At 37.6% G+C, this 72,089-nt stretch overlaps 2 protein-coding genes and 2 long non-coding RNA genes across 8 annotated transcripts; 2 read left to right on the plus strand and 2 right to left on the minus strand.

Moving 5' to 3' along the window:
* Positions 1–2,273: 2,273 nt before the first annotated feature.
* Positions 2,274–3,119, plus strand: LOC104233404 (ubiquitin domain-containing protein 7SL RNA1-like). The gene has a single exon (XM_070174137.1). It carries the CDS (start codon positions 2,274–2,276, stop codon positions 3,117–3,119), a length of 846 nt encoding a protein of 281 aa, XP_070030238.1.
* A 3,875-nt stretch (positions 3,120–6,994) lies between these two features.
* Positions 6,995–8,779, minus strand: LOC104233405 (uncharacterized). The gene is made up of 3 exons (XR_011407473.1): positions 8,675–8,779; positions 8,305–8,353; positions 6,995–8,191 (listed from the first exon to the last, which is right to left on the minus strand). It is a non-coding gene; the product is annotated as an uncharacterized lncRNA (long non-coding RNA).
* A 9,937-nt stretch (positions 8,780–18,716) lies between these two features.
* On the plus strand, positions 18,717–24,438 carry LOC104233406 (uncharacterized). Of its 5 annotated transcripts, none has more exons than XR_011399986.1 (6): positions 18,717–19,111; positions 20,331–20,808; positions 21,272–21,477; positions 21,794–22,075; positions 22,567–23,988; positions 24,105–24,438. It is a non-coding gene; the product is annotated as an uncharacterized lncRNA (long non-coding RNA). The 5 variants fall into 5 exon arrangements; XR_011399987.1 differs by lacking the exon at positions 21,272–21,477 and having other exon boundaries at positions 22,567–23,766; positions 23,887–23,988; XR_011399985.1 differs by lacking the exon at positions 21,272–21,477 and having other exon boundaries at positions 22,567–23,570; positions 23,641–23,988.
* Positions 24,439–25,823: 1,385 nt separating this feature from the next.
* Positions 25,824–33,611, minus strand: LOC104233407 (transmembrane 9 superfamily member 3-like). Its single transcript, XM_009786795.2, has 8 exons — positions 33,406–33,611; positions 29,666–29,706; positions 28,952–29,537; positions 28,727–28,864; positions 28,466–28,622; positions 26,868–27,352; positions 26,362–26,614; positions 25,824–26,111 (listed from the first exon to the last, which is right to left on the minus strand). The coding sequence occupies exons 1-7, from the start codon at positions 33,567–33,569 to the stop codon at positions 26,395–26,397; spliced, it is 1,791 nt and encodes a 596-aa protein (XP_009785097.1). The 5' UTR covers positions 33,570–33,611; the 3' UTR covers positions 25,824–26,111; positions 26,362–26,394.
* Between the last annotated feature and the right edge of the window lie 38,478 nt (positions 33,612–72,089).

Consider the following 72,089-nt stretch of genomic DNA (forward strand, 5'->3'; position numbering starts at 1 on the left):
TAAAGTTATTGAAAAATAGTCACTATTTTGTTGTAACACGGAAAGTTCCAGTATATTATGCTAGAATATTATACTCCAGTATATTATGCTAGAATATTATCCAGATTTTGAATAATATTTTCGTTCAGATTTATCTTTACATGAAAAGTGGCTAAATTTTGATTACTTTTGAAACTATGACTATTTTTCAATTACCATTTGTAAATCTAGTTATTTTTGAATTCCACCCATAAAGATTCGAGCCTGGGTATCAAATCATCTTTGTTATGGATGCTTTATTCTATAATATCGAATTTCTCAATATAAATTCAAATTTAATCGAACCCCAATACAAATATCTAATAGTACCAAATAAGAAATTACAAGGTACATACTTCAGAGGGAAAAACTTAGATGGATCCCAAAAAAGGTATTAGTTCTCCTGTTTGTTGGAGGTGGGGTGGCGGGGAAAAATAGGTGCTAATTTACTTTTTTGAGTTGTCAACTTCTATTTCGAAACTACCAGCTTGTTTGGAGGGTTGTTATATACATATTGTATTGTATCGTATTATTATTTTAAAAATAATATTTGTTTTGATTGTTACATAAATTTTGTTGTATAGTATCATTAAATTTGTTGTTATATAATAATGAAAAGTGCCAGTTTATGGAGTGACGAATTTAGTATAATGACATCGTTACCTTGCTTTTTTCTCTCATCGTGCCTTTTCTTTTTATTAAATAATCATATTTTATCTTTTATCCTACTTTCTTATACAATAATTCTACTCCATATTCAATTTTTTCTTAGTAATATTTCAAGTTTATTCTTTATATTGTTGATATGTGACATCATGAAACGATGACAAACGATACATCTATCCAAACATTGTATCCATTAAACAATACAGTGCAATACAATACGATACATTATGAAACAACAAATAACAACAATCCAAACAAGCTATAATGGAAATTGATTAATTATAATTCTATTAAAATATTTATTGTTATAGAGTCTTTTTTATCTATATTGAAAAATTTACGCTTAGTCCCTCAAGTTTTGACGAATTTTTACTTTGATCCTTGTGATATTTGGCTAAGCACATTTGCCAGGAGCTTTTTGTTTGGTTAAATATTTGTAGAATAAGATTTAAAAAATATCTAGTCTAGAAAATTCTTATTTAATTTGCCTTAGAGGACCAAATATTAAATATTGAAGTGAAATAAGATCGAATAAAGCGGAGCAAATATAGAGGATTATTCATATCCTATAAACTTCCAAATAAAAAGATTGAATTAATTATTTTCCTATAATCTCACGTAAATGTAGGATTTACCTGCATTTGTAGTTTTATTTATCAACTTGTCCATTTTGTATCTAATAAATGACATTCTAAAAATGCTGAATGCTTTATTAGAATATAAATCACAATTATCTTATCAACAAAATAAGAAAATTAAATTCTTACCTTTTGTAAAAATTGTAAAAAGAAATTGAATTTAAAGAATGTGAAAATATAGAGACAACTCATGCAGATACAATATCGGATTTTGTTGTAACTGTCCTTAGATTTAGCTGCAAAATCATATCTTCTTGAATGTTCCTTTATCTCTTTTTATTAATTTAACCTTTGAAAGTTTTATTTTTGACTAAAACAATTCTACATGGCTTTGACCTAGTTTTATTTTTGACTAAAAAAATTCTACATGGCTTTGACCTAGTAGTGAGAGCAAAGTATGATGTGTGTGTTAGGTGCACGTCATAGATTATTGAACTCTCCCTTTAAGTGAAAATAGTAAAGGGGTGAGTTCATTATCCATCCTATTTTGAACCTTATAACACTTGTCTCAGGGATTTCTTATTTAAAAAAATAAGACACAGAAAAACTTGCTTTCTGACGTATGGATCAATCAAATATGACAAAAATAGTTAATTTAGAGAATTTAAGTTAAAATTAAAAAATAAAATCGCAAAAAATATGATAAAAGACTATACATAAAAGAAAAAAAATAGAATTGATGAAAAGGTAAATATATTATTTAATTTAAAGTAAGAAAAAATTAATCCTAATAATTAACATAATCTACTTTTACCAAATTTTAAAAAATATTAAATTTTAAAATCTTTTGTTAATAATTATGTAAATATAAATTTTATATATAATATAATAATATAATATTGCTTTATGTTTTTAGAGGCCTTAAATATAGGCAACTGCTTCACTTGCCTTACCCTAGAGCCGCTCTTAACAAATACTGCAGAATTACTCTAAGGAGAAAAGATTGTGTAAATGGATTTGTTCTTTCAACCAACAAAAGGAAGGCCATTTGCAATTGAAGTTGGCTACTTCGACTCTATCTTAGAAATCAAAGAAAAAATCCAAAAATATCAAGGCATTCCTGTTCCAAAACAAACATTAATTTTCAAAGGTAACATCCTAGACGATCATATAAATGTTCATTATTCCGACATCCTCAATAATTCTCACATTCAACTCGTCGTAGAATCCGAATCCAAATCCGAATCGGACAAGAACATTAATATCATCAAGGCAGAACAGTCGTCTCCAACGAAGAAAATCCAACTCCTCGTCAAGATGCCAACGTCGTCAAAACTAGGAATTGCCCTAGAAATGAACGTTACGGATAGCGTTAGAAGGGTAAAAGAGAGAATTCACGATATGGAAGGTGTACATGTGAGTAAATTAGTAATGTATGCTAATGGAATTGAATTGATTGATAATCAAAGTCTACAAGATTATGGACTTTCTGATAATTCAGAAATTGATGTTAGTATAATTAAGCCTAATTATATCGCGGCGTCTACGACAACAATTTCTTCAGGATCATCATCAGGAAATAATATAAACGGATCGAAGAAAATAAGAATTTTGGTTTTGTCTAAATGTGGTACGAAGAAATTTCCTATCGAAGTTAATCCGTCAGACAATGTGGGACACTTGAGAAAAGAGCTACAAATATTGAACCAAAAATTGGAATTAGATCTTCCAAAAGAAGGGTATTTTTTTATTTATAAGCAAAATGTGATGGATGATGATCGTTCTTTTAGATGGCATCATGTTTCTCAAGGTGACACCATTGAGATCTTTAATGGTAGTGTCACTGGTGGAGCTTAATTTTTTAATATTTGTTTTGTTCTCCTCGATATTCGGTATTTATATTGGAGCCCGACTATATCCGGATCCGCGCCGCGTAGGACCCTACTCGAGGAGGGGGGAGGGGGGGGCACTCCCTACTAAGGATTTTTCATACCTAAGGTTCGAACCCGAGACCTTTAGTTAAGGGAAGAGCAGCCTCATCTACTGCACTACATTCTTCGGTGGTATTTTTTTTTAATTTTCGTATATTCTCTCTCTTAATTCTATTTTTTTAGATTAGTTAGTGTTTAATGTGTTATTATTTGAGAAGAGGAGACATGTCATCTTTTTTAGAACAATATGAATATTTATTTAATGTAGCTGTACTACATGACTTAGTGTCCTTTGTGTAGTTTTGTATTCTTTGACTGTTGTTATTACTTGTTTTGCTTCCGTTTCGGCTTTCTGATTATAGTACCTATTGTTAGTTCTGTACTTTCGCTTCAATTTTTTAATTGGTGTGTTTGTTGTTGCCCTTCCTTTTTCTTTACTAAGCCGAGGGTCAACCGAAAACAGCAATAGAGACTGCTAGTAGATGCTTAATTATTGGAAAGGACCTATTGGCACTAGATAGGTCTGTTAATATTAAAAACATACTTCAAGGTACTTAAATACTCGTCCCTACCAAAATAACGTATCGATTCTAAATTTTTTTCTCTTTTATACTATTCTTTACGATTCACAAACTGAGCTCTTGCGAAAATTCGAGTTTATTGCTAAAAATTAAATTTTAATGGTTTTTATATAAGAAGTTTCACTAGTTGTATTGTATCCTTGGACCCAACTTCTGGATCAAACTCATTTATTGAGGATGAATTTACACAGAATACAACTTCTTTTAACATTTATTTATAAAAGTTATAACTACTTTTAGAAAACAAATAAAATTTATTAGAACTTCTTATTTTTTAATTACATTACTAAGTTCATAAATTCCTAAAATTTCTCCCTTAAACGAGGGATACTGGTACTATTACAACGTTTTTACTTTTTAATTAGATTACTAAGTTTATGAACTCCTAAAACTGCTTCCCTAAACAAGGGATAATGATGTATTTTCTTCCCTTTTTTGGGTCATTTTTATTTAAAGATTATTTCTCCTACTACTAGAGAAGGAGAATTTAATAATAATATATATATATATATATATATATATATATATATATATATATATATATATATATATATATATATATGTATATATATTGAATTGGGCAGGTTGAAGGGGAAGGGAAGTCAATTTAAACATAACGCCACCTTGATAAAGAATGAATTGTTTGTTGGGAATTTGGTGGAGAAGAAAGAATACAAATAAAAAGGCAATGGAGAATTTTTAGTATTTAGTTTCCTTATTTATAGCGATTGCATTGGAGTATTTTTAGTGAACAATTGATTTTATTAAATATGTTTGATATTCAGTTTCTTTGTTTATAGGAAGTTACTGTATTTAAGAGTTATTTCCTTTATCCTTTCATCGTGTTAAAGTTGTAGAATATGTTAATTACTTTATAGTTAAAGAATATGAAATATTTTATGATTTTATATGTACAGTCAGATCTCTTTATAACTGCATCTCTATATAACAATCATTCACTATAAAAGTCAATTTTTTCGGAATTAATTTTTATGTTATGTTATAATATACGTCCTTTATAACAACACCTCACTATAGCAGCAAAAAAATATCGGAACAAACGAGATTGTTATAGAGATGTTTGATTGTATTTATGTAAAATAAAGGGAAGTTTCAGCTACTTTAGGCCCAACAATTAAGCCCACAACAGTCACCTCACGTTTATCCAATTAACCACATGGTTTAAGTCATTAACAAGAGAGAAATTCAAAAATAGCCAGATTTACAAGTGGTCATTCAAAAATAGCTACAGTTTCAAAAGTAATCGAAATTTAGCCACTTTTTATGTAAAGATAAATCTGAACGAAAATACTATTCAAAATCCGGAAAAATACTCTAGCATAATATATTGGAGTTCCAGTATAATATACCGGTCCAGCAAAATATACTGGAGTGTGGAGCACCGATGCTCCAGTCTCCAGTATATTAAACTGGAGCCAGCAAAGTATACCGGTCCAGCATAATATGTTGGAAGTTCATACACAGATGCACCGAACTCCAGTATATTATGCTGGATCGATCTCTGTTGTAGCAAAATATTGGCTATTTTTTATTGACTTGGTAAACGCTTGCTATTTTTAAATGACCAGTCTGAAAATTGGCTAGACTGTGCTATTTTAACCTCTAACAAGCTCCAATATATAGTTGAGAATCAGTATTCAAACATACAAATTTTGAACTTTTTTAGTTAAAGTGATTAGGCTACCCTCTCCCACTCCCCACCCCATGGTCAAATTTAGTCGATATAAATTCTGACACCAGTGATAAAATAATAGGAATTGCGAGTAAACTTGTAAAAATATCACATGCACTCAAGAATTGAACCAACCCTAACTTTGCGACCGAATATCAATAATACCCTAAAGCAGGCAATGACAACAATGTGTCTTGTTTTTTCTCCACAAAAAATAATAGTCTATGAACCAGCAATTTCTCTGAGAATTCCTCGTCGAACAACCCACGTCGACAAGTGAGGCTTGCTCAATTGGTAAAAGCACCTTCATCTACGACCGTTAGATTTTGGGTTCGAGTCACCATGGAGGGGAAGTATGAAAACACTATATATCCTCCTAATTTGGGAGGGGTTTAATAAATAAATAAATTAAAAAAAAAAAAAAAAAAACCTCATTCATTTCGAGTAAATAACGATTATGAACCCTAATCAACCCAGGATTAGAAATAGAAGATTTCTTGTGAGAAAGAATGAAACCCCTAATCCATAACCCTAATCAAAGGACAAATTCTTCTCTAATCGAACATCGAATAGAGATGAATATGGTTCATTTTTTTTTAATTTGTGAAGTGGGAAATTTAATTTTGGGAGTTAATTCAGATTGAACCGATTATTTTTGATGTGGGACTAAAAAAATACATAGTGTTTTATTGTTGAGTAAAACTTACACGTTCGAAGCGTTTAGTTACACACACTGATATTTTTACAAGTTACACGTTCGAAGCTATGAGTGATTACCAAAAATATCAAATGCTATATTATTAATTTAGTCCTTACGTTATGCAACTTATCGCTATTGACATTCAATTATATTATGTGATCCATCTTGAGTTCAACTAACAAATCCCAGAAAAGCTAACAAAAGCAGAAGCTACCAACTAGGAACGGTTGTGTTAGAACTTAGAACTAGAAGAGGTATGTATGTTACACTAACTATTACATCTATTCTCGCATTAAAAATATTGGTGTTTATTGATCAATCTCCTTCATTTTCTTATGGTATCACAATATACTCAGTGTGGTACCATAAGTGGCATATGAGGAGGGTAGTGTGTATGCAAATCATCTACCTTGTATAGGTAGAGAGGTTGTTTCCGATAAACCCTCGGCTCAGGACCTAATTAACCAAATTTAATCGATTAAAATTTGGTTACATCCCTCTGTTCCAATCCTTCTCGCGGATCTATTTTCTTCCTCCCATGTTTTGGCTCAAGTATATCATTAGTATATAGATTAGACAAGCAATAAAAGTGTGAAGTTAATAAACATATATATATTTTTATTCAAAAAAAAAAAAGAATAATAGGTAAAACGAAAGGGGGTCTCAGTCACTTATTTCCTAATACAAGTGAGAACATAAAATAAGCTGATAACTTAAATGAATACATTTAGGAACCAAAAATTTGCAAGTAATAGACAATACTTGAGGTCCTTACATGATTTCCGAAAAAAAAAACAAAAAGATGAAATAAAAAAGTTTCTTGCATACATAAGCAAATATTAAATAAGTGATTCGGAGAGATCAAACTTTCTGTATAAGCAATTCCATCATGAACTCTAAAATATTCGTGCCAGAATCCAAATGGACCTGTGGATGTCCTAAGTGCAGTATGTCCAAATGTAACCATACGGTTGGTCCAAGGTGCACTTGCTAAAGTCTCAAATAAATATAGTAGCACTTCACCATTTGCAAATCTATGTTTCAATTTGGCATATACAATATTGCTGAGTAGTATGGTAAACAATACAGTCCAAGATTCTTTGACACCATAGTCTTTCATTACCCACACTTAAAAGTGCCCCATCCTTGATGTTTATGAGTAGAAGAAACGCAAACCATTCCTTCCACTAATGAAAGGCCATAATTAGACAACACATCTTCATTAGTTATGTGCATTTGCTCTAGCAAAGGTATCTCTCCGTACACCTCATTTGAAAAACTAAATGAAACCAAATGACAAGTTCTTGATATTGTCTTACCAAGCCAATGAAATGCTCCATGAACAAATACCATAGTATCCATATACCAACTGTCATTTCGGTAAGGATAAATCGGAAGTTTCTGTCCCCACCTAGGGCAATGGCAATGGTAGTTGGATAGTACCAAATCTTTCTCCAAGAACCACTTTTTAGCGAGAGAATTTCTACGGAATGTCGTATTTGACACATGGTCCACTTAAGGATCTTGTACCCATCACTCATCGCGTCATATCCCAATCCGAACATAGTACACAGATGTCTAAATTCTGAATGGGGAAGAAGTGTCGACTCTCTTGTGGAAGGGTTCCATAGAAAAAGTTGTTGATCAGATTTACCAAAAAATCCGAGAACAGCCAACCCATTGAAACAACAAAATAAGTGGCACTCAAATGGTTTGAAGGTTGAAGGGCAATCGAGTTCTTGTACATACTTTGATTGACAATCGAGTTGTTGTACATTCGATAAAGGAGAAGAATAGAAGCTAAATTTGATGGTGCGTTCCATATCAACGCTATCAAACCATGACTGGCAAACAAGAAGTTTGTGGTTATTCTTGACATGATTGAGATGCTTCAACTTAAAGTAAGGATCAGAGATTAATGCCTGCCAAGAGTTCGAAACACATTTGAGCTGAAGAAGAGACCGTACGGGTAACCTGCTGAGGATTTCCATAATTATTTCGCCTTGGAATTGAATTCCAGTGGCCTAGATAGGACAAGGCAAGTGCTTTAGTATAGTTCAAGGTCTTTAGGGCAACAAGAACATATATTAAAGAAAGAAAGGTACAGAAACTAGCTTAGAGTGAAATCAGAACTAACCTGATGATCAACAATATCCATCTGCTTTGACGCTTCACAACTCTCTTCCCTGAAATTAATTTAAAAAATGTGGTCAGCCCTTTTCATGTAGACGATAAAGGTCAGTCCTTTTGGACAAGAGGGGTTGGTCTGATGGTAAGCAACCTCCACTTTTAACCAAGAGTTTGTGAGTTTGAGTCTCCCAAGAGCAAGGTGGGAAAGTCTTGGAGTGAAGGAAGCCGGGTCTATTTGGAAACAGCCTCTCTAACCCATGGCAGGGGATAAGGTCTGCGTACACATTACTCTCCTCAAACCTCACTAAATGGGATTATATTGGGTTGTTGTTGTTGATGATAAAGGCGCGCACACACAGAAAGAGAGAAACAGATACCTTTGGGAGTTCGTACTGATTTCTTCTTCTGTTGGCATCTGAGAAGATTTGCCATTATTGTCATATTTGGAGTTTCTCTATTGAAAAGATTAGCCTTTTTTGTCATCTTTGAAGCTTCTCTATTTGAAAGCTACGGCTTCTCTTCTTCTCCTATTGATTTGATTGAAAAGATTCGTCTTTTATGGGATGGAAAAGCGGGCGGAGGCGGAGAGGCGCATAAAAGGGAAAGGGCAAAGGGCTTTTTAAAAATTATTCTCATTAATGATACTGAAGATTTTGTTTATTCCAAAAATGGTACTTTTTTTTTCTTTTTAGCACTTTTACATTGATAACCCCGTTACTAAACCGTTTGTTTGAAGGGTTGTTCCTCATTGTACCGTATTATATTGTTATCCCAAAATAATGTTTGTTTTGATTGTTTCGTTAAAATTGGTTGTATTGTATTGTTAAATTCATTATTCTGAAACAATGATAAGTCCCGTTTTTTTAAACAACCGATTTGGTGTGGTGGAATTGTTTCTTATTTTTCTTTTCAATTATACCCTGACTTATTACTCCACAATTTTATTTTACCCTTTATCTTATTTTCTATCTTAACTCTAAATCTCCAACTTATAACCTACTTTGTTTTTTCCAAGATGTTTTGCTGCCTTCTGTTTTATTTTTTCTCTTAATTTGCTTGTAATTCAATTCTAATTAGTTGTGCTCCTTTGTTTTACCTTCTTTTGTCTCACTCCTTTGTTCTACTTTCTTATTGTGTTTTTCCTTCTTCTGTTTATTTTTTAAAATTATTTGTATGCATAATTTTTGATAAATTTAATATTTAAACAATTGAGGGTATTTTAGTAAATTTATCAGTTATAGTACAGTACGATACAGTCAACCCAAACAACAAAATATAATTTAACAAACAATACAATCTATCCAAATATTGTATTCATAAAACGATACGATACAATACAATAAAATACATTATAAAACGATGGGAAACAATGATCCAAACAGGGTGTAAGGAATCCCTCTACATTAATACACTTTTTACTACATTTCCTTTTCCCTTACTCTTCTATAACTTCTTTTTTCTCTTCCATAAATAACATCTACCAAATATATCAAAGATTCTCAAAGCATAATATCTCAAAAATAATTCCCTCTGCAACATAAGAATTTTTTTTATTTTTTTTGAGTTTTAAGCTTTTTTTCTGTAAGATTTTATTTTAACTTAAGATATACCTTTAATATATTTCAAGTATATTATATTGTGATAATTTACAATGTAAATATCCCATCAATATGTCATATATATTTTCTATATGTATTTATACCACATATATAACTTATATATATACATCATAATACATAGTTATATTGATATTATTCAAAGTATATTGCTAGCAAATACTTTACATAAAATTTAATCTACAATATTAATATGCCACTAATATGTATATAGAAAAAAAATATGTCACGTATATTATTTATATGCGGATAATTTATACAAATATGCACGCTATATTAGTGCAAAATATAAACGGGATATTAATAATATATATTTAAATATAAATAAGTGTATAAATAACAAATGCATATACACATGATTTATAATATACCACAAAAAGTACCTTATTTTCACAAAATGTATGTATTTTATTTCATTAGAATTTACAAATATATAAATTTGCTAGGATTAAGTTGAATAAAAAGGTCCATGTATGAAAAGGAAAAAATATGTTATGAAATGGATCAATGATATATTATTAAATATAAAGACGTATATAAATAGCATATGCATATATACATGAAAATTCCTTTTACAAAAATACATGATTTATAGTGTATATATATCACAAACATATATTATATATTTTTCATGAAATATATGTATTTTATTTCATCAGAATATAAAGATGTATAATTTCGCTATATTACATTGTATAAAAGGTCCATGTATGGAAAGGAAAAAATATATTGTGAAATGGATTGGTTTCCAACGAAAACATAAAACATGCTATGGAATGGAGAGAAGAAAAAGGGAAAGATATTAAATTTTAGGACTACCTTTTTAAGCGGCTTGATTCTTGCTGATTTGAATTGAATGGAATCTGCTATACGTATAAATATTTTACTGTCATATTTGTTAATCATTAATTAATGCTAATCTTTTGTATTATGTTTTTAATAGTCTGTTATTAATGAAAGTAACCTCTCTATTTTCACATATATTATGTACATTAAATTTCCGTTATACTATTGGGCTAAATTTACCCATACTGTTTGTCACGCCCCAATTTTGGGAGGCGTGACTGGCACCTAGTGCCGCACTGGCCCGAGCGAACCACTCTGAAATTCATTCATTCATTTTGTAACTATCATGGGTCAACATTATATTAAAAAGTTATTTTACACACTTAAAATTTTATTTTAATATTAGAAAAATAATTTCTTAATTGTTTGAATATATTGTATGTATGTAGTAATATGTTTACTGTCATTTTATTTCTTTCCGTAATATTTTCCAAAATAAAAATTATATCTCAAATTCAAATAATTCTTATCATTCTATTTTCTAAATTGAAATGCAATTTCAAAATATTATGTTATGTTGTCAAACTTATACTAATTGCACTTAATTCAGATATTAATCATAAAAAAATATTTTCTTAATTGTTTGAACACGTTATATCTAAATGTTATAGTAATATTTTCACTGTGAGATTACTTCTTTTGTAAATTTTCGTTCTTTAGCTTTAATACAAATTTAATTATTAATTTTCATTAGTATAATTACCTATATTAGAAATTTATTTTATATTTTAGTTATTTTTTCATAAATAAAACTTCAATTTCATAATAGTATACATAGTTTGAGCATTCTAATCATAGTTTTAACAACTTTCTAATTTCAAATTCAATTAGCCTTTCCCTTTCATTTCTAATACTAAATTTTTAATAATTCACATAATTTTGCTAATTTTTTAAGTATTGTATATTTAATTATAACAACTTTCTAATTTCAAATTCAATTATCCCTCCCCTTTCTAATTTTTAGTTTGTATATTTAATTTATTTTATTTTCTAAACTTATCCTCACATTATCTCTAATTTATTTCTATTGTTCAATATTTTTAGTTTTTATTTTATCTATTAGACTCGAGTTACGTGGACCTATTCATTTTATGACTTTTTTCTTATCAAAATATAAAAATCTTTATCATCTCAAATTTAAAAAAGTTTTACCGTTCTTTTCTATGATAAAAATGTAAGAAAAATTTCTCTATTTATTTTTTATTTTTGATATTATATTATTCAATACCTAATATTATTACATTGTCATATGAATTTTTATTAGTTTGTTTTAATTTAATATCTATTTCTACCACACTCATTTTAATATAGATAGATAAAAATTTAAACACTTTCTCAAATTCAAATAAGTTTTATTATTCTATTTTCCAAATTTGATTGTATTTTCAAAAAATTATGTTATGCTTTCAAACTTAAACTAACTTCACTCGATTCAAATATTAATCACAAAATAATATTTTCTTAATTGTTTGCATCCATTATATCTGAATGTTGTAGTAATATTTACGTATAAAATATTCGTTTGCCCGATTTATCGATATTAATATGACATTATTATTATTGTTATTAAAACATTTTTTACTAATTATTTAAGTTTTTACTTACCTTATAAATAATTTATATACTTTATGTAAGATCTTATTTTGCCACTTGAATTTATTTAATTTTTAAACTCAATAAATTTTTAATATCTTAAGTAAATTTTAATTTTATTTTAACTAACTCCAAAGTATAAATAGTTACAAGTTATCTCAATCTACGTCTTTCTATATCTTTTTATTTTTTTATTATAATTTTAGTTAATATTTTACCTCCATGTTTCTAGCTAATATAGAAAAAAAAATCTATGAGTGGATCAATATAGTTATAGCTACAAATATACATATAAATATAGATATATAAATTATATTTGTCTAAGATTTATCTATATTGAGTATAAGATTTATTAAACTACTTCAATTAATTATGTTTCCATTTATAATTCAAATTTTTAATGTTATCTTAAAATTGCCAAGTGACTTCTTTTTAGCTTGCCACTTGACTTAACCACATGCTTCACTACCCTCCTTTTAATATAATATAGATACAGATATAGCTAGATTACTGATTTTTATCTTTGTTGGGGTATTCATTTTTATCAAAGAATTATGCACAAATAGTAGAGCCAAAGAAACAAGAGGAACCCCTTCTATTGTTGCTTCATCTTCTGTCCATGTTAATGTTTACGGGGCCGCCAGACGGCCGCCAAGGAAGCTCCTCGAGCTGGCGGTGGAGCCGCCAACGATGGTGGTTCTAGAGGTGGAAGCAATGTTGTGAACCATTGGTGCAAAAGATGTTACTATAGTTATTGATAGCACAAATAATGGTAGGGTATATAGTAATATTTACTCATCAAATGGCACTGATAATAAATGTGGCCATAAAAAATGGTACTTAGTAAGAGTCACTATGAACGGCGGCGTGCATGGTGGCGCCCATGCCAATAGTGGCGGTGGTGATGGCATGACGGAGTTGGTGTTGGTGGTCGTAGTGATATACTAAATAAGTAGCTAGAAAAACAAAAGTGAAAGAAGAAAAAGATATAAAAGGAAAAATGATAAGTACCACTACAATATGTGGTATGAACTTATGTTAAGGGGATAATTTATGGATCAATTCAGTTTTATTAAACATATTATATGAAATGTGAGTTGTGAATTACTTTAGTTCGTATTTTTGATTCTATAATTTTCTTGGTTTTGATCTTATGATTTCCGTTTATCATTCGTATTAGTTAGGCTCCCTATGACACACCTCTGAGTGTGGCCCTTCCCTGGACCCTACGTGAACGCGATATGCTTTATGCACCGAATTTTTCTTTTTATGTGTATCGAGACGTTCTCAATTAAGCAACTAATTAGGTACATTTTTCGATGTAAGAAGTGAATCACTACTCTAGAAAGGCAATTTATCGATAATTTTATTTAATTTCCTCAAGAAGACTTTTTGTTGCCAAATAACTAAATTTGTTCCTAAGAACTTTAGGTAACATAAATTGGCATAACGCTATACTTAGGAAATGTTATTTTCTTGATGAAATTACGTAGAAGTTTCCTACAAGAATCATGAGACTATTAAATTAAATAGCTCTGAGCCAAAGAGGGTAATTGCGTTCTGCAAAATAATGAAATTAACTCCACGCGTTTGTTGGCTATAATAGCAAATAAATTTCTGTTGAACTTATTATAAAAAAGAAGGCTCCTAGATGAGAAGGTCATCACCTCCTAGGCATCCCCTAGTTGAGAAGATCATCACCTCTCAAGAATTTGTCCAATTTGAAAAGAACCATACCTCCCAAACATCCCCTAATTGGGAAGAATCTTTAGTTTTCCTTAAGTTCAGGGGTCCCGCCTAGAGAATATGATCAGTTTTAATTTTTCTTAAGTTGTTAATCTTCAGTTTTCCTCGAGTTCAGGGGTCCCGCCTGGAGAATAGGGTCAGTTTTTACTTTAGTCAAGCGTAGTGTATGGTTTTCCTCAAGCTCAGTCTCACACCTAGGAGACGCACTTCCTAGTCTGAGTCTTTCAGGATATACTTTTAGGAGATGCACTTCTTAAATTGAGACTTCACCCCTAGGAGACGCGCTTCCTAGTTTGGGTCATTTAAGTTCATCCTTAGGAGACACACTTCCTAGTTTGAGTCATTGAGATTCACCCCTAGGGGATGCACTTCCTAGTTTGGTCCATTCAAGTTTCACCCGTAGGAGACGCACTTCCTAATCTGAGTCATTCAAGTTTCATTTTTAGAAGACGCATTTTCTAGTCAATTTTCTTGGTTTTACTCACAGGAGACACACATCCTAGTCGAGTCTTTAGTTTTACTCTTATCATCGCATCAATAGCATAGTTGATTTATAGTTTTGCTAACAACTCAAAAATCTTCTTAGTGCAAATTGGGGCAGATTTTTTTGTTGTGTTGTTTTGATTGCAGGCACCCACATGGAGAACGAGGATCAATATTTCAGAAATCGGTTTTAAGTTCAAGTCAAAGAGGCATCAAGAGCCCGCCTAAAGAACAAGGTCAGCTTTTAATTTTCAAGTTAGAGAAGTATCAGGAGGTCAACTTTCGGTTTACAAGTTCAAGAGGCATCAGGAGTCCGCCAGAAGAATAGGGTCAACTTTTAATTTTCAAGTTCAAGAGGCATCAGGAGCCCGCCTAAAGAACAAGGTCAGCGTTCAGTTTTCAAGTTCAAGTTAGAGAAGCATCAAGAGAATCCTTCCTAAAGAACAGGGTCAACTTTCAATTTTCAAGTTCAAGAGGCATCAGGAACTCGCCTGAAGAACATGGTCAAATTTCAGTTTTCGAGTTCAAGAGGCATCAGGAGCCCGCCTGAAGAACAAGGTCAACGTTCAGTTTACAGTTCAAGTCAGCAAGGCATTAGGAGCCCGCCTGAAGAACAGGGTCAGCGTTCGATTTTCAAGTTCATGTTAGAGAAGCATCAAGAGAATCCCGCCTGAAGAACAGGGTCAACTTTTGATTTACAAGTTCAAGAGGTATCAGGAGCCCACCTGAAGAACAGGGTCAGCGTTCAGTTTTCAAGTTTAAGTTAGAGAAGCATCTAGAATCTCGCCTGAAGAATAGGGTCAACTTTCAGTTTACAAGTTCAAGTCAGAGAAGCATCAGGAGCCCGCCTAAAGAACGGGGTCAACTTTCAATTTTCAAGTTTAAGAAGTTTCATGAGCCTACCTGAAGAACAGGGTCAATGTTTAGTTTACAATTTCAAGTCAGAGAGGCATCAGGAACCAACGGGGTCAACTTTCAATTTTCAAATTCAAGACTCACCTGAAGAACATGGAAATTCATTTAAGGGTTACTTTAAATTTCAAGTCAGTAGCATGCACCCACATAGGAAACGAGAGAAGTCATCTTCGAATTCAAGTCGAGCTAGAAGTAGCAGAAGTTCGCCTTAAAAATACGAGTCGACAGTCCGAGATGACCAAAAGAAGAAGTCTCGATCCAGAATAAAAAGAAGAAGAAGAAGTGAATCCAAAATGCAAAAGCAAATGAAAGATGTCAACTGCTCAAGACATGGTTGAAGTCACGAGCACTACATGTCTGGTCTTGTGAGCACCTAATTTTTGCCTACATAGTAAAAAAATTAAAAATTTAATCGCTCTTATATAATTTCAGGAATTTTATTTGCATTGTTCATGCATGTCTCCAGCTCCTAGTTGATTTTGTTTTAGATATAGGGTCTCCATTCCCTAATATCTTTTTCCCAAGGATACACAATCCTGAATTTATTGTTTTCAGTAGTGAAGTAGTTTAACATTTTGTTACAATAACTCATGAATTTTTTTTAGTGAAAACTAGGCATAAAATTTCGTTCGTTTCGTTTATTTTGGTGTCTGAGCAGGTTATACCTCGAGACACAAGATTCGAGACGACCAAAAGAAAAAGTCTCAATCTTGAATAAAAGAAAAGAAGTGAATTCAAAATGTAGAAGCGGAGAAAAGATGTGGACTGCTCGAGATATGATTGAAGTCACGAGCTTTGCATATCCGACCTTGATCCAAAAGCTGGAGAAGGATGAAACAATGCTTGCAGTTAACAAGCATCTAGATTCAGATCAGAGTATGCGAAGATCCAGCCGAGACCCAAGATCAAGCTTCGGAAGGTTTAGAGATAGGAATTTTGTAACTCGTAGCTGATAGGTTTAGTTAGTTTAGTTTTTCATTTTGATCTTGGTGTAATAAGGAGCTCAGCAAGCAGTAACAACATCAACAATAGTGAAATCACAACTTCTCGGTAGTCCCAACCACCAAAAAAATGCTTCCTATGGAGTTTCAAACGGGCAAAAATTGCTTGTATTTGCTCACTTTATCTTTGCCCGGAAACTCTTCATGTTTCCGAACAAAGATGAGCAGCTGTGAGCACCTAATTTTTGCCCCGCATGGAAATAACTTCAAAAAATAGACCAAAAATAATTTTAAAGGATTTTAAGAATTTTTTTTATTTAGTTGCATTTCATGCATGTTTAATATTTTAAAATCATAAGAAAAACCATAAAAATTATCACATTTTTTTATTTCATGCCATATTAGGCTTAATTTGCACTTTAGAAATTAATTACTCTTTAATTGTTAGAATTAATGTATAAAAATCAAACAAAATATTTTAAACTTTTATATGCATTTGTTAATAGATAAATAAAATTAATTTTGCAATTTAGATTTAAGATAGTATTTAATGTAGAATTTTAAGTCAAAGGAAATAAAGAAAGCAAAATAGGTTGTTTAATGAGCAAAAATCATTTATAGCTCTTCGGTGAAAATTAATGACAACCGATAGCCATAAAATAAGGCATACAATTCATAACCCCAAACCAATTATAAGGGCTAGCAAGTGAAACCCAGGAAACCAGCAGATACTCTGGCTCCTCAATGCAACCTTCTTTTACACTTAATATTAGTAGTCAAAATATTTAAGATCCTGCCAAATCACCCCAAAAATCCTTCAAACCTAGTGAAATCCACGTCAAATCCACACTTTCAGCCGAAAAATTTCATTAAACCCATCCGTCTTCTCCATAACCTCCAAAATCCCCTTTTTATCTTTTACAAAAAAAATAAATTTTTAGTGATCCAATCTAGAAAAATATGACATTGCATAAGGAAAATATTCCCATGATATAAGAAGAGGAAGAAGGTGATGTATAGGTTTTACACATACTATACACATTATACACTAGTATAAAGTGTATATACACTTTTTATACATCGTCGAACAATATATATAAACTATTATATACTTTATATACAAAATATGTACACAATTATATGAACATTGAATTTGTATAAAAAGTGTATATGCATTATATCAGTGTAGATACACCTTTCATATACATGTTGATACATTATATATACATATTATATACAATATTTTCAACACTCACCATAATCACCGTAATCTTTCACGTCCAGTTTTGTATAATACGTGTATAATAAAAGTATCATTAGTGTATAATGTATACACAACGATTATACACTATATTATACAATTATTATACACTAATTACACAACGTATAAATAAAGGAGCGTTAACAATAATGGAGGACACCAAACTTGGCCAGGAAAAGCTTTTCTATGGCAGCGTTTATTTTATTTTCTTCATTTTTCATCTTCTTGCAAAAGTCATCCGAAAAAATATTACATAATACTAGATCTGAAAGTGGACAGAAGGCAAAGAAAGTGACAACCTCCGCCAGACTTTTGCCAGAAATTACTCAAAGAAGATAGATATTTCTGTATCTAAGTAAAAGAGGAGGAGATCGCAAAGAAAAAAGAGAAAATTAAAAAAAACGTGTGTTGATGTCACTGTAGGAGAAGAAAAAAAAAAAAAAGGAGGGAGTGAAGAAGGGAAAGATAAGAAGAAAGGAAAAGTTGAAAGATTGAAGATGGAAGAAGATGAGGAGAGAGAGAGAGGAAAAGTAGGCGGTTGAAAGAGAGTGAAAGTGTATTGAAAATAGTGGCTATAACTTGTCAATACATTGGGCCTAAGGGCTATTTCGGGTCCATGTGGGAAAACATGGGCTAATAAAATTTTGAAAGGATATAGAGGGTAGTTTTCTCTTGTTTAATCCTTCAATTGGGCCAGTTTAATTTTGAGGCCCAAAAATCCACAAGCTTCTACAAAGATCAGCCCCAATTCAATGTGTAATTTCCTATTCTCAATTTGTATGTTAGGCTGTCAACAAACAATTAATGCACGCAAGATTGAATTAGGCCGATAAACCGTCCGATAACCGTCTGATAAGAGCTCAATCGATACCAATCCGCCCAATATCTTATCAAGTGGCTAGCGAATTAATATATTTAAAAGCCGATAACCGATAAGTCAAATAGTTAAGAATAAATAACCGCCTAATCCGCCCGATAAACAGCCTTAGGGAGACAAAATCAAATGGAACCCTCCCCAAAATAAAAAAAAACGTAGAACCCTTCTTCCCCTCTCACCCCAGCGCCGTTCCCTCCCCTCCAAAAAAAAATAATACCTAACCTAGTGGCCCCTTTCATCTTCTCCAAACGAACGACCCCTCCTTTCTGAAGAACACCTAATGGCACCCCCTCTCTTCTTCTTCCTCACTTCTAACCTAGAAACACACGAGAACAGACCCTCATCACCAAAAACAACTCCAACTCCTTCCCAAACCACCACGAAACATCACCCAAAACAACTCCAAACTCTAGCTCGAAAAAACCTCCAAAAACTCACTCAAAATAGTAAATCAAAGGAAAAATGGGATAGACAAGAATTTCGGGATTGACTTCACTTTCTGCTGGTTTGGTGTCGATTTCGGGTTCGGTAGAAAGGTATTTGCTGATTTTTCTCTGCTGTTGCTTTTCCCGCATTTTGTTGAGCTTCAAATCCGATCCTTGTTGATGTTTTCTTTCTCATTCTGTTTCTGCATCGAGGTATCTCCTTGATCTTAGTCATGTAATTTGGTTCAGATAAATTGTGCCTTCAAGCAATGATTTTGTGGACAGATTAAGATCATGTGTTCCTTTTTTTGTCGAGTTAATGATTGTGCGTGGCTGATTTGTATGTTACATTTCCTTTGAGCATGAAACTAGATTCAAATGAGGCTGTAATTTGCAGATCTGACCACCAGTGCGTCAGATCGGTAAAGTTAGAAGCCAAAGAGTGTGATTCCGGTCACTGGTGATAAGCTGAAATTTAATTACCTCCTATTGTGGTTTAAAGTTTACCGTGAATAGATTGTGTCCATATAAGAAAGCATTCATTGCCAGTAATTTCATGGAAAAAATGATTATTGCTGTAAAATTCAGATTACATTTCTAGTATAACAAATTGGTTGTGATCTTGAATTTATTTAAGCATGTCTTCATGTGTCTTCAAATTGGTTTAAGTCACTGCTTTTTTTCCGATAAGAATACCCCCACAAGTTCTGATTGTATGAGGTTAAATGCGTGAGTTCTGGCATGTAATTTTGGAAGCTAGATTTGTAAAACAGTGACTTGCTTAGTTAGATTCGTATTGACGCAACTAAACGTAATAGATTGGATTGTAGCTTTTTTCATTATATTCTTGACCCATTGTAATTGATTGATTACATGCTGCCTCCAATGATTGCAAATCTCACTCTTAAATTGTGTTAAGTTAGGATAACCCACATTTCCATAGCTAATTTATTTATTTACTTCCACAACTAATTCTCGTAAACTCTTGGCCTTAATCTTAAACTTTAGGAAATATGAACTTATAAACATTCGTAGTTTGCTTTAGGCACGAATAATTAAATCATCACGGTTATGGGTACGGTTTCCGTGGCATAGCCGCGATACATAATTCCTAAATTCAGGTGTGCATTTCATAATTCCCAAATTCATTTTTTCTCTTTATTTTTCGCGGCACCTTGATTTAACAATGAGGTGTTAATGTTACTATTTTGATAGATATGTTAATCAATTTTTGTTATTAATCAAATTAACAAAATCACTAAGCTGATTTTTTTTTTGATTTATGTTAAATGAAGTGCAGATATAGATTTTAACTTAGCTTAGATTGCAGATATGGATTTTAACTTGACAGGAGGGGTTGCTGTGATGATAAGCAACCTCCAGTTCCAACCAAGAGGTTGTGAGTTCGAGTCACCCCAACAGCAAGGTGGGAAGTTCTTGGAGGGAAGGATGCCGAGGGTGTATTGAAAATAGCCTCTCTACCCTAGGATAGGGTAAGGTCTGCGCAGTGTTGTAAATAGCGCTCGCCTCAGCACTAATAGTGTGAGGCGAGGCAATGCTAGTTGCCATCGCTATTTTATAGTATGGCATAGCGTTTTCAAAAAGGCGAGCGCCTCTGCCTTTGTAGCGTGTGGCGACCTGTAGTGTGAGGCGAGCTGTAGCGTCGCTTTTTGCAAAAAAGAAAAGAAGGCAGTAGCAGCGATCTTCTAAAACAAAAAATTAGGGCTCGCGATTTCTTTACTCTTTCTCCTTCAAGTCGACAGCAAACTTACAACAGACCAGCGATTTCCTTTCTTCTTTCTTCAAAGGTATGTTTCTCCTCATCTCTTTTCTTCTTTCTTCTTCTCCTTTCTTCTTTCTTCGAGTTTCTGTTCTGTGGCTCTGTCAAATTTCTTTTTTCCTTCTTTCTTCTTTCTTTTTGTTTTGGGCTCTGTTTTTAATCGCTGCTGCTGCAACAGAACAAAGCAACACTGTGTTACTCTTTTTTTTCTTCCTTTTTCTTCTTCTTCTTCTTATCAATTGTATATTTTCTTTAGCAAATGAGGTCTCTTTTCTGTTCTTTATGACTAAAGGACCTAAGTTTTCCTGGGTTGTGTTGCTAATTATTCTTTTATTTTTCTAGTTTTGTTGCAAGCTAAAAGTTAATGACTAGATGGTTATTATATGATGGTGTATTTCATAATGTTATCTTCCTCAATTTGAGTGCGAGCTTCTGTATTTGCCCTATGCTCTTGAAGAGTTGCATGTCTTAATGTTCTGATATCTATTCAGTATGCCTTATTACTACTGAATTAACAAAAGGCAAGAGATCAGAATTTTGAGGTAGAATCACAGACTGCTTGCTACTGTTAAGCTCATCTTGAAAGAAAATCTTCTACATTAATCATTCTTAAAGAGATTTGATCAAAGACTTCAAAGAACTTAATGAGAAGCATCAAGAGTGAAGTCGACATTTTCTGCTAGAACTTAATTAGAAGGTGCGATCACTTGTTACTTGTTCATCACCTAATAATTTTTTCTTTTCTGTTCCTTTATTTATGATGGAATAACAGTTTGCTCACTCTGTTTGCTAACCAAAAAAACCTCTGACTGTTGATTTATGCCCCCAAATCAAGCTCCCTACTCCATAAACCATGACCTTTAGAACAGTCCCAAAATTAGCTTAGGAAAACAATTCATGAACATCGTAGCTTGCTTTTGGCGTGATTAATAAATTATTTTGGCTATGGGTACGACTCCCGTGTTCTAATACTCTGCCTAATTTTCATTAGTTTCGATTGTTTTGCAATCTAGGGTTTTGCCAATGGATCCCTTGAGGAAGAAATGCCGAGTGTGCGTACTTCTTAATCGGGACTGCCTACCTGATTGCGAGATGCTGAATATCTTCCCAACGGATGAATTGCTCTTTAAACTTGGCAGTATATGTGACAGATCAGTGGAGGGTCCTTGGGCTGAACTTGAGAAAATTGACAAATCACAATGGATAGAGTTTATGGACTTTAAGTCAACGGTTCAGACTGACTTCAAAAAATTTCCAGTTTTTGGTCCATTGCAACGCATTACAGATCTTTCCAGGTAAGTTGTACTATCTAGTAAATTAGAAGCCATTGTTTGGCCCCGAGGTATTTACCATATATAAGGAAAAAAAGTGTAGAAAGATCACCAGTGGTTCAAGCACCTAAAGCATGCTTCTCCATCTATAGATTATTAAGCTTTGTTGTCAGTTTTGTGTATGTATGAATTCTTTTTGATTCTTCTTTCCTCTTGATTGATTTGCTGGCTTGTTTTTCTAGTTTCATGAAAATTGAAAATTCATGAACTTTACCTCTTATAATATTTATTTTCTGTTTTTGATGACCAATAATGTCTACTGACCTCTGTTAATGTTTTACGGGAGGATTTATTATGGTGGAAAATATTAAAGATCAATTGCTAGAGAACAATAAACAAACCTATTGGGTTCTTGATTTTGTGAAGGTTACTATTTTCTTTGTTTATTGTTATCAACAATGATTTATTTGTTTGTTGTTATCAACAATGATTTATTTGTTTGTTGTTATCAACAGACATAACGAAGAGTTGACGAGAAAGTTGAACGCACTGATGAAGAGTTGATTGAGTTGAAAAAACCGAAGAAGAACTAAACTTGTCAGAAGAGTACGAGACCGCCTGCTTCTACTGCAGCTCCGCCTATTCCTAGTGCAGCAGGTGTCGATCTCCGCCTATTCCTAGTGCAACAGGTGTCGATATCACGTCTTCATCTCAATTGGAATGCAGAGATCTTGAAACCTTATATGGCGAAAGGAGCTCACCCTCCTTGCAGGTTTCTTTGATAACATCCTAAAGGTTGTGGCTCCTCTTGTGGCTTTTGTTGTGGCTGTTGCTGTATCAGTTGCAATAAAATGAAAATACAACAAAATAAAATTCATAGAAAACACTTATGTTAAAATAATAGAATATTACTTGCACCCTTGAACATTGACAACTGTCATTATCTCATGTACAAGCAGGGCAACACCTTCTTGCTACTCTGTTTCCTCTTCTTTTGTTTTTTTACGGGGCTCAGCGTCATCCCCATACCTTTGCCTTGGGTTGGGCGGCCAATTCTCAACTCACTTCCCCTTTTCCACCTCCTAGACACAAGGGGCATGCAGAGATCTTGAAACCTTATATGGTGAAGACGGTTCTGACAGTCATGTTGAACCGAAGGAATGCTCATGTTATCCCTGTCCTCCCTCTCCCTCCCCCTCCTACTCATGTTGTCCCTGTTCTCCCTGTCCCTCCCACCTGCTCATCATTCACGTGCAAACTGGCAAGGGGGAAATTGTCATGTTCCTCCGGTTCACCATGACTGTCAGAACCGTCTTCACCATATAAGGTTTCAAGATCTCTGCATGCCCCTTGCGCCCAGGAGGTGGAACAAGGGAAGTGAGTTGAGAATTGGCCGCCCAACCCCAGGGGATGACGCTGAGCCCTGTAAAAAAACAAAAAGAAGAGGAAACAGAGTAGCAAGAAGGTGTTACCCTGCTTGTACATGCGATACTGACAGTTGTCAATGTTCAGGGTGCAGGTAATATTCTGTTATTTTAACATAAATGTTTTCTATGAATTGTATTTTCATTTTATTGCAACTGATACAGCCACAACCTTGAGGATGTTATCAAAGAAGCCCGCAAGGAGGGAGAGCTCCTTTCGCCTGCTTAGCGTCTGAACCAAAAAGCAGCAGAATTATAGATTTCTCTACAATCTTTTCTCTCCGTCTCATTGTAAATACGTTCTTCCTTTATTTGAATTTTTTTTCCTTTCAATATCACAGAATGCATTGAAGACAGTGTCATGGTTCAATCACTGGTTAACAGTGCAACAATTGTCTGATTATGTTGTAGATAAGCCAACGGAACTACAAATCGCTTGTGATCAGTTGTATAGACCACAAAATACCCTTTACCAACTATGGAAGTTGGTGTGCTACAACTTTCTGCATCATGGTAATTGGATCTTGGAAAAGAAATTCTCTTCCTCTGTTTGGCTGCAAAATTTTGCCATTTCCTTGCCAGCTTGATCAGTTTCTTAACACTGATCATATTGATTTCTTTGGATATAGGAATGAAAAAGCTTGAGGATATTTTTGAAGGTTTGATTGTGCTATCTGCTTGATCAAAATGTGGCTCATGGGAGCAGTTTATTTATAGTTGAGGCTAGAGAATAAATTTCAATTATAGCTGTGGTTATCAACCTTAGTTAGGTGTGCTAGGTAGAATAATGTGCTGCTGTTGAATATTGGACCTACAGCATTGTGGATATCGCTGGTTGTCTAATTTTTCAGTTCTACCATTTTGCTCTGTAGTATAAGAACAAACACAGCCAAGCTTGATTAGGACTAATAAAATGTAACAGACATCATGAAATGGACCTAAGAATTGTGGTATTTGTGTTGATATGCCTGTCTAATTATCCTTCTTTGCTGAGTCTGTGTCACCATATCTTTAAGCCAAGTTGTCCAAAACTATGTCATGAACAAACACAATATAAGGAGACCAAATACCCACCCCACAACCAATTAAGACAAACTCAACAGGACTTTAGTCATTTACTAGCTATAACGTAAAATCATGAAATGAAAATAACAAAAAAATATACTTTGGCGACTCCCTTTTATATAATAATACCTTACAAGAGGGGAATCAATTCGCTTCTGCTTCTGTTCCTTCAGCTTTGCCCGGTATAATTCTCTCGTCCATTGCAATATTCTATGTTAATAGAGCACCAAAAATCCAGTCAGAATAAAACCCAAAGAACAAATTAAATCGATAACAAAGCACCCGTTTTTTCCAACTTTCATCCGAGAAAAATATACTGTATATAACTGGCCAGCAAGTTTCAAAGTTTTCACCAAAAAACACAAAAAAAGAACTCCAATTGTAAATATAGCACTGTAAATTTCAGTTAACGAAACACCATATATATATATATATATATATATATATATATATATATATATATATATTTCGATGAAGTGTGATCCGTTGACTATCCTTCAATGTATATGGCTATGCCACCGGGCGAGCGGCGCGCGCATGCATATATATATATATAAACATATGTTAATGAAGAAAGCTACAAAAACTAAATTAGAGTTCAACCAACAAAGGTTTAATATTATGTCTTGTTGGAACTCATCGTTGTCCTTTTTAAGCTTTTTACAGTATTTTTCTATACAAAAAACACTAATTGTAATTAAAACCAAGTTATGAGTTATTCTAATTAAATTAGCAGCGACTAAATTAGCAGAATGAGTTATCACTGACAATGATACACATACACTAGAACGTTATTTCCTTTTTTTTTTAAAGGACAAAAGAATGTGGTAAATAAATGAAATCTCTTCACCCTTAATTAGAGATCTCGAATTCAATCTCTAAAATAAAAAAAATTCCTGATAGAGAGAGTTTTCCATCTTCTCGGGCCCTATGCAGCATAAATTTAGATTAGTCGAGTGAATGATTTCTAAGTTTGGGTGTTGGCGGTAGGCGCAAAACTAGCCTTTTACTTATGGGTTCAGCCGAACCCTGTAACTTTTGTCTGAACCCTGTGTTTGTCTTTGTTTCCAATAAAGAACTGCTATAACAACAAGCCCGATGAAATCCCACAAGTGGGATCTAGGGAAGGTAATGTGTATGCAGACCTTACCTCCACCTTATGAAGGTGGAGAGACTGTTTTCGATAGACCCTCGGCTCACAATAAAGAACTGGTAGAAGAGTTAACAGCTAGTCTACGATAACAGTGTAACAACAGAATACTTGGAGCATAAACAGCTAAGAATGCAATTAACAGACCCATATTTTATATATCAAAAAGGTTAAGACTAGGAAAAATAAGCTGAGCTTAACTAATAGACTCATTGTTACAAATAGAGTTCCTAAACACAATTAAAACCACTGTTCAACATAAAGCTGCCACCTGAAAACTGATTTGAGCATCTTCTTCAACATATCTTCTTCTTTGTTTTGCTCCACACCAATTCTAAATGGACCTAAACCTTTGTATATCAGGGAATGTGCTGCACTACTCCAAGCATGTTGACAATTTTTACACCAAAAACACAGGCTCCTGTTGCATGTTCCACGTAAATTGTTTGTAGTTTAGCCAATTAAAAATATATGTAATCAGTAGTCGACAAGTTATGTTACTCGGATTCTCCAAAAATATATGGCTGCACCTTATCAGATCCTCCGAGGAATGCACTATTTTTGGAGGATCCGACACCGGTGCGCTGATATTTTTGCAGGATCTAAGCAACACAGATCTACAGGCTTTTTCCTAATAAAGAAGGTCAAAACTAATAAAATGAAAATCTTACCAGTTGAACCAAGACAATGTGGAATTCTGCATCTTACTCGCACTTGATTGAACGGTATATGTGGCGGACGAAAAATAAAGCCGCCCGGAAACCAACAGTTCCGAGCATGAGAAAGAAGGCGTAGCATATGCAAGCCATGTAACCAAAGAAGAATGAGGTTTGCATGAAGCCTGACATGTCTGATCGGGCATAATAGTAATACAGGCAGTATCCGTAGATGAACAGACCAGTTGATCCACCACAAAGGAAAGACCTACAAGATCAACATTTAAGTGAGAGCCCCAACAAAGCACACGTATTTCCAAAAAAATTGTGCCTAAACGTATACGTTAAAAATAAAGAATAAATTTCTTCAACAAAAATGAAAATTGAGTTTACATTTTGCAGTTCCATGACATGACGCATTAACCAAAGGAAGTACAGAAATGGCTAGTAATCGATCATTTTTGCGTCCTTCAACTGTTTGAAAAGGATTTGGTCAATTAAGTACTATTAACATAACTTACCTCCACCACCATTCATGATCTTCTGCAGCAAGTTGGAAGTACGTCAAAGCCACCGTAATAAATGCAGTGACAATGATTAGAATGATGAAAACTATGAATAAGATACTGTAAATGGTGTAAATCCTATGACCCCACACGCTGGCAAATATGTAGTAGAGCTCAATGTAGATGGCGCTGAAAGGCAAGAACCCAGCCATTGCCATCTGAGGAAGAGCTCCACGATACCAGGGTAATTGTGGTATCTCTCTTGGATATTTCGTTGTTCGGCATGGAGCTTGAAATTCTGCCTTGCTATTCTTTCCTGCGATTCCTCCCAAGACAAGCAATGGTGATGTCACCAAGGCCCATATGAGGAAAATGACAACGATGGTACCGAATGGAAGTGCTGCAGTTGCATGATAAGCAATTGCAACAGTATTAAGGAAACAGAATGTGAGAAACAGCGGTCCACAGAACAGACCTCCTGTCAACAACAAATTCCTTACCTGTAAAAAGAAATTGAATTAGAGATTAGTACATATTTTCCTCTTTCTACAAGATACCAACCGAACAATCTCAAGTAATTATAAACTCCGCCAAAGGGGCGACCCACTACATTAATTGTTGGGAACCACTGTTTTTGGTTTCAAGGATAATAAGTTGTAAACAACAAAGAGGAAAGGAGAAAAACTACAGACAGAGAGAAAAGAACGGCGAGGAAAAGCCAGTAAAAGGGACGAGGTAAACTTAAAAGAGGAAATTGTCTCAAAAGACTGTCAATCTCATAAAATTCATGGAAACTTAGTAAAGAACATAATACAATCGAAGCAAAATCCCATATAGGTGATATCAACCAATTGGATCAAGGCTTGGCCATGTTCGTACACTTGAATAAGAGTGTTTATAAATAGCCTTTTGACACAGATTTGCAAGTTAGTAGTAAATGTGAATAATGTTAGGAACATTAATTTGTCTTACCCTCTCCCACCACCAGCCCAGATACATATTCTCTTCCTCCTGTCAGCCCACCTTCCATAATCCACCTTAAAAGTGAAACTAATGTAGTCTTCCAACAAACATACCGAAAAGAAGTGAAATATGCTAGGGTGTGTTGCCAAAAAGATTATTGCTATAGGGGCAAACAAGAGTTACTTAAGCTACTGTTCAAAGACTGAAAGCCATAGCAATATGCTTCAGTGTTCGGACTGACATCATGTGACATGAAATATAGAGATGCATGACATTTTTACAAGTAGAACCTATAGCCCTTTTTCAATGTAGCGACCAAGGGAGAGGCATATGAACACAAGCATGTTTGGTCTCTGATTGTCGGATGCATATCCAAGGCCTTCTATGTTGTGATATAGCTCCACCAATCCCCCTCCCACAAAACAAGACCTTGTACAGGAGAATATGCTCTTTTGAACTAAATTCGCGGAGAAAGTTTACACTTTACTCTTAAAAATCTGATCACAACTAGTCCCTGTCAAACCAAGAGACCTTCGCTAACTAGAAAAGAATGATGAAATAAAGAAACTAAGTGAACACAATAAGAGATGCACTTGTAGGAAATTTTGGCTACTTTGCAACAATAAGAATAATGCTCCATACTTTCTTACCCAATTTTTTCCTTCAAGTTGGCAATAGAATGATGCTGCAGTATAGCCTGCAATTCCTGATGTAAGAGCATAAATAACAACCAAAGCTGTGAAAAGAGCTCCTCGGTTGTAGGGGTAAAACACACCAACAAGCGCAAGTATGAATATGAAAATTGTCCTGGGAAAAAGAGGCGGTGAGAATTAACATTTGTCACAGAAATTTAACACGAGCTAAATAAATCTAGAACCAAATAAACCCATTTTATTGGAATGCATACTTACAGGGTAAACAACTGTGTGCCAGAACCCAGGGCTGCTGCAAAAAGTGAGTTCCGCTTCGGGTACCTGAACACATCGCCGTGAATGTACTTCCACCCAGTTTCTTCTTGGTCATCAGCTGCTTCCTCGTCATGGGCGTATCTTTAACCAAAACAGGACATACCAAAGGATGAGTACAAGCTCCTCGAAAAATGAATATCCTACGCCACAAAATTTTTAATTACTTACTTGACAAAGTCATTTTTAAGGACTCGCATCAGAATTGTGGCCAGGAAACCAGTTAAGAGCAGAACTGTGACACAAGAATTAATGATAGAGAACCAGTGGATCTCCAAATGATGTGGTAAAGCTGAAGTCTGTGAGTACTTTTCCATCCTTTTCTCAAAAGGGATGTCCGTTTCCTTCCATTTGACAGAGTACATGAAGTCTACATCAACCTCCTTATCTTCGGTTATGTCGACTAGGGCATTGGGGTCAGTTCGTGCATTAACTTCAATCACGCGATCGTTGTTGAAATGGATGTCAAAATGAAGATGTTTAAAAAGGTAGTATTTGTACTCATTGGGGTCAGATTTTCCCTCCTTATCTACCTTACCAATGAAACCCCAAATGGGCAGGTCATCATAGAACATCTGGAAGTAGTAATCCTTGGCAACAGCGTCACGGAATCTTGCAACTTCTTCCTTTGATAATGACTTCTTGCAAACTACTTCAGTTTCTCGATCACTTAGAAAGTCAAGCTTGTACGGAGCAGTGACTAAACGATCTCCATTCAACACCTCACCAAGAGCTTCTGTTTTATCTTTCACATGACCTAATGAATGAACATGAATAGGCATATGTTCCAATCGTCACTAAAATATATTATATTTATATTCAATAAGAAAAGCTAAAAAAGACCAAACACATTAGAGCAAGAGAGGGCAGAGAAATGAACCTGACCTGGAGAACAAAATGGAAGATCAAAGTAGCGATATGTTTCACTGCAATTGACAGGACAAACATGAGATCTCAGTGTCGGAGAAAAGTAAATGTAGCATGTGCTAGAGAAGTACAATCAGAAATATTTTTTCTGTTTTTGTTCAGTAGAAGAAAACAGAGTGGCTAATGAGAACATCAAAATGGATAGAGACAAAACCAAAGTGCATTGCACATACAAAAATTGATAAGCTTAAGAGAGTGGATTTTAATTAGGTTAACTAACAAGCAAATTAATTTAGAAGCAATTCGGGATCAAAGATGCAGAAAACAAATTCTTCACGGGAGAAATCAGAGAGAAGTCGCTGGACGATCATTCTAGGTCACTGGTGAAACTGATATAAAGAGCAAAATTGACTTAAAGAAGCCTAAGTTTGGTGAAGGAAGTGTGTAAACAAGAACATCTGAGGGAGGCACTGAGCACATGTTGAATGTTTTTGTCTCCATATCCGGAGACGTGGAGTTGGCGGTAGTTCCTGCTCCAATGCTGGTGACCCCTGAGCTAGGTAATATCCACAGGGAAAGTGAGAAATTTTCTAGCATTTATAGTAGGTACTAGGTAGTTTGTGCAGTTTTTTAAAGTTGCAAGTACACTCCATATCTCCACATTGTACATGCTTTTGACACCACCTTGACGTCGTATTATTAATAAGAAGATAATTTTAATTATCAAAAGAAAGTGTTTGAATGCGTGAGTTTGTACACACACGCGCCCTGAGAAGAACCTTTGTGAGTACAGGTATGCCCATTTTAGAACTATGCTTCGAACAACAATAACAACAACAAACCCAGTATATTCCCACAAGTGGGGTCTGGGGAGGGTAGTGTGCACGCAGACCTTATCCCTACGTAGTGTGTATGCTTCGAACAAATGCTGGGAAATTTATCGATACTAACATGCTCATCAAAGGAAATTGTAGTGTTATCTTTATAATACCTATGTGCATTAAAATAGAAGTGTGCTAGCTGCCAAGATAATCATCAAACCTAGGTGAGACTCAAAAGAACAAAATTTTCAAAAACAAGTGGACATACAATTTGTCAAGTTGGTAGCATAGTGAAACATATCTTTCAACATCTAAAGCAGAGTGCCTACAATCACTTTTTGCATAGAGCTGTCTACATGATCTCAGGTTAAAAATGGATGAAATTACTCCTTTTCATGACTTTATGTCAGGAGCTACATTTCACCAAAATAATTTTCTGGACAGGAGACCAAGTGAGGGTCAAACTAGCTCTGTGGAAGGCAGGTCTGGATTTTCTCACTCTTATGAAGCTTCATTTCCTTGTTCTACAATTGTTTGGCTTTATTAAAAACCTATAATTTCGGCCGATCATATCAAGAATATTTCCTACAACTGCAAATGATATTTAATGTGCCAAGACACTAACTTTGTTAACATGAAGAGTCGAAAACAAGAAAACAATCTTTTTTTAAAAACACATACACACGGCCAGAGGCGGATTTAGGAATTGAAGGTGGCGGGCGCCATAATTTTCTTTGATGTATACTTTGTAATGATTAATACAGAATTTATTAGGAACATTTATTTGATTTTTTGAGTTTATTTAGGTCAACCTAATAGGTATTATTTATTTGTAAATATAAAAATTACATCTCGGATATAAAAAAAAACGTAATTAGCATTTTAAATAAGGAATCACACCTTTATTATAACAACACAAATAAAATTAATATTTTTACTAGAAAATTACATCATTTTCTATATATTAAAAATAAATTTACACAAGTAATAACATCTTCAATAAGGGAATTACATCAATATGAAAATTTTAGAAAATGTCTTCAATAAATAAATTATACCCCATAAGAATAAAATTAAATTAACTACAAGTTCCCAAAAATCAATATCATAAATCTCATATTTTTTAAGCAATGCTTACGAAATTTTCATCATAATTTAATAGTAAAGAGATTTAAATCATATTTAATAACCATAGAATAACACAAGTTATTATGATATAATAAAAAAGATGTATTTTATTTATTTCAATCCAAAATTCCCATTAAGACCCAAGTTTTTCGGATTCAAAAGGAAACTCATAAATTTAAGATTAAGAGGAATGCTTAATTTATCTAATTTTAAAGTTTTGCAATTTTTCTTTTTGAGTGTTCTTGCTAGAGACCACATATAAAATAATAGAATAGAGAAAAAAATATAAAAATTTATAAAACGACAAAAAGAAAATTGGGGGCAGCCAAAAAGGACAAAGAAAAGGAAAAGTCGGACAAGGTTGAAGATAAAATTCCAACTTGAATTTTACACACGAGAAAAGCTTTCAAAAAGATCTACAAGTCATGACACCTTTGTCTAGTTTATGGGTATGGGTGGCAAGATCAGAAATTCAACCTAGTTTAAGAAAATTTAAACATAAGTGTATAAAATATTTAACATCTTAGCAGGTGCCATGCCACCCCTTCCTAAAGGGGTGGATCCGCCACTGCACGGCTGAACTTCTCATATCCAAACTCGAAAAGCATAAAAGACAAGCCCTTTGTTCCACCCTTTTTTGGGTAGTGCTCTTACAACATTGCCTATATTAAATTAGATCAAGCATGTAGAAGCAAGACCTACAAACAATGTCTTTCTCCATAATTGTACATGTACAACTAAATTCTCAGATAAAAAGGATTCAAAATTCCAAATACCAAGTAGACTCATTAACATACATCGAAGATAACTGACCAAATTCAGCAATCCCATATAAGTTCTCCCCAGAATTCATTCCAAAATTAATTTTTTTTCAGAAATTCAACAAGTACGAAATGTAAACTACACCAAAAAGAAAGAAAAGCTCACCATTATCAGAAACCAAGGCGACCATCAAATGTATATTGAAACAATTTAACATTACTGCCAAAATTCAGCAAATCCTAACAAGCCCTTTTCATTACAACACTGCCTAAAACAAGATCTTGAATTTTACCCAGATATTCAACATTTACAAGATATAAACTACTACCCAACAAAGCTCCCAATTACCAGAAACTTAGGTGACCCACTAATATACATTAAGCAAACTCCGCAATGCAGCTAAACTTCACTAAATCCTAGCAACATTTTTCCCAAAAATTCATTCCAAGACTACATTTTTTAGAAATTCTACACGTCCAAGATGTAAACTACAACCAAAAAGAAAAAGAAAAGCTCACAATTCTCAGAAACCAAAGAGACCAACAAATATACATTGAAACAGATCAACATTACTGCCAAAATTCAGCAAATCCCTGCCAGATTTCCCAAAAATTCATCCCAATACTACTCAAAAAAAGATTCTTTTAACTTTTACCCAGATATTCAACGCATATAAAATGTAAACTACAACCAAAGAAAGCTCAATTATCTCAAAAACTAAGGTGAACAGCTGAGCAAACTCAGCAATACAGCCAAAATTCAGCAAATCACAGCGACATTTTCTCCCAAAACAAAATCTTGATTTTTACCAATATGTTCAACACACACACACAAGATATAAACTACAACCAAAAATAGCTCACAAATCTCAAAAACAAAGGCGACCCACTAATATACATTAAACAAACTCATCAATAGAGCCAAAATTCAGCAAATCGCAGCAACATTTTTCCCCAAAACAAAATCTAGAATATACCCAGAAATCAAAAAACTCATAAAAATCAAATATTTAAGGAAAAAAATGAAAAGGGATAAAAGGGTTATTACCTAGGGTTATGAAAAGGACCAACTTTGTTTGCATATAAAGGGACTTCTTCTCCATTTTTGTATTTGTGATCTGATGAATCTGATCTCACAATCGTAGCTCCAAAGAACAAGAGCACCAAAACGACGACGTAATAGCCACACCCCATACTATTCTTCTTCACCATTTTTTGGGTTTCTCACTCACATAAAGAAAAAGTCTCTCTTTGAAACTCTTTTAGGTACAGTGATTTGTGTAAAAGAGAAAGAGAGATTGGCGACCACGCGCTTCTGTAGCGAGTTTGTAACAAACGTAATGGTTACCTATTAAGGAATGACACGTGGATAATGACGTGTCAACATTTCTTTTGTTTTTTACTTTTTGTTTGTTTTTTTTTTGTTTTTTTGGGTAGAAATGACACCAGCCACATTAACGAAATACTATTTAAAAAGGGAATTAACTAATGTGTCATAAGTTTTAATTTTTTAGTTTAATTTTTTGGAGCACGTGTTGAAATTATAATTTTTAGTTCAAATTTTCATGGCAAAATAAATATTAACTAATTTCTAAATAGCACTTTCACCTAAAGTAATGTTCATTATCGATTATACGTGTCTTTTAAAAAGGAAAAAACGTATATTTCAATTTTCAGGTTAGCTATAAATTCATTAGGATATAAAACATGTACTTTTGTTTAAAACTTTTGGAGATCTCTCCATTTTTTTGTGGTAATTGTCTAAGAACTTATGATAATGTTTATCATTTGATCATTTAGTCGTTATATCTCTAAAAATAATTTTTATATATTTAGAACGTTTTGCAATTTGTCTACAGAATAAAATTTGTTTTTCCTTTAAAATACACCCATTCTTCTTTTGTAATTAATGAAAGCTATTCTATTCAAGTGCTTGATTGAGAACGTGAATCACGACTTAAAGAAAAGCACCCACTATTAAGCGAGAACAAGAAAATGACATAATTTAGTATTAAAAAGGAAAATCCAGAATTAGTAGGAATAGGAACTGATAATAAAACCATCAGGTCAGACTCAGAGTAGTTTATTCAAAATTAACTTGTTTTTAAGAGCAATTTTTTTTTTTTGGATTTTTCACCCGGTATCCGGTACCCACATTGGGGCCGGATTAAATCCGGATTCGCGCCGGGAAGTCCCATATTAGAGGTAAAGCGCTCCCTAACAAGGACGACTCCATACCCAGGGGCTCGAACCCGAGACCTCTATTTAAGAATAAAAGAGTACTTATCATTCAACCACAACCCTTGTTGGTGTTTTTAAGAGCAACTTATACATATCACTAAGTTTAGACTTTATCACTCTTTTTATGGTTAAAAAAATAGAAAGTTAGAAACATTGAATTGACAATGCATTTTATTACAAAGAATAGAGGGCATAATCCAATATCTAACGAAACCATTTCTAACTTTTTTTTTTTCTCTCATCGTAGTAAGAGTCACGAATTCAGTACGCAATTAAAATTGTATTCTACAAGTTATTAAACATGTATTTTAAATAAATAAGTAAATTGATAAATAAATCATGCATTAATTGGGAAGATATTAAATCCTTAAGAGTTCATGAGATAATACAAGCTTGCTCTCAAAATATCTTATTCTCCTACATGGTCATTTTTATTATACTACCATATTGTGTTGCTGCATATATTTACAAAGAAATCGAATTTTAGAGGTCGCATTATTTAAAACTTGATATATAATGGGCATTTCTATACCCTTTTTTTTTACTTAAATATCATGCTTTTATTTATGAAAAAATTGAAACTTGTGAAGTGCCATGTGGCAGTCAGAGGCGGATCCAGAATTTAAATTCTGTGGGTTCAACTTTTAAGGTTTTTAGCATTAAGCTCATTGTATTTTCAAAGTTATGGGTTCAGACTTACCATTTGGTGTAATTTTAATGAATTTTTACACATAAATTCATATTCTACGTCGAAACTATGAAGTTTAGATGAACCCGACGGCCAAACTCTACATCCGCCGCTGATTGAGAACTAATGGATTTTCAAGTGGTGTGGTGATAATAAAGATTGTCAATACTTCTCCATCCTTTTTCTTTGGAGTGTTTGCTTTGCAATATTCAAAGAGGTTTATATATCAGTCATGAAATTAGGATCATTTCTTGCATTGATCTCAAATATCATACGAATTTTGTGTAAAAGATCTCGAAATGGAAATATTTAATAAGTAGGTACTAATAATTAATATATGTATCACTCGGTTAGACTTTTAATCAACTTTCCCTAAGAAATTTCAAATGTGAAAGTCAACATATTCTCTCCTTTCATTTTATATAGTAGTGTCTAACTCGAGTTTAATAAAGAAAGAACGAAAAACTTTTCTAACTAATGATCTTAACTTGCCATCTATTTCCGTGGAGGCATAGATACAGAGTCTGAAACCTAAATAATGGTATTTTGACTCAAAATACCATTATACTGTAACGATCCGACTGGTCGTTTTAAAAAATTGTGCCCGATTTGGTAGTTTGAGGTCTCGAGCAACTTCACATTTTGTATATCGACTTGTGTGCATGGTTGGATTCAGTTTCCGGATGAATCAGAGTTGAACTGGAAGAAGGAACCTAGTTTTGGAAGTTTAAACAGTGAAATTTTGACCGAAATTGGACTTTTGAGTAAACGAACCCGGAATGGGTCGTGGGTGATCTCAACGGCTTCGTATGGTGATTTTGAACTTAGGCGCGTGTCCGAATTCGGATTTGGAGGTCCGTAGGGTAATTTGAGGTGTTTCGGCGAAAGCTGGAAAAGTTGAAATTTGGAAAATGGAGAAGTTTGACCCATAGTTGACTTTTGTGATATCGGGGTCAGAATGCGATTCAGAAAGTTGGAACAGCTCTGTTATGTCATTTTACGCTTGTTTGCAAAATTTGGCGTCATTCCGGGTTGAATTGTTAGGTTTTGGCACGAGTTTTGGAAGTTAGAAGGTTTGAAAGTTCCTAAGTTTGATTCTTGGTGTGATTCGATGTTCCGGCATTGTTTGATGTGATTTGAGACCTCGAGCAAGTCCGTATTAGGTTATATGACTTGTTTGTGTGTTTGGACGGGGTCCCGGGGGCCTCGGGTGTGTTCCAAGTGGGCTACAGGTCATTTTCCCTTGTTTTTGAACTGCTGTTTTCTGCTTCTGGTATCCTCTTTCGCGATTGCGAACAGCCTTTCGCGAAGCTTTGTTGCTGACCACTTGAAAATTCTTCTTCGTGTTCGCGAAGCTCTGTTTATCCCTCATCGCGGTCACGTCCCTCTCACGCATTCGCGTAGTTATGCAATTCCACTCTTCGCGTTCGCGTACTACTTCACGCGTTCGCGAAGAGCAGTCTCTGGGCCATAATATTTTCCTTCTTCGCGTTTGTGTGCGTGCTGTCGCATTCCCGAAGCACATCTGGGCAACCTTCATTTTCTTCTTCGCGAACGCGATACTTCCTCCACGTTCGCGATGCTTTAATATCTGGGCAGAATATAAGTTTTTCAAATTGAGAGTTAGGCCATTTTTAACATTTTTGGAGTTCTAAAGCTCGATTTTGGGCGATTCTTTGTGGGTTTTTCAAGTAAAACGATTAGGTAAGTGTTCTTCACCTAGAATTGATTATATTCCATGAATTTGTCTTTATTTTTATCATTTAATTTGTGATTTGGGTTGGGTAAAATGTTGATTTTTTAAAGAAAATTCCTAAAATGAAAAATCATGATTTGAGGGATCAAATATTATCGGAATTTGATAAATTTTGTATGGTTGAAATCATTTTGGAATGGGTGATCGGATTTTGTAAAATTTTACGAGTTCCGAGGTGCGGGCCCGGGGGTCGACTTTTGGGTCGATTTTTATATTCTTGTAAAGATTGAAACTTTATTATTTAGAATAGTCCCTTATTCCATTTTTGTGTGTTTTGGAGTTATTATAGTTGGATTCGAGCTGTCCGGAGGTCTTTTCGCCCGAGAAGTCCATTTTAGAGTACCGAGTTGTCATCTTTGAGGTAAGTATCTTCCCTAACCTTGTGTGGGGGACTTCCCCTTAGGAATTGAGTCTTCTATGCTAATTGTAGTCGAGTGTGTGCTCGGACTTATTTGTGGGAAATTTGCCTCTAGGGTTCTTAGATCCTTATGTGGAAAGTATCCTGTTATGATTGGGTTTCCTAGTTGCTTAAATTGTCTCGATATGCTCCATATGATGTTGTTAGCTTTCCTCTAATTCTTACGTATTACATTGACCCTTAATTGCCTTAATTGAAGTGATTGACTTCCTTATTGTTTTGATACTTCTTGATTGTGAGTTCCTCTATGATTTCGTGCAAATAGGTTACATGTCCAATTGTTGTGGTTGCCGGCGTAGTTACCACGTGCTTATTATGTCTTGTTGTGTAGTTGAGATTTTATTATGAAGTTAATTGTTGGTACAAGTTTGGTTATAGCTGATTCTCATGCGAGACATGTTTAATTCTTACTGTTGGTTCCTTGTCGGGACGTGTTTATTCTTGATGTTGACTCCCTTATCGGGATATTGTTGTTTCCTTATTATTCCCTTACGAGGATTCTTTCGTGATTGGTGTTGATTTGTAATTGGGATCGGGTTGCACGCCGCAACAATATTATATAGATCGGGTTGCACGCCACAACATCATTATATGATCTGGATCGGGTTGCACGCCGCAACAATATTATATGATTTGGATCGGGTTACACGCCGCAACATCATTATATGATTTGGATCGGGTTGCACGCCGCAACAATATTATATGATTTGGATCGGGTTGCACGTCGCAACATCACTATATGATTTGGATCGGGTTGCATACCGCAACAATACTATAGGATTGGGATCGGGTTGCACGCCGCAACAAGAAAGAATAAAAGTGGATATTGATTCTTACGGTGAGAACGAGAGTAGAAGCACGAAGGGTGATGCCGTGCACTTTCTGTTGCAGTGTTTATTTGTTGTTATCAATTCAAATGTTTAAACTGTCTAATCCCTTTATTGCTATGATCTTTTGTGTTAGAGCCCATAATGTTTTCAATACCCCACCATATATATATATATATATATATATATACACGTTCCAATACTTCAAACTTCAATAATTGTTACATCCTTAATTTAAGTAGTTTTTCAATTTTATCCTCTTAAATTGTCTGAGGTTGTATCTTTCTTAAAAAGGAAGTTCTACTAAGTTTTAAGTTATTAATTCCCCTGTTAAAGGTAATAATTCTTCCGATGTTGTATTTTAAATTGAAAGGGATACTTTCTTACTCGAATGATTTCTAAAAACAACTTCATCTTTTCTCGCTGATTTTTCCAAATTTATTTAGAAATTGTAATTTAATTTATATTATGTAAATAAGACTTCTTGAACATCTTAAGTGCATTTGTAAGGACATTTTGTATTGTATATCAAGTGGATTTTGTTGTTAAGCGTGGGATGGAAAATATGGGGGCACAAGGTGCCATATGTGCTGAAAGTTCGAAAGTTGAGATTATGATATGAGAAATCGAGGATTGAAATGATCGGGATGGTGTATTAAACATGATGTGATTGATTGACTTGACGTTGTTTCTTTAATTGGATACATTCTTACTTGTCTTCGTCTCTGTTATGTCAGTGTTGAATTGCTTGGGTTATCTGATTTACTTGGTTTCCGTTCGTTATCTGCTTGTACTTGGTTTTTCTCTCCGCAGTTGATATTACTTCGTTATCTTTATCTTGATGTTTTATTACCATATCCTATTCATTTTATTTGACCAGTAGGTGTCTTGACTGTTCCTCGTCACTACCCCACCGAGTTTAGCCTTGATATTTATTGGGCACCGCCGTGGTGTGCTCATACTACACTTCTGTACATTTTTGTGTACAGATCCATGTGGATTGATAGTAGTTGTGCGGGTCGTCGCGGTGGAGACTCAAGGTAAACCTGCTACAGTGTTCGCAGGTCTCGGAGTCACCTTTATTTGTATTTATTTCCATTTGCTCCTTGTTTCGGGGCAGTGATGTATTATTTTGTGTAATTAATCTTAGATAGGCTTGTGACTTGTACCACAGGTTTTGAAAATTTTGAATTAGTCAGAGTTGGTTAATTTAAGGTTAGTAAGCATCAATATTATTTCAGTTTATGTTAGGCTTACCTAGTTTAGAGACTAGGTGCCATCACGACTCCTTCGGAGGGATTTTTGGGTCGTGACATATACAACTAAAAAAAAGGTACATTTCTAACTAAAACGCAGTATTATATTGCGTTTTAGTTTAAGGAAAAGTTAGTCGTTAATGTAAAACGCAGTATAATACTACGTTTTACTAAAACACAGTATAATACTGCATTTTACTTCAATTTGGGCTCACCAATATTCCCTATTCTTATACTGCATTTTACTAAAACGTAGTATTATACTGTATTTTACATTAATTTTTGGTCCCACCAATAAGTGTTCTGCGGATAACTGACGTAACAATAATTCAAATACATAAATCGTGGTATTATACTATGTTTTACATAAAAAAAAATCTGCACCCCAAGCTAGGACTTGCCTTATTTAAAGGTATTAGGATTTTATGAAAATCCATTCAAAACTTTCCTTCAAACTTCTGTTCAAACTTCTCTTCTTGTTATCAAGCATTTTTTTTATAATGTCTGAGGAGCCAAAAATAGGGGTTTCATTATATTTGTAATGGAGAATAACTCTGTGAGGTATAGTTCACCTCCACAGTGTCATGTTAAATTGCCGCTTACAATGGAGTACGATAAATTGGTATCGTTGTTACATAAAAAAAATGAGTGTGAGGAAACGTTTGGTGAACCTTAAAGTAATCGGTAGATTTCCGTATTCTGTGACACCGTAGGGGTTTGCTTATTATTCTGAGTTTAACATCGAAGATGATGAAACTCTTAGAGATTTTTTGCGGATTCTAGATGAATATAGGAAATTTATTGTAATAAAATTGTTGGAAATGTACGTCGAGGTTGAAGATGTTCCCAATAATGAAGGTGTGCATAGTAGGGATAACCCCCAGTCATCGAGTGGTTATTCTAGAGCAGTTTTTGCCGGACAGATTCCTGATGAAAGGAGCTTGCCTTGATTTAAACTTGTCACCGCCGGCGAATGAGCAACCACAAAATAATTTTTCAACTTTATATAATCCACAAGACGACTGGTAAACTTTAATTTTTCTACGCTTTAGCGATGTTTATTTTATGTTTGAATTGGATTTGTATTAACACTCATATTTTTCATGGGGGTACCATCCGGATATGAATTTTACAAGTTATGACCCCACTCCTAGTTGGAATATGCGTAGTTCTGGCGTGTTGGACCACGGTGGTCCATCCGGGAGTCACCACCAACAAAAAAATGCCCATCATGAAACTTCAACACAGTACGACTTGTAAGTAAAGTGATATGGCTATATGTAAATTATTTATCTAGTTGAGTAGCTTATCATTTTGTTCTTTTTGTGCAGTAAAAACGAGCAACTTGATGTTCCTGACCTCACCCAGTTGCCCGTAGACGATGTATTGACTTGTGATTTGGCAGATGCGCAGAGTCAGGAAGATGATAGTGATTATGACAACAATGCCGATGAGTCTGGAGATGGCACGCCCTTCCCTGACGAGGAGGAAGTGGATGCCAAACCTAAGCTGGTGAGGGAGCATGCTCATCCACCTCCCGTTAGACCAAGAGTGTACGAGTCCCACATGTCGTTTCATGAGCGGAACATTCCCTACCTTGATAATTTACCAAGTATGTCGGACATGGATGCCCTCACAAGGGATGATGACGAAGTTCGGTCAGCATTGTGGGATGAGTCTAGACCAGCGGTGCTGGCAAAGGGCATGTATTTCCCCGATAAAGCTCGCCTAATCAGGGCTGTAAAAATCTACAACATAAGAGAGTGTCGTGAGGTAATGATAAGGGAGTCGACTACGGAGGTGTACTGTCGTGCCCCTTTTTCTCGCAAAATCGGGTTTATGGCATTTGGAGGGACAACGCATTCCCTTTGGGAACTGGGTTTGAAGAGTCGCCACCTAATGATTAGGGTGCATTAGGACACCAAGAGAGATTGATATGAATAACCAGAGATAGGGTAAGGGCTTGAAATTATCCTAAGAGGAAGGTGTTAGGCACCCCTCAGAATCCACTGGTGTGGTTCCCGGCCAGACAATTATTGTATATTTGGGTGCAATCAATATATAAGCAAATAAGGCTCAAATAATAGGGAATTTAAATTTAAACACATAAGAGTTTGAAAGAAACAATTAAAAGACGAGTTTTGAAAAGAAGTTTGCAAATAAAAGGGAAAAAGGGTCCTAGATTTATATTTAATATGGATCACCCCACACAATTCCCGGTAATCACTCCTCGATGAGGGGCTATACGTGACATTATCGTGTGGTCATCATATCCATATCTACCCTTTCCACCCTGTTAAGTTATTGAAAGCGCGGATTGGTCACGATTACTTATTGCATGCTATTACTCATCCCATTTCTATCAGTCCCAGAGACACTTAGGACTACTAATCCTAAACGGGAAGGACGTTGGGCTTATTTGGATTTTCAAAGGTAAAACTCTAGGCGACATACAAAACACATATTGCACATTTTTGGGGAAAGCATATAAACAAACAGAGGCTCAGATATACCTCCTTAAACATAGAAAGCATACAATTATCATGACTTACACATACTGTTTAGGTCTGATTCAAAAGGTATTAAAGACGAGTGAGAGGAAATTGTTGAGCTATTTCAGTTTATCACATAACTCAGCTAAGAAGTCCGAAGCATGTCTGCCTGCTAGTTGTAATTATTAACAGGAGCAAATTCAATTTATATTTGTTGTAAGCACGTGATTTTTGCTTCACGAGCAATCACTCAAAAAGGAAAACAAAAAATAGTGATAAATGGCCTCACTGTACAATTTGTCATTTTTCCGTGACAGGTGTTGTTAGTCATGTGTGGATCTGCCCATTTTGCATTTAATCTTACCGATCAAAATACAAAAGCATGTCTGTCAGGGTAGTCAAAATCGTAATTCGGTCGTTAAAAAGAACGAAAATTCAAAAAAAATATATATATAGGCGTCGTTCGTTCTAGGTTGTGATTTAACTTACTTAAATATTTTAATTTGGTGTGATAATTGTGTTGAAGTGTCACATGGTTGTTTGTTTTAATTTCATTTTTTGTTTTATTATTTATTTTTGTTATTTCATTTTTGTTTCAAAATAAGAAAACAAAGAAAAGATTGATTTGGGCCCAGAAAATGAAATAAAAATAGGCCCAAAACCAACCAAGGACCCGGTCCAGACCAGGCCTGCCCAGGCACTTCCCGAAACGACGCCGTTTTAGGCAAGTCGATCTGATCCGTCTAAGCCTCTTGATCCAACGGTCCACATACGCACCCGTGACCCGACCTGTTTAGACGGTCCAACCCAATCCATCACTTAAAACCAAACGACACCGTTTTAATACCAAACGGCTTCATCTCACCCCTCACCATCAGATCCAAGCCGTTGAGATCATCTGATCCAACGGCTCAGATCTAAACCCCTAGACCATATATAAGCCTTCCCTTCACACCCCACGCCCCCTATCCGAACCCCCCTTCACTCGTCTCCTTCCCCTAGCTTGAACCCCCAAACCCTAGCAAGCCGCCCTGATATCCCTTTCACCAGAACCCGGCGGCATGAACGCCGATGACCACCCCCTTCACACCCCGGAAGCATCCAACCACCCTGAACACGAATCCACTAACCATGTACCTCGAATCACCTCCTATCGTCTCGAATCTGGATTTGAAGATTCGAGACAAAACTCGATCTATACCAAACCTCACCATCTTTGTATCAGACACTCCCATGACTTCCCTCGTGACCAAACCAAGCTTGGTTTGGTCCGAATCTACCCACAACTTCTAAAAAACCAGATCTGAAAATCCAGACCCTAGAACACACGGACCTGAGGAATCCGGCCAGTCTTGACAGGGGTCTGAAGTCTAATAGACCTTAACCAAGGTGTTCTCATGTGAGAACACCCTGGTTAAAGTTTGTTCGGTCTCAAATGGTCAAAGTTGAGTCAGTTTTGGGTCAGTTTGGTTTAAACATTTTTCGGTAAGTTTTTCTTTCCCTTTTGTTTTATTCAACTGCTAATTAAGTCGTTAGCATGCTTTGTTGTGATTGTTTGTTATTTTCTGATAGTTTTCTTAATTTCTTCCATCTCTGGCAAAGACCTTTTATTTGGTCGTTTGTTTTCTGTGTATGATTTGAATGTATCCTATGATAAGCATGTCCGATTAGGATAGTCGTCGCATAAATAACTTATATAGGTTCCCAGTGATTGACCAAAGTTGTCCGAAGCCCTTTAGGTCCCTGTATGTGTTTGTTTATTTGAACGACTGATTATTACCTGTTATAATTAGTATAGTCGACTCGATAAACGTCGTCGATTAGTTTTCTATAACTAATGGATCGAATGAGCTAATAATTTCACGTGACTAATTGAACCTTGTCACTGACTGAATGCCCAGCATTGTCTGAAATGAGTTTGTTTGCATTGCAAAAATGACTGAAAAGGTTCAGTCCAGGGCAGTCCTGAATTTGAACTTTCATGAGTTCAGAATGCCCTGATGCTGCAAGGGGCAGGGCAGTAATAAGCAGGGTTTAACAGGGGTAGTCTGGGGTTTGAAAAGAACAGAAAAGGCTTAGTTTAAATAAGCTGACAAGTAGGGTACTAAATTAGGATTAAACTAATGCCAATGGGGAACAAGACACAAGAGTATGGGTTTAAAATGAATACTAAAATAAGCCCATAATCCTTGATTAAAGAATAAACCAGGCGTGGGGAACAAATGGCTGGCACCAAAAGATGCTTAGGCATGGGCTTAAAGGGAATGGGCAGTCTGCAAGTGGGGGATCCAGGCAGCTTAGCTGCACTGGGTCGTTTGGCTTATAAATAGGCCATTTCATAACTTAAAAAAGGGCTGGAATTTTTAGTCTTGAGAGAGGTCTTGTGAGTTTAAAAAAAACTGAAAACATAAGGAAATTTCCAGTAAACACTGTAACCAAACACTGTCTGAAAGCTACATAAGAGTTCATATTGGTCAAGCTGTCTTGGCCAAGTTCTGTTGTTTGCACTGATTGAGCTGCTTGTGATTGTTGAACTGCTGGTGTTGCTGCATTGAACACTCTGTTACTTCTGTTGTTTCATTACTCTCTTCTGGGATTACTTGTTTGGTGCTCGACCATCTGCTGGTTTTCTTTGTTCTGGAAATTGTTGCTGGTTGTCTGTGGGCTGTGGAAAACACTTGTGATTGTTGGTTTGTTGCTGTGTATCTACTGTTGCTGTGTTTACTGCTTACTGCCCAGCTGATCAGTCCTTTCTTCTTTGTCCTCTATACCAGGTACACAACCAATGCACTATCAAATGTAATTGGAACATTGAGCATGAATGCAAAAAGAAAAGACCTGAAGTTGATTTTCATACATAGATTGTTATATTAGATATCATGTACTGTATGATAATTTTCATTCCTGTGTTGACAATAGAAGCAGCCTGTATGCCCAGTGTATATCAATATAGATTAGCTAAATGGTAGTTTACATATGTATGCTGATAGGTGAAAATATTCTCAATGAAATAGGTTGCATCTCAGACTTAGTTTACTTTGTAATATGTGCTGTAATGTATGCCAAGCATGAAAACTGTACATCATTGGCTAAGTTCTTCCTTTTCTGATTAATGGTCTCATATAACTAGTAAACCACCTGTTAAGACAAAGAACACAAAACTTGCAATCTCAACCTCATGAAGGTCGAGCCCAGGTCAAAACAGACCAAGCAGGCCCGCATCGAACAAGCAGTGGCCCAGGTCTGGCCCATCACGCATGGGCTGGATTTGGGCCCGTGATTATTTGTTCGGCTGACTGTGCACGCAGCCTCGTTTCTGATTTTTAAGCATTTCTGAATGCTGTTATAGATAACTTGCAAGCACGTAATTAATTAGGACTATCTACTGTTTTCAATTAGTAGAGACAAACGCGACAAGAAACGTAGTTGCTATAGGATATCCTTTTAAAATAAGAACGAGATGAGCCTCGACAAAAATAAATAAAAACGCACGAGCTGCGGGGCCCTCGTTAAATGTATATTATCGAAGCATTCAGTTTCCAGGATGGGTCGTTTAGCAAATCTCACGGCCCTCCCGAAATAATAACGCGATAGCCTCTTTAAGCGCGTATTTAATAATTTTACCTTCTTAAATTCGGGTGCGCATTTATGTGACCCAAATCCAAATCTCGACGGATTCGAAATGTGTTTCTAATCACGGGTACATCGGTTGTGACGTGGTTCGAGATGCATGGCCATGACGTCGCAAATCCCTTTTTAAAAATAGAACGAGACGAGCCTCGACAAACAAAAATGTACAAAGTGCGGGGCCCTCTAAATGTATATATATAAAATACTTAGAATTCGGGACATGCCGTTTAAGCGAATTTCATGGCTTTCCCCAAAATAACAACACGCTAGTTGCTTTAAGCGCGCCTTTAATAATTTATTTTCCTTAACTCGGGTGCACATTTATGTGACCCAAATCCAAATCTCAACCGAGTCGAGATATGTCAATAATCACGTGTACATTGATGTAACGTGATTCGAGGTATGTTTTCGCGACGTTGCAATTCCTTGTAAAAATAATAATAATGATAAAAGCGGTTAAAAGATAAAATTGGCACGTAAGTTCATATTTGTATAAAATCAGATAATCAAGCCGAATATAACAGTTGAGCGACCGTGCTAGAACCACGGAACTCGGGAATGCCTAACACCTTCTCCCGGGTTAACAGAATTCCTTACCCGGATTTCTGGTACGCAGACTGTAATATGGAGTCATTCATTTCCTCGATTCGGGATCAAAATTGGTGACTTGGGACACCCTAAACCTCCCAAGTGGCGACTCTGAAATAAATAAACAAATCCCGTTTCGATTGTCCTTTAATTGGAAAAACTCCCCTGCGCCCTCTCGGGTGCGGAAAAAGGAGGTGTGACAGCTCTGGCGACTCTGCTGGGGATCATCGACCTAGAACCACTGGTTCAGGGTTAAGAATTCGAGCTTAGAATAATTGTTATTATTTGGCTTTATTTATTATCTGATTTTATTACATGTTTTGAGCCTAATGTGCTAAATGTTGCTTTTACCGCTTTGATATTATTTGAACTGTATATAAATTGTGCCGAAACCTTTCTCTTCTTACCTCCGGGGATGTGCTTACTGGTTGAGACTCCCTATTCTGTTAGTGTCATACCCTGAATAAAAGAGGCTCGGAAAGTTTCTAAGCCGGCTGGCCTTTTGGTTCCCGGAAAGGAGCTCCTTCCTCAGCTCGAGTTGTCCGCTCGGGTACACTGTCTAGAACACCGACCCAGGTTTTGAACATAGAATAACGTGACTTCATGCCGGATCCCTAGTAGGAACGCTTATTTGCATCACGTTGCATTTGACTTAGGGGACTCAACACAGGGGTTGGGTCCGTCTAGGACTAGCAACCTGATATGAAAAGGCCATCCTGATGCATCCTATTTGTTTTCCGTGCATTTATTTGTCTCGTGCCCGCATGCTGACCGGTGTTTTGAATAGTACGAATGTTGTGAAATTGGAAAAAAGGGAAATAGCGGTTATGGAATGGATTGGTTATCTTTGAAAAAACCAATACCCAAATACTGTCAAAACTCTGCCAAAAATTTTGAAAAAAAAAAACGTCTTATTAGTTTGTTTTATTAAAGGTAAAGGAAAAAAAAAAAGAATAGTGGTTCTGTTTTTGTTTTTCGGAAAATATAGAAATATATAGTTTGTCTTGTTATAAAAATAAAAATCAAAAAGAGTCTTATTTCTAAAATGGGTTTTATAATAATAATAAAAAATAAAAAAAAAAAAAGAAAAAGAAAAAGGGGGTCTTTCATTATTTGTCACAAATATATACATGCATATATTATCCAAAAGTTTTATTTCCAAAAAATGAATATATATCTTTATATATTGCAAGAACATTTGTCTTGCCAAAAGTTTTTAGAATCCCAATTTTTCAAAACAAATAATCCAAAAATATTTTCCATTATCGACTTTTTTTTTTAGAAAGTTTTCAGTTGTTTCTAAAATAAGAAGAATGAAAATATAATAAATAAATAAAAAAAAAGGGAAAAGAAAAAAACATGTCAAAGAATTTCTAATTTTTGTCATAAATAAGTCTAGTGATGTAACTTCCCCCTTTTACAAAAAATAGCAAAAACGAATATGTCAAATTTTAAAGAGTCATAAACAAGTCCGGGTGATGCCGCTCATGTCAAAAATAGCCAAATGTTCCCGAAAGGAACTCCGGAAGGCTGCCTTGGTACAAACGACCACCTCGTTTTTTTTTCACACAACCTTAAAATCTTCGTTCATGAAGTGCTGAGAGGTCGTGTTCAGAAATCCTTTCGAGAAAAATTGCATATATTTTTGTTGTTATCAGAATAAGTTTCGCTTGTTAAAATCTTATTAATAAATGTGCAGAATGAGCACGACTCCAAATGAACCCTTTTCAATCATGAATAAAATCCCCCTCCAATTGCGGCTCTGGTGGAATGATTTAGGCAAAGAAGGGCATGATGAAATCAAGAAGTATCTGAAAGGCCTCACGGGTTTATTTGATATCAGGCCACGAGGAGATATCATAAGGGCACTAGTCCCCCACTGGGATCCTGCGCACAATGTCTTCCATTTCTCGGACTTTGAACTTACTCCAACTTTAGAAGAAATAGCAGGGTATATCGGCAGCGCTGAGACTCCTTTGAGGCACAAATATCTGATTGCTCCAAGAGCTGTAGCAATACACCGGTTTCTGGACTCCTTAAAAATAGTTAGAACAATTCATAACCCTGACTTGGCGAAAGGTTTTTGCAGCATGAGTTTCATATATCAAAGATATGGTCACATAGGAGGATTCGACAAGCCAAAAAACCAGTTATGCAGCAAAAGTAATCGTCAAAAGTGGGAAGAACATAGACGGATTGCTTTCATGATAACTTTCTTAGGGCTCTTAGTGTTCCCAAGAAAAGACGGGAATATTGACATAAAGATAGCAGGGGTCGTCAGTACGTTGCTCACACAAAGAGATAGTACGTTGGCGCCTATGATAGTATCGGATATGTTCCGGGCTCTCACGTCTTGCAAAGCCGGAGGAAGTTTTTTCGAAGGTTGCAATTTGTTGTTGCAAATGTGGATGACCGAACACCTGTGTCACCGAGCCCAGTTTCTGAACCATGGATCCGCTGAAAGGACCTGCATAGAGGAGTTCTATACCAGAGTGAATGAGACCTACCTACCTGAAGGAGTCACAGCATGGACCTCATATTTCCGTACCCTCGACGCCAGTCAAATACAATGGGCGCTAGGATGGTTACCAATCGACGAAGTCATATACATGCCAGCAGCCAGGCCTCATTTTCTCTTTATGGGTCTTAAGAGCATTCAGCCATATGCGCCGCATCGGGTTTTAAGGCAACTGGGGAGGTGTCAGATAGTGCCGAAAGACGAGGATTTAAGCACCCAGGTGATTGAGATCAGTCCCAACGGCCAATTTCCTGAAGCGGGGGTTCGCCAAATTTGGAGCCAGTGTCAATACTTAGAAGCAAATACTTGTGTAATGAATCAGGCAAAAGGGGAGGTTTCGCCCGGGTATCAGGCCTGGTACAAAGGGGAGCCATCATCTGGAAGGCTGACCAAAAGACCTCACCTGCAAGAGTTTGCCAGATCTTCACAAGAGCAGTGGGGCTGGTTGGCCAAAGAGCGGGAATATCTCGCCGAAATAGGCAAACTCAAACAGCAAGTTCAAGACATGAAGTTTGAATACCAATTACAGTCCGCCGCCCACAAAGAAGAGAAGAACAGATTAACCAAAGAATGCGAAGTCCTCAAAGCTCAGATCCGGAAGATGGGAAAGGAGGCCGACAACCAGCCAAGGAGCCGGGCGGATAAAAGACTAATAGCAGGGTTAAAGGATCAGGTTGCGGAATGCCAGGAAGATTTGGAAAGATCCGAGGCTAGCACAGCGAGACTGCGGACCAAGTGGGCAAAAGGTACAATGGCCCGGAGGAAGCGCCTACAGCAAGTCATGAGGGATTGTGAATTGAGCGTCAAAGCGGTAAAGGAAACGCAGAGCGGATCTTCAAGCAAACACAAGATGCCCAAGCCGACAGAAGACGCTATTACAATGCAATGACCAGGATGGAAAGGCAAATGGAGATGTTCCAGGATCAGCTCGCCACCAATGCACAAACGCTAGGATTAAAGAGCCGACAGATAAGGCAGTTGTTCGCAGAAAGGGACGACATTCGAGGAAGGATCGACGAAATTGGGCATTACATCTACATGAAATGCCTGGCATGCGAGAAAATGCCTCGGAAGACCCTTCTTGCTTTCGTCATGGGCGTCGTCCACCGGATCATGAATGAATTAAAAAGCTTGCAGAAAGACCTCACACCTAGAGCCGCGAAAAGGCCGAATGATGCCTCGTGGATCCCTAAGTTGGAAAATTAATCCGTGGTCGAAATCCTGTCACCTGGCTTTGTTGCATTCCCATATGTTGTTTTCTATTTCTCCCTTAATCAAATAGGGTCAAAGAACCGTGGAGTCTGTATTGTTGCTATTCTTTGTTTGAAGTAATTTGTAATAGCAAAATGTTGAGAATGAATTCAATGATTTCACAAGAATTTTATATGTCTTTACTTTGAGGCAGAACTACGCCTGGTCTGATTCACGCGGAGACGTGATACGTAGGCAATCCCCATAAGATTCGACCGCTTTTAATAAATAAAGAAAAGAAAATACAAATAAAATAAAACGCAGGGTTTCCCAAAATACTTTAAAGGGACGAATGAGCAAACCGGGATGATGCATGTTGTTTGAAGCAAAGCATGTAGAAACGGTTAACTGCCTAGGTGCATTGCATCCTCTATGTGTTATGATCAAATCTGTTAAAATCTAACGCTAACAAAGTTTGTTGTTGTCTGATCCAGACAAGTTAGTTGTTAAAGAACTCTGGCAACACACTCATACCAAACCAGATCCAAAGGACCGGTAGCAACAAGCATGACTACTTCAGAGAATAGTAATGAGGAAGAAAGGCCAATGAGCCAGTTATTAAAAGAAGCAATGGAAAAGATCGAAAGGATGGGACTAGAGATGAATGCAATGCAGCTAGCCATAGCCAAAACACAAAAGAGCCCTGAAACACTGGGACACACGCCGGAGTACCCTCACTCTGGCCCTTCCACAAGCCGCCCAAATCCCCTTTATCATCAAGAAAGAAGCCCTCATGATTCCCAAGCTCCACCACCCCATCAACCTCTCCCAACACCCAATATTCCCATTTTTGTGGGACCAACATCAGCCCCTTTGCAAAGGACGACCAGTGAGCCATTGTTTCAGGCTCACGATACACAATACTATCCCCCCGAGCCTACGTTTCATGCCCCCGAACCACAGGCTTACAATCCACATTTGGAAGTGCCGGCAGAGGTTGAGAAGCCGGCTAAGGCCCCTGAACAGGATGAAGTATTGAGAAAGTTCAAAAGCCTGGAGCAGTCCTTCAGGAACTTGCACGGGCTGGGCAATCAAGTCAGCGTAGCATACAAAGATCTGTGCCCTTTCCCAGACGTCCAACTCCCGGCTGGGTTCAAGATGCCTAAGTTTGATTTATATGAAGGGCACGGTGATCCCATGGCACATTTGCGGGGATTCTGTAGCAAAATGAGAGGGGCAGGCGGCAAGGATGAGCTGCTGATAGCTTATTTCGGCCAAAGTCTGAGCGGATCTGCACTAGAATGGTATACCAGGCAGGATGCCAGCAGGTGGTACACGTGGGATGATATGGCGCAGGCTTTTGCAGGTCATTTCCAGTACAATCTCGAGATAGTCCCTGACCGTCTCACATTATTGAGAACTGGGAAGAAACCCGGGGAAAGTTTTCACGAGTTTGGGTTCCGCTGGAGAGAACAAGCAGCTAGAGTCGATCCTCCCATGAGAGAGGGAGAGATGGTGGACTATTTCTTGCAGACACTAGATCCAACCTACTTTGGTCACTTGGTGACAACAGTTGGAAAATCTTTCAACGAGGTGGTCAAGATAGGGGTCATGATAGAAGAGGGTCTGAGATCTGACAAGATCTTGAACTATTCGGCACTCAAAGCCACAACCCAGGCTATTCAAAGCGGCACGGGAGGTGCGCTGAGAAGAAAGAAAGAAGAGGTTGCCACGATCGAGGCAGGCAGTTGGTCCAGGGCTGGCAGGCCGCACTACAACCAACCCAGACCTCACAGGTCAAACTACCCATACAACCCACCGCAAAATTTCTATCCACCTCGAGAACCACATTGTTCCGTACACCAAGCCCAGGCATACACTCAGCCTCCGGTTCGCCCACAATGGCGCGCACCGGCTCCCCAGAATATATATGCACCACCACAAAACACCTACCCTCCACCAAGGGCGTATAGAAACCCTTCAGGGGCAGGTTTTCGGGGAAATCCAGATGCTAGGAATGACAGGTTGCGGAAGCAGAGAACTTTCACGGAGCTGGGAGAAACCTACACCGCTTTGTTCCACAAGCTGAGGCAATTGGGTTTGGTTAGTCCTGTCCAGACTCGAGAACCAAATCCCCCACCTCAGAATTTGGATCGATCAATCAGTTGTGAATACTGTTCAGGGATGCTCGGGCATGATACCGAGAAGTGCTGGAAAATTAAGGCATGCCATACAGGATCTTATTGACACCAATAAGATCGAGGTCCAGACACCGGAGGCTCCTAACATCAACCAAAACCCACTGCCAGCGCACCACGAAACTCACATGATTGAGTTGGTGTGTGAGGGAGGAGAATTGAGAAAACCCTCACAAACAGTGATGATGATCCAAGCCGCCCCGAAAGAAGTCTCAACCAGTGGAGGAACGAGTGTACAGTCGCAGGGAGAAGGCGTCAAGCCGGTAGTGATATTGGGAAAGAGCCCGTCCGCCATAACAAGCAAACCCGAGCCAAGCAAGTTGGTAATACCAGGGATCCCGCCCACACCGGCGGTCGTGTTGAAAGGGGTATGTAGAGAACTGGTGACCATAAAGCCTGTGGTCCAGCTGCCGATGATTGACAGCAGGGCTGTGCCTTGGAAATATGAAAAGGCGGTGGTGATGTACAAAGGAAAACAGGTGGAAGAAGTCAGTTGTGAAGCGCAAGGGCTGACTCGATCAGGTCGATGTTTTGCTCCGGTGGAGCTAAGAAGAACCAACCCAGTTGCAACCAAGAAACCTGTGTCCGAAGAAGAGGCTGAAGAGTTCCTGAGGAAGATGAAAGTACAAGACTATTCTGTGGTCGAACAGCTGAGAAAAACACCGGCCCAGATCTCACTGTTGTCGTTACTGATCCATTCTGAGGAGCATCGTCGGGCCCTGTTGAAGATATTGAACGAAGCTCATGTACCCAGTGAGATTTCTGTAAACCACCTGGAAACCATTGCCAGCAAGATTTTCGAGGTGAACAGGGTAACATTCTCAGATGATGACCTGCCGGTGGAAGGTACGGAGCATAACAAAGCTCTATACCTAGCTGTCAAATGTGAAGACTCGGTGGTAACTCGAGTATTGGTGGATAACGGCTCAAGCGCCAATATTTGCCCACTATCTACCTTGAACCAGTTAAAGATCGACCACGGAAGGATCCACAAGAACAGTATCTGTGTCCGAGGGTTTGACGGAAACGGAACGGCCACTGTGGGGGATGTTGTACTTGAACTGACCATTGGTCCGGTCCTGTTTACCATGGAATTCCAGGTGTTGGACGCCACAGTATCTTATAACCTGCTGTTGGGACGACCCTGGATTCATGCAGCCAAAGCGGTGCCTTCCACCCTACATCAGATGGTGAAGTTCGAGTGGGAAAGACAAGAGGTCGTGTTACACGGCGAGGATACAACGTGCACCATGGGCGGAACCATTGTACCTTTCATAGAGACCGCTGATGACAAAGGTCCTTGGGTCTACCAGATTTTCGATACAGGGTCGGCCAACAAAATTTCTGAAGGAGAAATCATCCCGCACCCTAGGGTAGCTGCCGCAACAGTCATGATGGTCTCAGAAATGCTGGGTAATGGATTTGTGCCGGGAAAAGGCCTGGGAGTCGAGCTTCAAGGGATTGTCCAACCTGTCTCCCTTCCTAAAAATCTGGAAACTTTCGGATTGGGGTTCAAACCAACCGCAGCAGATAGGAAGCAAGCGCGAAAAATGAAGAAGAGGGTTTGGTTTCTGCCTAAACCAGTGCCACGCCTCTCAAGGTCTTTTGTCAAAGCAAGTGTCAAGGGGTCGCCGGTCCCAAAGATCCTAGGACCTTTGATCGGTATAAATGAAGACCTGAATCAGAGTTTTGAGAAGCTATTCGCGGATGTCAGTATGGTGGAAGCTGGAGAAGGTTCCAGCAGAGCAGAGATACAGTTTGTGGGGCCTGAGGCCAAGACCAACAATTGGACAGTTACTCCTCTTCCTGTCCGAGGGGAGTCTTGGTAGTAGGCTTTGATTTATGTTTTGTGTGTTTTGTTTTGTCCGGATTATTCAAGGGTGTAATCCAAATTTTACTTTCGTTTTTGTAAAAGTGTGAACCCTTTTATCCCGCAAGTTTAATAAAGTTCTTTTCTTTTGTCCCATTTTAATTTTGTTTTGTTCTTTTTCTTTCTGAACAGTTCTCTTTTTACTGGTTCTAATGACATGGCATGCACAGCGGATCTTCGACCTAGTCTAATAAATCAATCTGAATCCGACTCAATGATGCAAGAGGTCGTTTGTGATGATGAATCTGAATGTGATGAAGGTGAAGCCTTCGAAGAGATAAACCGAGAACTGTGCCAATTTGAAGAGAAACCCAAGCCTAACCTAAATGACACTGAGGCTGTGAATCTAGGAGACGCTGATAACATCCAAGAGACCAAAATTAGCGTCCACATTGAGCCGAATGTCAGAGAAGAATTGATCAAAACCCTCACGGAATTCAAAGATGTTTTTGCATGGTCATATGACGATATGCCTGGATTAAGCACCAATTTAGTGGTCCACAAATTACCCACTGACCCGGCATACCCTCCGGTCAAGCAAAAACTAAGGAAATTTAAAACAGAAATGAGTGTAAAGATCAAAGAAGAAGTAATTAAGCAGTTGCAAGCGAAGGTCATTCGGGTCACTCGATATCCCGAGTGGTTGGCCAATGTGGTACCAGTCCCAAAGAAGGATGGAAAAATCAGGGTATGCGTCGACTACCGCAACCTCAACAAAGCAAGTCCCAAGGACAATTTTCCATTTCCCAACATCCATATCTTGATTGATAATTGCGCGGGGTGCGAGATCGGATCCTTTGTAGATTGCTATGCGGGTTATCATCAGATCCTAATGGACGAGGAAGATGCGGAAAAAACAGCGTTTATTACGCCATGGGGAACTTACTGCTATCGGGTAATGCCGTTCGGATTGAAGAACGCCGGGGCAACATACATGCGAGCAATGACTGCTGTGTTTCATGACATGATACACAAAGAAATCGAGGTGTACGTCGATGATGTGATCATCAAATCTTGGCGTCAGGAGGACCATGTAGCAGACCTAAGGAGATTTTTCCAAAGACTCCGAAGGTATGATATCAAGCTCAACCCGGCCAAATGCGCATTCGGGGTTCCATCAGGAAAGCTGCTAGGATTCATCGTCAGTCGACGGGGGATTGAGTTAGACCCATCCAAAATTGAATCCATCCGAGATTTGCCACCGCCAAGGAACAAAACAGAGGTAATGAGTTTGCTGGGTAGACTCAATTACATCAGCAGGTTCATCGCCCAACTCACAGCAACTTGTGAGCCCATATTTCGGTTGCTGAGAAAGGATGCTGCGGTAGGTTGGACGGCAGAGTGTCAGGAGGCCTTCGACCAAATCAAAGGGTATCTGTCTAATCCACCCGTATTGGTCCCGCCGAAGCCTGGGAAGCCCTTAATTCTTTACCTAACGGTCTTGGAAAATTCATTTGGTTGTGTATTGGGGCAACATGATGACACAGGAAGGAAGGAGCAGGCCATCTACTATCTTAGCAAGAAATTCACAGTACATGAGGTCAAGTACACTCAACTCGAGAAAACATGTTGTGCCCTAACTTGGGTAGCTCAGAAGTTGAAGCACTACCTGTCTTCGTATACTACTTATCTCATATCCCGTTTGGACCCATTAAAGTATATCTTTCAGAAACTTATGCCCACGGGAAGGTTGGAAAAGTGGCAAATTCTAATCACAGAGTTTGATATCATCTATGTGACGAGGACGACCATGAAAGCCCAGGCGCTGGCAGACCATTTGGCGGAGAATCCCGTTGATGAAAAATACGAGGCCTTAAGAACGTATTTTCCTGACGAAGAGGTAATGCATACAAGTGAGTTGGAATTACCCGAGGAACCGAGTTTGAAGCTTTTCTTCGATGGAGCTGCAAACGCAAAAGGGGTTGGAATAGGAGCAGTACTCATTTCTGAAACAGGACGCCATTATCCTGTTACGGCTCAACTACGCTTCTATTGCACCAACAATATGGCCGAGTATGAGGCTTGCATTCTGGGTCTGCGCTTGGTTGCCGACATGGATGTCCAAGACGTCTTGGTCTTGGGAGATTCGGACCTCTTGGTACACCAGATTCAGGGTGAATGGGAAACGCGAGATCTAAAACTCATACCATACCGACAATGCTTGCATGATCTGAGCAAGCAATTTTGATCGGTGAAATTCAAACACATCCCGAGAGTTCACAATGAGGTTGCGGATGCCTTGGCCACCTTAGCATCAATGCTGCACCACCCTGACAAAATGTATGTTGACCCTCTGCACATCCAGGTCCGTGATCAGCATGCCTACTGCAATGCCGTAGAAGAAGAAGCAGATGGCGAACCCTGGTTTCATGATATCAAGGAATACCTCAGAATGGGGATATATCCAGAACATGCCTCTGGAGACCAAAAAAGAGCCCTTCGGCGTTTGTCGAATGGTTTCTTCCTCAGCGGAGGAATATTGTACAAAAGAACCCCGGATTTGGGATTGTTGAGATGCATAGATGCCAGTCAAGCAACGACGGTTATGGCAGAGGTACATGCTGGAGTTTGTGGGCCACACATGAGCGGATATGTATTGGCAAGAAAGATCCTTCGAACAGGGTGTTATTGGCTCACCATGGAACACGACTGTATCACTTTCGTAAGGAAATGCCATCAGTGCCAGATACATGGAGATTTGATTCATTCTCCGCCAACGGAGTTACATACGATGTCAGCACCCTGGCCGTTTGTGGCATGGGGCATGGATGTCATTGGGCCCATCGAGCCGGCAGCATCCAACGGTCATAGGTTCATTCTAGTGACCATTGATTACTTCACCAAATGGGTTGAGGCTAAAACCTTCAAATCAGTAACCAAAAAGGCAGTGGTGGACTTTGTCCATTCCCATATCATCTGCAGATTTGGGATCCCAAAAGTGATCATCACGGATAACGGTGCGAATCTTAATAGCAGCCTGATGAGAGAGGTATGCCAACAATTCAAGATTACACACCGCAATTCCACCCCATATCGTCCCAAGGCGAATGGAGCAGTCGAAGCAGCCAATAAGAATATCAAGAAGATACTGCGAAAGATGGTGGAAGGATCCAGACAATGGCACGAGAAATTACCCTTTGCTTTGTTGGGTTACCGCACTACTGTCCGGACTTCCATAGGCACAACTCCTTATTTGTTGGTATACGGAACTGAGGCCGTAATACCAGCGGAAGTCGAAATTCCGTCCCTCTGAATTGTCGCTGAAGCCGGGATTAATGATGATGAATGGGTCAAAGCTCGATTGGAACAGTTGAGCCTGATAGATGAGAAAAGATTGGCAGCAGTGTGCCATGGTCAGCTGTACCAGAAGAGAATGGCAAGAACATATAATAAGAAGGTGCGCCCCAGGAAGTTTGAAGTAGGGCAGCAGGTATTGAAGAAGATCCTCCCACATCAGGTCGAGGCAAAAGGCAAATTCGCCCCAAATTGGCAAGGGCCTTATATCGTGACCAGAGTATTGTCCAACGGTGCTTTGTGTTTGACAGATGTCGAGGGTAGATGTGTCGACATGGCTATCAATTCAGATGCAGTCAAGAGATATTATGCGTAATTTCTTTAATTATGGCAATTTTTGGTTTATTTGTTTGTATTTGGCATTTGTTGGATAATGAGATGACGGAGGCAATTCTTTCTTCTATCCAAACACTGTTTAACCCTTGCTTCCCCCTTCGAGCCTTAAGTTATTCTTTCATACCCCTCTTTTGGAATCATTAATGGAAAAGACATGGAAAAAAAATGAAAAGAAGGAAAAGAAAAAGAAGATAAAATCATAAGAAATAAAAAACCGTGGGAACTACGTTTGACCTGATTCCCCGAAGAGGATACGTAGGCGCCTCACGGCTCGGTCATAGTGTGCCTCAAAGAGGATACGTAGGCGCCTCACGGCTCGGTCATAGTATGCATCATAGTGAATATAGGATGCATAATGTACATAGTGTGCATAATAGGCACAGTGTGCGTAACGCACATAGCGCAACATAAGTGTAAAAAATAAATTCCCCAAGCAAGAAAACTGGGGCAGAGGTTATGTTTTAAGTTCCAACAAAGGTTTGATTCCAAAAGTTGTAGCACATCACCCATCAAATTATTTTCATTTTTATAGCCTTTCTTTAACCCCACACCAAAACCAACATCAACGTCCAAAAGACCTCCCGATCAATGTTCAAGAGATGTCGAGTCAGGCAAATAAGGCCGAGAATAATACACCGATCCCCAGCAAAGAAGAGGATCGTAAGACTGGGAATGAATTGATGGTCAAAGGAATCTCCAGAAGAGAGGGTCGTATCTACAACACCCCGATTCCTCGAAAGAAATAAAATGAGAGAGTCTTATCGGTGAAAACCTTCACAGGCACCGAGAGGCGATGTAAGATGAGGGATATGAAATGAGAGAGTCTTATTGGTGAAAACCTTCACAGGCACCATAAGGCGCCGGGAGATGAGAGAAAAGAGAGAGTCTCATTAGTGAAAACCCCTCGAAGGGCACTATGAGGCGACAAGACAGATCAACAAAAGCTACCACATTCGAAACGAAATGGACACTCCTTTATCATCCCCAGCAAATCAGACCATCGGGCAAATCGATTGATACAAATAGACTGGGTCGGGAATCTGTGGTGCACGTCATGATCACGGGGACCAGTCATGTCCTCCAGATAAGTTCTTTTGAGTTTCTTCTCCCACCAAATATTGGTTCAGAAAGACTTGCTCCTTTTTCTATCTTTTATTTCTTTTCGTAAAATTTGTCTTGAAAGGATTTTTTTCGAAGCTTACTACCAGAAACCGGAGGGGAATTCATCCAATACAGGATAATACAAATAGTCTTAAAAGCCGATCCCAAGCAATGCAGTGATCGTGCCCGGTAATTTTGGAGGAAGTAAGCTCCTAAAGGGAGTGGTTTCGGGAGTTAAAAGCAGACTCCCCCAACATGTGCTTAAAGAGAAAGCAGAAAAGGGGATTAATTGAAAGCCAATCCCCAGCAGGCTAGAGACCCCCAGCAGGCAACTCTGCCCACTAATCAATTATGGGGACATAGAGCAAGAAAAAGAGAAGAAAGGAAAAATCATCCGCCAGAAAGGCACCCTCTACCACCACGATGAAAACTAATTAAATCCTTTTTGTCTGCTGCAGGAAAACAAAGAATTGATGATGGCAGCAAGATGCAACGCCAGGGAAGTCACCAAAAACCGGGGCAGAAAATTTTCTGCCGATTGTCAAAAATTTTCTCGGAAGAACGGGGAAACAATTTCGAATACTTTTAAGCTCTAGGTCGCCCACCAGTATAATGCGGGAATACTTTTAAGTTCTAGGTCACCCACCAGTATAATGCGGGAATACATTTAAGTTCTAGGTCGCCCACCAGTATAATGCAGGAATACATTTAAGTTCTAGGTCGCCCACCAGTATAATGCGGGAATACTTTTAAGTTCTAGGTCGCCCACCAGTATAATGCGGGAATACTTTTAAGTTCTAGGTCGCCCACCAGTATAATGCGGGAATACTTTTAAGTTCTAGGTCGCCCACCAGTATAATGCGGGAATACTTTTAAGTTCTAGGTCACCCACCAGTATAATGCGGGAATACTTTTAAGTTCTAGGTCGCCCACCAGTATAATGCGGGAATACTTTTAAGTTCTAGGTCGCCCACCAGTATAATACGGGAATACATTTAAGTTCTAGGTCGCCCACCAGTATAATGCGGGAATACATTTAAGTTCTAGGTCGCCCACCAGTATAATGCGGGAATACATTTAAGTTCTAGGTCGCCCACCAGTATAATGCGGGAATACATTTAAGTTCTAGGTCGCCCACCAGTATAATGCGGGAATACATTTAAGTTCTAGGTCGCCCACCAGTATAATGCGGGAATACATTTATGTTCTAGGTCGCCCACCAGTATAATGCGGGAATACATTTAAGTTCTAGGTCGCCCACCAGTATAATGCGGGAATACATTTAAGTTCTAGGTCGCCCACCAGTATAATGCGGGAATACTTTTAAGTTCTAGGTCGCCCACCAATATAATGCGGGAATACTTTTAAGTTCTAGGTCGCCCACCAGTATAATGCGGGAATACTTTTAAGTTCTAGGTCGCTCACCAGTATAATGCGGGAATACATTTAAGTTCTAGGTCGCCCACTAGTATAATGCGGGAATACATTTAAGTTCTAGGTCGCCCACCAGTATAATGCGGGAATACTTTTAAGTTCTAGGTCGCCCACCAGTATAATGCGGAAATACATTTAAGTTCTAGGTCGCCCACCAGTATAATGCGGGAATACATTTAAGTTCTAGGTCGCCCACCAGTATAATGCGGGAATACATTTAAGTTCTAGGTCGCCCACCAGTATAATGCGGGAATACTTTTAAGTTCTAGGTCGCCCACCAGTATAATGCGGGAATACATTTAAGTTCTAGGTCGCCCACCAGTATAATGCGGGAATACTTTTAAGTTCTAGGTCGCCCACCAGTATAATACGGGAATACATTTAAGTTCTAGGTCGCCCACCAGTATAATGCGGGAATACATTTAAGTTCTAGGTCGCCCACCAGTATAATGCGGGAATACTTTTTAGCTCTAGATTTTGGAATCAGTAACCCCACCTGAAGACGGAAGGTTACAACGGAGATCCCCAAGCAGGAAACAATAAAATCCCCAGCGCCAAGAAGCAGAAGGCTGCAAAAGCAAGCGCGCATTCAAAAGGAAGAAGGAACGCGTCTCAGAAGAAGCAGTTTGGAAACGTTGTAGCATGCCCAATATAACAATTTTGATGAAAAAGCCATACCACTGAAGAAACCATTGAAAGATTTAAAGAAGAAAGCCATGTTCCCAGCAAATCAAGCAAAGTGATGAAAACTGGCATTCAGAAAAGGTGAAGGACCAACATCATCTCCCAAGTTCACAAAATAAGGGCATCAGAGGAAAGCGTTAGCCGACAAGAAAGCAAGGCAACAAGAACAAGTTTAAGATGGATGAGATCTCATGATCCATAGTCTATCTTAGCTTCTTGTTTTTCCTTTTAGAACAATGTAACAAGGAGATCGGTGAGCGGTAGCATCCTACAGCAGCATGCAACAGCGCACAACAGCAACAAGCACTACAGTCACACGGTAGTCCCAGCTACCAAAATTTCCCGAACTACATTGACCTGATTCCTGTTCAGCCCAGGATATGTAGGAAACCTCTAAAGCAAAGGTTCGGTCAAATCTTTTTCAAAAAATGCTTCACACGGAGTATTCGGACAGGCAAAAATCACTTGCTTTATCTTTGCGCGAAAACCCTTCGTGTCTTCGGGCAAAGAGGGGCAGCTGTAAGCACGTGATTTTTGCTTCACGAGCAATCACTCAAAAAGGAAAACAAAAAATAGTGATAAATGGCCTCACTGTACAATTTGTTGTTTTTCCGTGACAGGTGTTGTTAGTCATGTGTGGATCTGCCCATTTTGCATTTAATCTTACCGATCAAAATACAAAAGCATGTCTGTCAGGGTAGTCAAAATCGTAATTCGGTCGTTAAAAAGAACGAAAATTCAAAAAAAATATATATAGGCGTCGTTCGTTCTAGGTTGTGATTTAACTTACTTAAATATTTTAATTTGGTGTGATAATTGTGTTGAAGTGTCACATGGTTGTTTGTTTTAATTTCATTTTTTGTTTCATTATTTATTTTTGTTATTTCATTTTTGTTTCAAAATAAGAAAACAAAGAAAAGATTGATTTGGGCCCAGAAAATGAAATAAAAATAGGCCCAAAACCAACCAAGGACCCGGTCCAGACCAGGCCTGCCCAGGCACTTCCCGAAACGACGCCGTTTTAGGCAAGTCGATCTGAGCCGTCTAAGCCTCTTGATCCAACGGTCCACATACGCACCCGTGACCCGACCTGTTTAGACGGTCCAACCCAATCCATCACTTAAAACCAAACTACACCGTTTTAATACCAAACGGCTTCGTCTCACCCCTCACCATCAGATCCAAGCCGTTGAGATCATCTGATCCAACGGCTCAAATCTAAACCCCTAGACCATATATAAGCCTTCCCTTCACACCCCACGCCCCCTATCCGAACCCCCCTTCACTCGTCTCCTTCCCCTAGCTTGAACCCCCAAACCCTAGCAAGCCGCCCTGATATCCCTTTCACCAGAACCCGGCGGCATGAATGCCGATGACCACCCCCTTCACACCCCTGAAGCATCCAACCACCCTGAACACGAATCCACTAACCATGTACCTCGAATCGCCTCCTATCGTCTCGAATCTGGATTTGAAGATTCGAGACAAAACTCGATCTATACCAAACCTCACCATCTTTGTATCAGACACTCCCATGACTTCCCTCGTGACCAAACCAAGCTTGGTTTGGTCCGAATCTACCCACAACTTCTAAAAAACCAGATCTGAAAATCCAGACCCTAGAACACACGGACCTGAGGAATCCGGCCAGTCTTGACAGGGGTCTGAAGTCTAATAGACCTTAACCAAGGTGTTCTCATGTGAGAACACCCTGGTTAAAGTTTGTTCGGTCTCAAATGGTCAAAGTTGAGTCAGTTTTGGGTCAGTTTGGTTTAAACATTTTTCGGTAAGTTTTTCTTTCCCTTTTGTTTTATTCAACTGCTAATTAAGTCGTTAGCATGCTTTGTTGTGATTGTTTGTTATTTTCTGATAGTTTTCTTAATTTCTTCCATCTCTGGCAAAGACCTTTTATTTGGTCGTTTGTTTTCTGTGTATGATTTGAATGTATCCTATGATAAGCATGTCCGATTAGGATAGTCGTCGCATAAATAACTTATATAGGTTCCCAGTGATTGACCAAAGTTGTCCGAAGCCCTTTAGGTCCCTGTATGTGTTTGTTTATTTGAACGACTGATTATTACCTGTTATAATTAGTATAGTCGACTCGATAAACGTCGTTGATTAGTTTTCTATAACTAATGGATCGAATGAGCTAATAATTTCACATGACTAATTGAACCTTGTCACTGACTGAATGCCCAGCATTGTCTGAAATGAGTTTGTTTGCATTGCAAAAATGACTGAAAAGGTTCAGTCCAGGGCAGTCCTGAATTTGAACTTTCATGAGTTCAGAATGCCCTGATGCTGCAAGGGGCAGGGCAGTAATAAGCAGGGTTTAACAGGGGTAGTCTGGGGTTTGAAAAGAACAGAAAAGGCTTAGTTTAAATAAGCTGACAAGTAGGGTACTAAATTAGGATTAAACTAATGCCAATGGGGAACAAGACACAAGAGTATGGGTTTAAAATGAATACTAAAATAAGCCCATAATCCTTGATTAAAGAATAAACCAGGCGTGGGGAACAAATGGCTGGCACCAAAAGATGCTTAGGCATGGGCTTAAAGGGAATGGGCAGTCTGCAAGTGGGGGATCCAGGCAGCTTAGCTGCACTGGGTCGTTTGGCTTATAAATAGGCCATTTCATAACTTAAAAAAGGGCTGGAATTTTTAGTCTTGAGAGAGGTCTTGTGAGTTTAAAAAAAACTGAAAACATAAGGAAATTTCCAGTAAACACTGTAACCAAACACTGTCTGAAAGCTACATAAGAGTTCATATTGGTCAAGCTGTCTTGGCCAAGTTCTGTTGTTTGCACTGATTGAGCTGCTTGTGATTGTTGAACTGCTGGTGTTGCTGCATTGAACACTCTGTTACTTCTGTTGTTTCATTACTCTCTTCTGGGATTACTTGTTTGGTGCTCGACCATCTGCTGGTTTTCTTTGTTCTGGAAATTATTGCTGGTTGTCTGTGGACTGTGGAAAACACTTGTGATTGTTGGTTTGTTGCTGTGTTGTTGCTGTGTATCTACTGTTGCTGTGTTTACTGCATACTGCCCAGCTGATCAGTCCTTTCTTCTTTGTCCTCTATACCAGGTACACAACCAATGCACTATCAAATGTAATTGGAACATTGAGCATGAATGCAAAAAGAAAAGACCTGAAGTTGATTTTCATACATAGATTGTTATATTAGATATCATGTACTGTATGATAATTTTCATTCCTGTGTTGACAATAGAAGCAGCCTGTATGCCCAGTGTATATCAATATAGATTAGCTAAATGGTAGTTTACATATGTATGCTGATAGGTGAAAATATTCTCAATGAAATAGGTTGCATCTCAGACTTAGTTTACTTTGTAATATGTGCTGTAATGTATGCCAAGCATGAAAACTGTACATCATTGGCTAAGTTCTTCCTTTTCTGATTAATGGTCTCATATAACTAGTAAACCACCTGTTAAGACAAAGAACACAAAACTTGCAATCTCAACCTCATGAAGGTCGAGCCCAGGTCAAAACAGACCAAGCAGGCCCGCATCGAACAAGCAGTGGCCCAGGTCTGGCCCATCACGCATGGGCTGGATTTGGGCCCGTGATTATTTGTTCGGCTGACTGTGCACGCAGCCTCGTTTCTGATTTTTAAGCATTTCTGAATGCTGTTATAGATAACTTGCAAGCACGTAATTAATTAGGACTATCTACTGTTTTCAATTAGTAGAGACAAACGCGACAAGAAACGTAGTTGCTATAGGATATCCTTTTAAAATAAGAACGAGATGAGCCTCGACAAAAATAAATAAAAACGCACGAGCTGCGGGGCCCTCGTTAAATGTATATTATCGAAGCATTCAGTTTCCAGGATGGGTCGTTTAGCAAATCTCACGGCCCTCCCGAAATAATAACGCGATAGCCTCTTTAAGCGCGTATTTAATAATTTTACCTTCTTAAATTCGGGTGCGCATTTATGTGATCAAATCCAAATCTCGACGGATTCGAAATGTGTTTCTAATCACGGGTACATCGGTTGTGACGTAGTTCGAGATGCATGGCCATGACGTCGCAAATCCCTTTTTAAAAATAGAACGAGACGAGCCTCGACAAACAAAAATGTACAAAGTGCGGGGCCCTCTAAATGTATATATATAAAATACTTAGAATTCGGGACATGCCGTTTAAGCGAATTTCATGGCTTTCCCCAAAATAACAACACGCTAGTTGCTTTAAGCGCGCCTTTAATAATTTATTTTCCTTAACTCGGGTGCACATTTATGTGACCCAAATCCAAATCTCAACCGAGTCGAGATATGTCAATAATCACGTGTACATTGATGTAACGTGATTCGAGGTATGTTTTCGCGACGTTGCAATTCCTTGTAAAAATAATAATAATGATAAAAGCGGTTAAAAGATAAAATTGGCACATAAGTTCATATTTGTATAAAATCAGATAATCAAGCCGAATATAACAGTTGAGCGACCGTGCTAGAACCACGGAACTCGGGAATGCCTAACACCTTCTCCCGGGTTAACAGAATTCCTTACCCGGATTTCTGGTACGCAGACTGTAATATGGAGTCATTCATTTCCTCGATTCGGGATCAAAATTGGTGACTTGGGACACCCTAAACCTCCCAAGTGGCGACTCTGAAATAAATAAACAAATCCCGTTTCGATTGTCCTTTAATTGGAAAAACTCCCCTGCGCCCTCTCGGGTGCGGAAAAAGGAGGTGTGACATTTGTTACCCTAAGGCTCGCCAAGTGTTGGACAAAGCTCATATGAGCATGATATCTACTGGATTCAGAAAGCAATGAACTGTTTGAATGTATACTCATTAAACTTGCTAAGTGAGGGACTCAGATTATTGAAGAGAAGCGGACTTTAAACGAATTGATCGCAAGGTCTGCAAACAATAGTAGCCATTACTACTGGTTTTTTATCTAACACTGAGTGAGGCAAATCAGATTTTTATTAGAAACTCCTATAGGCATGCTTTCTAGGCGTTACTGATTTAAGACTTTGTAGACGCGGTGTCCAAATGCGGACCTTGTTTTAAACCTTATGTAGAATTGAACATTTCTGTAGGCATGATTTCTATATGAAATTAAATATGCAGAACCCTATAGACATGATTTCTAAGTGAAGTTTGAACATGCATAATTCAGAACATCATATAGGCATAACTTCTATATGAAGTTAAATATGCAAAATCCTATAGACATGATTTCTAAGTGAAGTTTGAACATGCAGAATTCAGAACATCCTATAGGCATAATTTCTATGTGAAATCCGAATATGCAAAATTAAAGTAGTCCCATAGGCATGATTTCTATGTGAAATCCGAATATGCAAAATTAGAGTAGTCCTATAGGCATAATTTCTACCCTTTGCATGCATAGTTACCCAGCCCTGTTTCACTAGCTAGCCCCAAATGTTTATTGCAAATTATTATAAACCAGAATAAATAAAATTACATCAGAAAAAGTAAAAAGTACAACTAGAGGAAGCTTGATTCTGACTTTCTCTTTGAGTTACAAGATAAACCCAACTCAAAGACCATTGAACCAAAGCCTTTTTCTAATTTGAGTGTGTCAGAGCTCCCTTAGATCCTCAAAGGGACTCCAGGCAGTGCTCACACCCAAATTGTATTATCAGAATAGGGGCAAGTGTGGTGTGGAAGTGCCAGCCCTCAAGTGTCCAAGTTCAGAGGGAGCTCAAGGGGTTCCAAGGCAAGGCTCACAAGAGGGGGGCAGAACTTAAAGTCTAAGAGAGAGTGCAAGTGAGGAACAAAGTTCTAAAGGGGTGAAAGAGAGGGAAACAACTACAAATAAGTACACAAAAGGGGTTCAGGGGAGTAGGGAAGTTACAAAGACCCTATGTGCTTAGGCAGGGTAAGCTTTGGGCATGCACATCAATAAACAATGTTGGCATGCCTATAAGCCTATCAGAACATACAATATCAGAGAAGCATAAAGGTAGAAGGTCAAGCTTGAGTCATGGGCAGTAATATTCAGTACTGTCATACCTCAAGCAAACCATAGCATTAAACACATTGGAGTGGGGGTTTGGGGATCCATAATAGATTCAGAATAGGCAGAAGGAAATTATAGCATGCTAAAATAAGTACTAAACTAAACACAAGCAGTAGACATACAAGAGGGTAAAAGTATGAAGTAAACACATTGTTGTGATGCTGGAAATTTAATCAGAACATACCAGTTTAAAGAAGCAAAATACAGCAGTAGCAGTACTTGAAAGAAAACAAGCCACAGTACAAGTAACAAGAGAGAGAGAGAGAGAGTGCTTTTTGAATATGAGTGTGAGTTCAGAAAACTAAGAATGTTTGTGTGTTTGTGTCAATGAAAGAGCCGGGTATTTATAGTGTGAAAGCAGGCACAAAATAAGGCAAGAGAAAATAATTATGAAACTGGATATCAGTTAAAATCAATCAGTATAAGAAAAATGGAGTTAAAATCAAATGGTAACATGCAAAATAAGGAAAGAAATCACATAGGGCTGAATATGGCAAATAAGGAAGTATTTCCAGCATAGGTACACAGTAGGCAATAGGGGATAGGTTCATCAGATTCTAATCAAGGAAAGGTCTGTAAGAATCTCATACCAATGTAATCAAGGTAAGGGGATTAATCAAATTGAGTAGAAAAGGTAGGGGTCGAAAGTTCAAAGTAAGTATTCAAATAGGTCCAAGAAACAGGGAAATCAGTACAATAAGGAAAGAATTAATTACAAGAGTGCAATCAGAATTACATAAAGAGGTTTGAAATCAGTCCACAATTGAGGGTTATTTAGCATATAAAAGAGTGCATAAGCATAGGTCCATTTCACCAACATTAGTAATAGAGAAAGGGGAGAGTATCAGAAGCATGCAAAAAGGGTCAAGTAGAAAGCCTTTCTAAAAAATATAGTCCAGTTTCAACGATTGCAAGAACCAAATCACATAGAGAAACAGAAGTTGAAACAAAAAGAACTTCGAGTCCAGTAGAGCACATTCAAACAGATAAAACAGTTTTCAGAAGTTCAAATAGGTCCAAAGGGATTAGGGTTTTGAAACAAATCAGATTCGGAAAAGATGAACAAGTAAATCACATAGTAAATAGTCTCAGAACTCGAATGAACCCCCGAATCTTAGGGTTTTTGCCATCAATTAAGTGTAGAGATGAAAGACAAGTAATCAAGGCAAAAATACTAATGAAATAAGTTCAAAAATTTCAAAAGGAACTAAGACCTTTGACATGCACTTTCCAGTAGAAGAACAACATAAGAAACATAGTAGAAGAGCAGCACAAAAAAACACAATAGAAGAAACACATAAGAAACACAGTAGAAGAACAACATAAGAAACACAGTAGAAGATCAACACAAAGAAATACAGTAGAAGAACAACATGTTAAAGAAAACCAGAAAAGCTTTGAAATAACTTAACAAAAACCCTAAGTCAGAAAAGATAAAGGTTTTGAAGGTAAAGTTTTGAAAGAGACTTTGAGAAAACATTTAAAAGCTTAAAGAGAACACAGATCTACAACGGATCTAAAAGAATCAGAAGAACCTCGAAAGTTAGGGTTTCAGAAGAAACCCAAAGGGTGAGAAAGGCTTGAAAATCATTGATCTAAGCAGGAGAGGTCGGGATCAGGCTTGAATAGCCATAGCCGGCCGGAGCAAGGCCGGAGATGGAAATCAAACTCGAATCAAACAAAGTCTGGGCCAAGCTTCTTCGTGGTCCGGCTTTGAAACTTCAGTAACCAGGCATGTAGGAGTTATAGAAGGCTAGTGTAGGACTTTAATGGCCTCGGAAGCCATGGATTCCGGTGGTTTTAAGGCGGAAGTAGAGGGAGGCGGCTAGGGTTAGAGAAGCTTTGAGAGAGAATTGAGTGAAGGGGGGATTCAAAGGCGGATAAAGATACAAATGGCTAGGGTTTGGGGGTAGGTCGGGTTAAAAAGGAAGGGGCAAATGGTGGCCATTGATCATTTTGATCAACGGCCTAGATTGAATGGGGATCCGGGCAGGTTATTTAAACGGTTGTGGGTCGGGTAGATTTAGGATTTGGACTGGGTAATTGGGTTATTAGGTTGCGTTTAATTGGGGTGCCAAATCTGACTAAAATTGAAATGCAAATGCGCTAACATTTAAATAGCCATTTCCCTTTATTTTCTTTATAAAAAAAGGTAAAATAATTTCTGGACATAAATTAAAAGTACTAAAATGATTAATAATACATAATTATCAAATGAAAAATACTGGAGTCAATTTTATAAACATAAAATAGAATTTATATTTTAAAAGAGGCCAATATTGCAATTATATGCAATTTGGCTTTAAAATGCCAAATAAATTTGTAATAATACTCAAAAATTATGTTAGCTATATTTTAGCACAAATATAAAAAATTCAATAAATGAATTACCAAAAAGATAATTTTGGGAATAATTATTGGGTTTTCTTGATAAAATAGGGCAATATATGCATATATATATATATACATATACATGCTATTTTGAAAGTATTTTACATATTAAAACATATACAGGGAAAAATTGGGTATCAACAGCTGCCCCTCTTTACCCGAAAAGGATGAAAGAAGTGTCGGGTAAAGATATGATGACCAATTTTGACTGAACGAAATGGTTTGAAGAGGTTTGGCCGTGCTCTGGCTCCTGAGCTGCCTACGTATCCCTGGTCTTATAGGAATCGGGCCATATGTAGTTCAGGATCTGCCGGCGGAGTATACCGATGAAGACTTTTCAAAGACGGATGCGATATTGAGGACGGGGTGAATGGTTAAAGTCTAACAAGGCTGCGGGAACTGGAGCGGGATCGCTCCTGATGAGATGGTCGTTGCTCGCCGGTTTACCTGCAAATAAGCAACACAAGCATATATTGTGCGTAAATTTAAACATGATGCAAATTCCCGTCGGACCATGAATGTTTGTCCTCGGACGGTCAGGATGACGTCCTTAGACCATGATGTCCTGGGCCATGAGGTGTATAAAGGATTCGCAGGCCATGAAATGATGCTCTCAGACTATGATGATGATGCCTCCGAACCATGATGCCTTTGAATAATGATATGCAAAAAGATTAAAAGGGGTCCTCAGGCCATGATATGGTGTTCTCGGGCTATAAAAATGGTGCCTCCGAACAATGATGCCTTCAGATGATTTGGCGAACTTTCAGCCCATGCGATGCAGTAGGTGGCGATCTTTTCATCCGATGAGATGCAATGGGTGGCGATCTTTCAGCCATGCAAATGTAGAAGAGGCGATCTTTCAGCCAATGCAAATGTAAATAAGGCGACGATCTTTCAGCCAATGCAAATGTAAATAAGGCGGCGATCTTTCAGCCATGCAAATGTAAATAAGGTGGCAATCTTTCAGCCATGCAAATGTGGATAAGGTGGCGATCTTTCAGCCATGCAAATACAGATAAGGTGACAATCTTTCAGCCATGCAAATGTAAATAAGGTGGTGATCTTTCAGCCAATGCAAATGTAAATAAGGTAGTGATCTTTCAACCCATGCGAATGTAAATAAGGTGGCGATCTTTCAGCCATACAAATGTAAAGGTGGTGATCTTTCAGCCATGCAAATAAGTTGGCTATCTTTCAGCCGATGCAAAAATAAAGTGGCGATCTTTCAGCTATGCAAATGTAAATAAGGTGGTGATCTTTCAGCCGATGCAAAAATAAAGTGGCGATCTTTCAGCCAATGCAAATGTAAACAAAGTGACGATCTTTCAGCCATGTATATGGAGGTAGAACTTAACCTCGGAAGGCAGAATGGTAGCATTATGCAATGCAAGAATGCAGACGGAGGTAGAGCTTAACCTCGGAAGGCAGAATGGTAGCCTTATGTAATGCAAGAATGCAGACGGAGGTAGAGCTTAACCTCGGAAGGCAGAATGGTAGCCTTATGCAAGAAGTAAAATGGCAAAATGATAATAGAATTTTTCTTAACTGATAGTGGATTGCGATATTGCGACTGCTGGGGATACTGTGTCTGCTGGGGACATTGCGTACGGACGACAACTATGAGTAGGTGCAACGATTCTGAGAGTTGTACTTTTGAGCATTGTGAGTCTCGTGAGTGTATGGTATATTTGATGATTTTGCAACTCAAGTGCCTGCATCCAAAGAAAAATCGTGAGTTTTGTAAAAAAAAAAAAGGTAGGTTAGTTCGTACTCCCGCTGGCTCTGCTTGACCTGCTTGTCTTTGATTTGGTGATACTACATGTATTATTGGGGTAGCATTGCCAAACAAGGCAATGCATGATTTAGTAAAGGTATATATAAATACATAATTAAGAATAGTTTTTTTTTGATGAACTAACGATTGCGACGCGGTTCAAGACATTGCAACCCTTCTTGTTACGGAATTTTGAGGGTCCTCCTCAAAATTCTACCCCAGTTTAATGGATTGATGCTTTCAACTGCTGCTAGCGATGATTGGCTGAAATTAATTTTGGAATTTTGAGGGTCCTCCTCAAAATTCTGCCCCAGTTTTCAATTGCGGGGGAAAATAAAAGTTTTATTGAATTGTGACCGAACCCACAGGGCTGCCTAGGTATCCCCTCTTAAACGGGAATCAGGTCAGGCATAGTTCAATTTACATCATATGAGAAAAGCATAAAGATTACACATAGTAACGCTTGACTGCATCTGAATTGATCGGCTCCGGCCAGACTTCTCCATCCATTTCTGCGAGTATGAGGACTCCTCCTATCAGAACCCGGTGAACCATGTATGGAACCTGCTAGTTGGGATAGAATTTCCCCTTGGCTTCATCTTGATGCGAAAAAATTCTCTTTAACACTAGCTGCCCCGGTATGAACTGTCTCGGCTTGACTCTTTTTTTAAAGGCTCTGGACATTCTGTTCTGATAAAGTTGACCATGTCAAACTGCATTCATTCTCTTTCCATCAATAAGAGCTAGCTTCTCGTAACGACTCTTCACCCACTCTGCATCGTCAAGCTCAGCTTTCTGTATGATCCTTAGGGAGGGAATTTCCACTTCGGCGGGAATGACTGCCTTTGTACCATAAACCAACATATATGGGGTTGCCCCGATTGATGTGCGGATTGTGGTGCGATATCCCAATAAAGCAAACGATAACTTCTCATGCCACTATTTATGCTTCTCTATCATTTTCCTCAATATCTTCTTGATATTCTTATTGGCGGCTTCTACTGCTCCGTTCGTCT

Source organism: Nicotiana sylvestris, chromosome 5 (assembly GCF_000393655.2).
Source record: "Nicotiana sylvestris chromosome 5, ASM39365v2, whole genome shotgun sequence".
Lineage (NCBI taxonomy): Eukaryota > Viridiplantae > Streptophyta > Magnoliopsida > Solanales > Solanaceae > Nicotiana > Nicotiana sylvestris.

Excerpts from the sequence above, each read along its gene's own strand:
- LOC104233404 (XM_070174137.1), top strand. The coding sequence starts at position 2,274 with ATGGATTTGTTCTTTCAACCAACAAAAGGAAGGCCATTTGCAATTGAA.
- LOC104233407 (XM_009786795.2), bottom strand. The coding sequence starts at position 33,569 with ATGGTGAAGAAGAATAGTATGGGGTGTGGCTATTACGTCGTCGTTTTG. Across the intron at positions 29,707-33,405 it reads GGTCCTTTTCATAACCCTAG|TGAAACATATCGCTACTTTG; the intron begins GTAATAACCCTT and ends TGTCAATTGCAG. Across the intron at positions 28,623-28,726 it reads GGCACACAGTTGTTTACCCT|GACAATTTTCATATTCATAC; the intron begins GTAAGTATGCAT and ends TCTTTTTCCCAG.